Source organism: Vanacampus margaritifer, chromosome 14 (genome assembly GCF_051991255.1).
Source record: "Vanacampus margaritifer isolate UIUO_Vmar chromosome 14, RoL_Vmar_1.0, whole genome shotgun sequence".
In the NCBI taxonomy this organism is placed as follows: Eukaryota; Metazoa; Chordata; class Actinopteri; order Syngnathiformes; family Syngnathidae; genus Vanacampus; species Vanacampus margaritifer.
Window position 1 is genome coordinate 13331120 of NC_135445.1, and position 60626 is coordinate 13391745.

General features: G+C 38.7%; 3 protein-coding genes across 8 annotated transcripts in view; 2 read left to right on the forward strand and 1 right to left on the reverse strand.

Moving 5' to 3' along the window:
* kcnn2 (potassium calcium-activated channel subfamily N member 2) overlaps positions 1 to 14707 on the reverse strand; it is a 42819-nt gene extending 28112 nt beyond the window's left edge. For 2 of the 3 annotated variants that reach the window (XM_077543095.1, XM_077543093.1), the window contains exons 1-2: positions 13863 to 14707; positions 13425 to 13520 (exon numbers count right to left, since the gene is read on the reverse strand). In XM_077543095.1, the coding sequence (XP_077399221.1) occupies positions 13425 to 13520; positions 13863 to 14612 (846 nt within the window). In that variant the 5' untranslated portion in view covers positions 14613 to 14707. The remainder of the gene's footprint in view (positions 1 to 13424; positions 13521 to 13862) is intronic. The other variant, XM_077543094.1, reaches the window with a different exon arrangement.
* Positions 14708 to 24170: 9463 nt separating this feature from the next.
* Positions 24171 to 32040, forward strand: slc2a11l (solute carrier family 2 member 11, like). The gene is made up of 12 exons (XM_077542703.1): positions 24171 to 24203; positions 24291 to 24389; positions 24464 to 24624; positions 24704 to 24828; positions 27030 to 27159; positions 27461 to 27609; positions 27676 to 27863; positions 28657 to 28767; positions 30246 to 30347; positions 30438 to 30513; positions 31619 to 31746; positions 31825 to 32040. Exons 1-12 carry the CDS (start codon positions 24180 to 24182, stop codon positions 32038 to 32040), a joined length of 1509 nt encoding a protein of 502 aa, XP_077398829.1. The 5' UTR covers positions 24171 to 24179.
* Positions 31909 to 49257, forward strand: nt5c2l1 (5'-nucleotidase, cytosolic II, like 1). 4 transcript variants are annotated; one of them, XM_077542701.1, is made up of 19 exons: positions 31909 to 31965; positions 34659 to 34722; positions 35439 to 35512; positions 37833 to 37950; positions 38043 to 38138; positions 38209 to 38300; positions 39847 to 39904; positions 39993 to 40086; positions 40168 to 40221; positions 41273 to 41356; positions 41434 to 41469; positions 42067 to 42177; positions 42571 to 42637; positions 42731 to 42901; positions 42969 to 43020; positions 43246 to 43306; positions 45006 to 45182; positions 45260 to 45342; positions 45425 to 45801. In XM_077542701.1, the coding sequence occupies exons 2-19, from the start codon at positions 34664 to 34666 to the stop codon at positions 45444 to 45446; spliced, it is 1509 nt and encodes a 502-aa protein (XP_077398827.1). In that variant the 5' UTR covers positions 31909 to 31965; positions 34659 to 34663; the 3' UTR covers positions 45447 to 45801. The 4 variants fall into 4 exon arrangements, 3 of the variants coding, with proteins under 3 accessions (XP_077398827.1, XP_077398826.1, XP_077398828.1); XR_013288165.1 differs by lacking the exon at positions 31909 to 31965 and adding an exon at positions 47626 to 49257 and having other exon boundaries at positions 34610 to 34722; positions 45425 to 45616; XM_077542700.1 differs by lacking the exon at positions 31909 to 31965 and having other exon boundaries at positions 34610 to 34722.
* Positions 49258 to 60626: the final 11369 nt, after the last annotated feature.

Sequence of the window (60626 nt, forward strand, 5' to 3'; positions counted from 1 at the left end):
AGATGATAAAAATTATATGAATGGAAAATTGCCATTAATTTCATGTAGTTTTAAGGGAAAATGCTATATATTGGGAAATATAGTTGTTTATTTAAAATTTTAAAAAATAGGGTGGGGCGGGGGGTATGTATAAAAACTTATAGTGCTATCGGTACTTGGTTTCTCATTTTTCCTCTGATTTTTTTTGTTTTGTTTTTCCTTGCCTTCTTGTAATTCGATCGGGGGATGTCGTCAATATTTGTCAACTGTGGGCATGTGAAGCCCTTTAAGATTCTTGTGTGATTAAGGGCTATATAAATAAACTTGACTGGACTTGACTTGGTAAATCCCCTCACTGGCCACCACGCACTAATGGGGGTGGTGATTGATACATGAGGTCTGCTACCACCAGCTCATTCCGTATTTATTATTAATTATTTACACCTGCTTATGTTCTATGCTGTCAAACTGGGCGGTTATGTTCTTTTCTACACAGAGATTTCTCCATTTGAGATGAGCATGCCACATATAAAGGGACTGAGATGAGTTGCTTTGCTTAGCGGCGAATTGAGTCGATTGTGCTCATGCCCACAACGGTGCAAACCAAACGTTGTGTCAAATTACTAATACGCGGTCTAACCAGCCTCTGTGTAGATTTACAGTCGCTAATTTCAAACAAGGCCTGTACAATTGTTAAAGGTTTTATGAAATGCTGAGAAAAGATTTTCTATTCTTATTTGTTATTTCCTATATTGAAATCAGAAAAAAATCAGCAATCAAAACGGTGTCCCTGAATATATTTTTTTTGCTCGATCGCTGCTGTGCTTGTATTTTATTTCTTGCATTTATTTGATAGGGACATTGCAATTTACCATAGTTCAAAGACAGGTCATGAAACTGAGGCGCTGCACAAAGACTTTATAGCTTTTTGCTAATTTACAACTCCTGGCCTTAGCTGAGCCAAGCAGGCGTACACAAACACACTTAAAACTACTTTGACTTATGCGGCATAACCTACACGTAAAATATGTTGAAAAGAGGTCATAACAGCAATCTTGAGTATGCAGATACAGTAATATCCATCATATGGAACACTCACTGCAAGCTCATGTCGGACCTTTGCCAGCAACTTTCCATTTAGTCTAATTTGAGATTTCTCATTATGGAGGTGAAAACAGTCCTGGAGGCCTAATGGGATCAGCGACCTAGATTGTAAATTTAGCAGTGATACATAAAATTAAATTGCTGAATAGTCTCCCCCCCGCCCCACAATGTGAAATTGGAAGCTCCTTTTCATCATTTTCAAGGCAAGGACAAAAAAAAATGTATAGAAAAATCAATAAAATAGAGTAATGCTACTTTCCTCACACGAGGACACACAACCGACCGCCCGCTTTGCCGCAACACGCATGCCAAAGTCTGCTTTGTATGATACAACGAGAACAGAGCAAGCTACAAGTTCCCCGGAGTGGCCTCCACAAAGGCTGCTCCACTCATCTATAATTATTTAAAAGCCACAATCCGTTTCCCCACACACATGAAGACGCGTCAATTAAATTTTCAGTGGCCGTTGTTCATATCAGCAGAGTGACACCGAGCTCTTTTGACAAGCAGACATCTGTCAGAGAAGTGTGTAACCCTAACCTGCCAAGCCAGCCCGATGTAACGTAGACACGCAGACACGCAGACACGCAAATGGCGGCCGGCATCCTGCTTCCCGCCTCCTACTTACTTACTTTACGTCAGCTAAATGCACTGTTTTCTACTTAGCTCAAGCTGCGTTTTATTTGACATTTTAGACAACACACATCCCTGCGTGAAGCGTTTACAGAGCTTGTTACCTCAAAACAATGTAATTAAACATTTAGACCCCGCTTGCATAAGAAGGGCCTACATGGTGGCTGAAAGCAATTAGAGTAATGGTTGACCTGAAATACAACACTCAAGGGCCCTTTACCACAGAGCATCAAGTATTGAAGGGTGGCACCAGAACAACAGTTATGACACACAGGTGCATACCAAGCCATAAAGCATGGAGTCAAACACTAAAAGAGGAGTCTGTCGTCCTGTTGGGTGCAAGCTAACATACTGTTTTTTTTTCCATCTACGAGGTTAATCAAACCTTTAAAGTAGGCACAATTTTCCGTAATTAATCGCGATGAATCACTTTTTTCCTACTTCTGTTTTTACTTTTTTCTTCAAAGCTTGTAGCAGATATTTACTTGAGTAAAATTCGAATTCATGTATTTATTTATTTTAGGGGTGTCAGGCGATTAATTTTTTTAATCGTAATTAATTGCGTGACTTCAATAGTTAACTCAGCATTAATCGCAAATTTTATATCTGTTCTAAATGTACAATAAAACATACAAAATAATTACCCCTCCCCCCAAATTTTTTACTTGCATTAACAAAAAAGTGGGAAAAATGTTAAACTAATGGAAATATGGCTGCACATTTTAGTCATTGATACAGTAATTTCATAATAACTCATGAAATGGAGTTCAAATTAAAAAGATGTACTGTACTGTAAAAAACGAGTGCAATATTGATTTGTGTTGAGGTCAATTTTCTGCCACTAGATGGCATACAGGGAGTCCTCAAGTTATAGCGGAGTTCCGTTCCTACGCTGGCGATGTAACCCGAATTTCGTCGGATTTCCCCGTTAAAGTCGATATTTACATCAAAATACTTTGTATTGTAATTTTACAAAGCATATTAGCGCGACCTGGAAGAGCCGGAACCAATATTTTGTGTTTTGACATGGACGTGTCTGCTGTGTTGCGACACGGAATTCCCCCAGTACAGGCTTTCCAAGTAATAGGTGGTCATTAATTGCGTGTTAAAAAATAAGTGGCGCTACAGGAACTTTAAATTAACTCATTCACTGCCATTGACGGCTATTGACGTCAAAAATTTGAACTATTTCTATTAGTTTAACATTTTTTTCCACTTTTGCTAACAAGAGTATGAAAACCTAGATTTTTTTTTTTATTGTACATTTAGAACAGATATCAAATTTATGATTAATCGTGAGTTAACTATTGAAGTCATGCGATTAATTACCATTAAAAATTAGCAGCGTTGGGGAATTAAAATCATAATTAATTGCATGACTTTACGAGTTAACTCACGATTAATCACAAATTTTATATCTGTTCTAAATGCACAGTAAAAAAAATCTAGGTTTTCATACTCTGGTTAACAAAAGTGGATTTTTTTTAAACTAATAGAAATAGTTCAAATGAATATTTGACATCTATAACCGTCAATGGCAGTGAATGAGTTAACATATATATATACAGTATATATATATACACACACACTAAACAATATAGCGTGTGTAAACCACTTCCTATTAAATTCTAATGGGACCTTCTGTAAAAATCTGATGTGGCGTGAGGAAACACTGAGAAATCACTTATTCATGTTTTTGTTTACAGGCTGTAAGAATCTGCACACATCAGCAGAATAATTAATGTATTTTTTTTTTTTAAGAAAAAAATAGTCATAGAGTGTGTTTGTAACGGTGTAGCTCATCAACTTGAGCAGGAGAAAGCAAAATAATTGTTTTCAAGCTGCACTGAACACAGACCTGATGAATTGCGTACATGAACGACAAAACGTAGCACATTTGCATATAGGCCACATGCCACAGCTTTGTTTATAGATGCTCCAGTGCTGATTAATTTAAAGGGGCAGCCAACACATACATCATTGAAATAAAAACATCTGTCTCCAAATTGTTTACATCATCTTCTATTTCTTTAAGAGAAAATAAACATGAAGAAAATCAGCATTTTACAGAAATATTGTTGCTGTGGCCCATGGGGCGAGGAACGTATCAAGTCCAATTGATTTGACGATGCTGTACATGCACTATTAGGAAAGTGAGTAAAGAGCGTGAACCCTGGATTATCCTTTTAGCTTCAACGACAGACACTCATGTTTGACTCTTTGTTACACACAATTGGATCCACTTGGCAGTTCAGCTGAGTAAAGAGTGGACGTGTGCTCACAAAGAACACATTCACTCACCTGAGACGCACGCTAATCCGTTCATTGTACAACATAGCTTTAAAAGGCATAGAAGTGAAATCCGAAGAGGTTGGCCACAGGATCAGGCAAAAACTGCACAACTCATTTACCTAATGCATTTATATAAAAAAAACATTTTTTTAGTTTGTTTTTAACTCATTCACTGCCATTGACAGCTATAGACGTCAAAAATTAATTTGAACTATTTATATTAGTTTAACGTTTTTCCACTTTTGTTAACAAGAGTATGAAAACTTAGAATTTTTTTTATTGTACATTTAGAACAGATGTAAAATTTGTGATTAATCATGAGTTAACTGGTGAAGTCATGCGAATAATTACGATTACAAATTCCAATCGCCTGACACCCCTAATTTTTAATAATCTTTTTTTTTTTTTTTAAGAAAATTAGGGGCGTTAAGTGATTAAAATTAATTGTAAATAATCGTGTGACTTTACTTGTTAACTCAGGATTTTAAAAAATAAATATTATTAAATTTATAATAAAATTTGTAATCGTAATTAATTCCATGACTTCACTAGTTAACTCACGATTAATCACAAATTTATATCTGTTCTAAATGTACAATAAAAAAATTCTAGGTTTTCACACTCTTGTTAACAAAAGTGGAAACAAATGTTAAACTAATAGAAATAGTTTAAATGAATTTTTGACGTCTATAGCCGTCAATGGCAGTGAATGAGTTAAAATGTACACTCCTTTTATTAGCTGTACATTGAAATGTGAGATGTTTACGCCCCTTTGTGCGATACTACAGTACATATATGTACAATTTAGAATCTTCAATGAAAATCCACACAAGAAGTCAAGATAACCAAAAAATGAGGCCAACGCGCTAATTGCAACTTCATCATGCTGTCCACAATACGATCAGACGGAAAAACAAAACAAAAAACATACACTGTATTTAGCGCAGACTTTTGCTAACAGGTCAAACTTCGCAGAGGTCTGCATTCTACTGAGTGCCATTTATAGTTGATAGTGGGAACATTTTAGTTTTGGTTTCCTTAGGGACAGCTCACCAGTTCTGCTAGCTAGGCTGGTTACCGCCTTCACCACGCTCAATATAACTAATGGAGTCCAGCTCAATATTTAATCTGTGTAATGTCGAGTGGGAAACATATATCTTGCCATCCAGAATGAAATCGCTCAATTTCATTAGCGAACAAAGTTGAGAGGTTCGGCCCAATTAGACATTAACGCAATGCTTTATTTATGATATCAAAGCGGGCAACTAAGGGGCCACTTTACTCTGTAAATCTGAAACTGTCGCACATTCTCTATGATTTTCTCCCCCCTCCTCCCCTCAGCCATTCTGAAATCAAGTTTCATGTATGCAAATACATTCTTTTTAATCAAGCAAAGTAAGCACCGGAATAAATCTCTCTTCCTTTATTGTTGCAGCCCAGATGCACACAGCAGGTGAACTGAAATGCCCCGCATGTTGACATTGCCTTGCAGAGCACAGTTTAGAGGACGCCATCAATAAATAATCTTTAGGTTTCTGGTTGGGAGGCAAAGAAGTATGTCTGCTCCAAAAGCTTGTATGTTCGGAGAAAACATTGAGGTGGGCAACCAATGACGTCACCTGACACCAGCCTGAAGTCTCAAGTACAGTAAAGAGGAAAATTCACAAGAGCTTTTAAGGCAACTGGATTCACAAACCATTTTCTGTTTTCAAGCTCCAAAACCGCTTTAAACTGGTTTCCAGTTTAAAATGTCTGTCTGTGTTTTATAATCATACCAATGGTATCACATTACTGACAGGAAAAATTAACATCATTCAAGGAAGCAGAAGGTGTAGGTTATAGGCATGGGCGTTTCTCGACCATTTTTGGGACACTATAAAAACAGTTGGGTGAAAAATCCGATCCTCTACTTGGGTCGATTTGACCCAACTTTGAGTCAAGAAATGGGTCTTTCAACGTAAAACAACTCATAAATATTGGTCAGATCCTTTATTTGGGTCAAAAAATTGGGTCATTTTGTATAAAACAACCCAGAAAGTTGGATCAAATTGACCCAGAAAGTGGATCTGTCTATTTTTGATCCATAATTGGGTTACTTTTGACCCAACTGTTTTTAGAGTGCACCCAAAAATTAAAATTAAAAATCACTTTCTTACCTTCCACCATTCTGTGCCTTATCGACACTCTATTATCATTACTAGTCCTCAGGATTTAATTGTAGCTCACCGTTTATGTTGTTAAATACGGTTAGCTGGGAAAGGTTTCAGGTAGTCCGAGACAGCATGACTGTTTGAATTGGAATGGGAGAAGCTAGCTTTTATGTCCTGTTAAATATTAAAGCCAAGGTGCTACAGACAAACTAACTGATTGAATGGCCATGAGCAAAACGTGTTATGCAACGTTTTCCAAATGGTGAAAATGAAATTAAATGTTTCAATTGAACTTTCCTGGCTGGAACAGCAGCACCCCTCAACCTCTGGCTGCAAAATCGTCCTGACGATGGGTGTAGTTATGTCCCAAAAGTGATACTAGAAGCTATTAAAATGTCTCTTACAATCCTTATAGATGGGTCCTTGGTTTACATTATGCTTGCAACCCTGCCCGTTTAAAACGCTGTACGCCCTGGGATCCAAGCCCTTTCACTGATACTAACAAAACTTTTAATATGGAGAACAAATGGCCAAATTTGCACCCTGCACCAAAAAATATTCCAGCAGGAACATAATGCTAAACCAGAAAAATAGGTTGCGTTTTCACCTCATTCACATCCGCGGTAGTCAAATTGTCCCATTTGCCCTTCCTATCCACCGTGTCATCTCATATCATCATTTTGTCCATGATGGACTGAAACATGATTGTCAACATGTAAACATAAGTCTGAAGTAAGATGTATGAAAATCAAATATAGCCCATAAATGATAGAATAATGAAATGAGTGTGCTTTTCTGTGGCGAGTGGTGCTGTACTCCAACTCACACCCTTGTACATGCTACTTCATTGTGTGCTGCTCGTAACATTGAAACCTCATGTCGGGCTGTCCTAAATCCAGAACCATGTCGTGGTATTGCAATCGTAATAATTTCTACTATACGTACATCTGATTTGCTTTCTCTGTCCACTCTGCTTATCCTTTGCCCTGTTCATTCATTCATTCATTCATTCATTCATTCATTCATTCATTCATTCATTCATTCATGCATTCATTCATTCATTCTCCGAACTGGAAACTAAGTTTGTCCCACCACTTCTGCGTAGCAAACATCTTACTGTGTAAACGTGACTTAGCAAGGAAAAACTAAATCAATTTGTTGATCTGTCTCCTTTCTAGTTAATCTGTCTCCTTTTTAGCAGCTAGCTATCTAGCTAGCTAACTAACTAATAAAAGAGACAAAACTTTGCAAGGAAACAAAGAGTGTCCCACAAATTCTGCGGAGCAAACATGTTACTATGAAAATTTGTGTGACACGGTAAGAAAAAAGAAAGTCATTTTGTTAATCTGTCGCTTTGTTTGCTAGCTAGTGTTGAAGAAAAGGATCTTTTTCTCCGCGTGTTCGTTTTCTTTCGGGTAATGAGAATGTTAGTTATCCGAATGCAGGCTGGAGATCGATGAACAGTCACTTCGAAGCTTTTATTTCTACCGAATATTCCGGGCACAAGCGAGTTCCCAGACAATAGCTGCAGCCTCTCGCAAGTGCTTAGATTTCAGAGCACTTACAACATTCTTATACTATCTTGAAGGGCGGTACCACAAAACCCCCAAGCCCCCAGAGTTCACCAGACATGAGATAGGACTTTTACAGACATCATTCAATACACATTGACTTCAAACACAGACAAATGGTCTATTGTTGTGAAAATAGAGGAGGTCCTACAGACATCATTCAATACACATTGACTTCAACCACAGATCTGAGGAAATAAATAAATTAAAACAGTTATGACTAAATCTGGGCAGAAGACCCTCTTCACTAGCTAGCTAGCTAACAAAAGCGACCAAAGTTGCCAAGGAAACAAAGGCTGCCCCACAAATTTTGCGTAGCAAACATGTGACTGTGTAAATGTGATATAGCAAGGAAAACTGAAGTTAATTTGTTGATCTATCGCTTTTCTAGCTGCTAGCTAGCTAACCGCCTAATAAAAGAGACCAAAGTTGTCAAGGAAACAAAGGGTGTGTCCTGGAAATTCTGCGGAGCAAACATGTGACTGTGTGAATGTGACATGGAAGGATAATTAAAGTCAATTTGTTGATCTGTCGCTATTCTAGCTAATAACTAACTAACTAACTAACTAATGAAGACATTTAATATTTTCAATTTGTGGTTTTACTGTTTTTGAATTTACTTATAGACATAACAATGTGATATAATCATGAGTGTTTAAAATAATACAGTGGAATAATGATTTTGTGAACTTTATTTTATCCTCTCACCCTCAAAGCTATTGAAGATATGAATGTGCATGATGTTATTTAGAGCCTTTTGGCATTAGAGACTAAAAGTCTGGGGTTAGATCCTAATTGCATTTCTCCCCCAGTCAAGAAGGGGAACTGAATGTAAATGTCTGTTTACTAATAAGATTACACCTTTGTTCAACCTGGAATCAACATGTCTGTATGTAAACTTCTGCTTACTAATAACATCACGTCTGCTTGCTAATAACATCACACATTTGGTCACTAGGAGATGACATGTCTGCCCTTTGTTCAATCAAGAGCCGGGAAGAGGAACCTTTTATCTTTTGAGTATAAATGAGTCGATGTTCTGTAAATTGACACACACTTGGGGGGATCCACGTTGCATTCTGATGTGGTGTCCTGACTGTGTCTTTAGAGGGCTCTAAATAAATTCTTGCAAGAAAACTTCTTCATCAGATCCTGAATACAATTATTTTGGACACGCAAAGATTACACTTAATATAGTAATTTAATATTCCTTCACTAACTAATTGACCAAAGTTGCCAAGGAAACAAAGGGTGCCCCACAAATTTTGCATAGCAAACATGTGACTATGTAAATTTGATATAGCAAGGAAGACTGATGTTCATTTGTTGATCTATCACTTTTCTAGCTGCTAGCTAGCTAACTACCTAATTAAAGAGACCAAAGTTGTCAAGGAAACAAAGGGTGTGTCCCAGAAATTCTGCGGCGCAAACATATGATTGTGTGAATGTGACGTGGAAGGATAATTAAAGTCAATTTGTTGATCTGTCGCAATTCTAGCTAGCTAGCTAGCTAACTAACTAACTAGAACAAAAGTTGCCAAGGAAACAAAGAGTGTCCCATAAATTCTGCAGCAAATATGTTACTGTGCAAATATGTGACAAAGAAAGGAAAAATAAAGTTAATTTGTTGATCTGTCGCTTTTCTAGCTAACTAACAAACATAAGTAACAAAACAGAAATAAAAGAGACCAAGGTTGCCATAGAAACAAAGGGTGTGTCCCACAAATTCTGCGTAGGAAACATGTTACTGTGTAAACATGGCAAGGAAAATTAAGTCAATTTGTTATTCTGCCGCTTGGCTTGCAAGCTAACTTAAGTTTTACTCCAATCACCAAATTAGAAGGTGCCCTTTGTCTATCTGCTGTTTGTGACTTTTAATAGTATGCACATTTTAAATGGACATCAAGGACATGCGAGCCCCCAAAGAATTTAGCATTAGACCACATTTAAGAAACTCAGCAGAACTATCAATCACAAAGCATCACAACGATAACATGAACACAGATGGCCCTCGGCCAAATAAAAATAAAAACCCTTTGATCGAGTGCAAGTAATAAAAAAATAAAAAAACTTGAACATGTCAGTTTCCTCCCTCATGGGGAGGAAGGTGAACCCGCTGACCATCTCAAAGCAGAATGACGCTTGCCCGTTGACAATGACAAATCAAAGTCGGGGGAGACGCAACACAATCTCCATTGGTACGCTAAGTCGCTGCCTGCCAACGCAGCAACCGCAGCTAAAGTAAAAAGTCTAAAAATTCCTTTGGCGGGTGGCCACATGTCAACAAGAGGCATCAAGGCAACTTGATCATCTGCTAACACTTCAAGGAGGACTAAAAATAGGCTCAACATCAGCATTGGGAAAGGAGAGGATTTCACATGAAAGCGATTAGAGATGACGAGACCAATCTAGTTCACGGACACCCCGCCTCTTTTTTTGTGATAATACACTTGCCTCTGGAGGCCAACTGAGCACGGCAGATGATTCCCAAACCTGTCATACCCATGACAGCAGGTAGGCTGCCGTTGCATCCATCCCTGTCCGACGTGACCTTTTCCAGCGAGCAAAAACATTGCACGTTGTTAGAAAGTAGATAAACGAGCGGGAGTAATATTTACTGAGCTTGACAAGTGAATCAGTTTTAAGGGGCCGGGAGTGGTGAGGGCAACGTTTCATAGCGACGACTTATTATGGCTCAGTGTGTGACAGACATCTGTGAATACATAGGGACGTGCATGCATAATGAATTTCATTGCAGGGGGGGCAACATCTCGGTGGGCCTAAAATTACTGGTTCATAAACCAGCAATATTGGCGTTTACTTGGCAACAAAAAGCAGGTTGGAGCAACCTAGTGACTGTGACTAAGGCCGAACAAATCAGCGGTGACTCGAATTGAGATGCGAATTGGCTGTTAAAAATGAATGCCGAATCAGAATATTGGGATTTGAGTGAGGATGAATCACAGAATATTGTCGTGTGTACGAGTGTCACACGAATGATTTAAATGGTAATGTCTGCAAGTGTTTTTATGTTTAGCTGTCTAATAAACATTCGATCAAACTGTCAAATAATCAGTCAATAAAGCCCATCTAGGCAGCATATCACATCTTGGACCCTCCTAGGTTAGCTTAATGCTAGCTAGCAGGTACAACACAACACGGATGAATTAAAAACTTTACCAAAAGAGTTCTCCCTTTGGCCAGTGTACGACGAGGTGTCCTGGGGGTTAAAGTGAGTTATTTTCAACCAAAAATGAAAACCTTTTTGTAGGTTGACGCGACTGGGTTAGCGCGTCCGTCACATATGTACACTCGGATATGTCTTCAAAAAAAGCAAAGCGCTTTGGACAACATATATTTATATTATATATATATATTTTTTTTTTTCGGCAAAAGTGCAATTAGTAACCCATTCTGATCGATGCGGGATTTGGTGGTTGAATGGTAAACGAATATACGAACGTGCATTTGGCGTACGATTCCAGGAAATTAAAATTGTTCAGTATTGTAATGACTAAAAATTCTATAATATGAATGCAAGGCCAGTAGATGGCAACAACACGTAAAGAAAGACCGTGTAAGCAACGATTGTTTTCCAGGACAAAGTTTAAATATCCTTTGTCTTTGTGTTATATGTGATTATATGTGACTCATATATACTATATATATATATATATATATACAATTCATATTGGGTGTTTCTGTTTGGATAACTGATAAATGTGAGATTACTTGTAAAATAATAACATATACTTTATTATTGGAGATATTGTTTGCAGCCTTTGCAGAGTTTTTTTTCATTAGCGTATGAATTATTCCACCGATGATAAGGCTGCTTTTTTTAATCTCTGTTTGTTTACTTATACCTGTACGTGAGCAGGATTATGCAAAACCACTTTACCTCAATTTTGCATGTCAATGGTCAAATCCATTCAATCTTGTCGTGGATTAACGTGAGGATCCAGGATTTGGGTTGTTTGCTTTAGTACCTAATATATATATATATATACAGGTATATGGCATGATTCAGAAATTTGATATTCATTGGATCTCAAGGTGTGCATGCTGATTATATTTATCAGTACACTTCCATTATGACTAAAAAACTAAACTTCACTAATAACGATGTCAAAGACTATCAAACACAGTGCACATGCACGGAAAGTGTTTATGGGGAATGGAGCCAATAAATGTGCACTGAGGCATCGCCAACAATTGCAGCCGAGCTGTTATATGCTAGTAATGGAAACCTGCTTTAATGAAGAATGCGTAGTGGCACGATATCATTCACAAATAAACCCTACATGACGCACAGAAGGTTCAGGGAGAGACTCATTTATGAATTGAATAATTTACACATATAGAAAGGGTGCAAACAATGTATGTGATACGTTCATGCAAACGTAAGCTCTCTGAGGGAATGGATACACATTACGTACATTTCTATCATCGCTCATAAACGAAAGCTTTACAATGGGACATTTTACTGTTGGGCTGTTCCAATGACAGATATTCCCCACAGACTTGTAAATTACAAAAATACAAACCTGGCGCAAAATATGACAATCAATCTGAATTGAGTATTGAACTGTTCGACAAACACGTCTGAAAGCGATGATGGCGACGCGGCCTGCATTCAAGTTGTTTCCCTCTCAAGTTAATTAAAACGGAGAAGTCTTGCATATGTGAAAGCTACATAGATTCTTGCTGCAGAATGTGTCACTATTGATTTTGTGGCTGTTCGACAAAAGGCACAAGTGCTGCGGCTTAAGATGAACTGTTGCAGCACCGTTTCTGTGCAAGGTCATTAAACTGTCCGCACGCGTTGGGGGAACTCTCAAGGTGGTTGGGCGGGTTTATTCACGCACTCAACACATTAAGTTCTTGAATCAGATGGAATCTGTTTTTCAATTGGCATCGCATACTGTAAAGTGGTCTTTGCTAGCTTTTGAATGACCAGAGATGAAAACTGAAACAACTATTGAGACACCTGAACATGAGCATGTTGAGTTGTGATAAATAAAACTACCGCATTTCCTCAAATTATGTCTTTTAATAGTCGCCGGATGCACTATTCACTAATTTTATTTTTTTTAATCATTATTTAATTTTTTGTAATCATTATTTTATTTTTTGTAATCATTATTTTATTTTTTGTAATCATTATTTTAATTTGTAATCATTATTTTATTTTTTTAATCATTATTTTATTTTTTTTAATCATTATTTTTCCCCAATACATGCAATACTGTGTTTGTGTTTTTCCTGCTGAGCCCATTTCATTTGAACTTGCTAACCAAAACAGCAGCACCAAGTGAAGTATCTGCACAATGGTTAACATTCCAGTACTCTCCCTCCAGAATGTGTGTCCATGTTTATGTGCAGTTTTAGCTCCATTTTCACTTGACACAATTAGAATACACTCTAAAAAACGCCGTTATTCAAAAAGCAAACCCCGATATATGCCTTCCCCATCTGCAGTTGAGTATAAGAATGCCTCTAACCACTATTTATGGAATTCTGGTGTACCTTCTCTACAAATAGTTGTCAGGTTCCATAAAAATAAAATAAAAACTATATATTTTTTTAAATCAGTTGTGTTGATCCCATATGAACCTCTATCCCCTTTGGCCACATCAACATGTAAACGATTGTGGAAAAAAACAAAAACAAAATACAAGGCGTGTTTCATTACCTGGATCTCTCTTGCATGGTAGATGATAATCAGTCCCAGGAGAATGATTGTAGAAAGGCTTATCAGGCATTTTAGAGCTAATGAATACAGGGACTCCTGGAAGAGAGCGACAACACTAAAAACCAAAGACAACATAGTGGCATAAAAGGAGAAATTTCACAGCGTTATGTTACACGGCTGGATAAATCAAAAATGACGGCTGATTAGGAAAGCACTTAAATTAGCTTGCTCCAAGGGAAAACGAGTCAATTAATGGCTCATCACTTTTAAAGATGTTGCTTGTGAAGCCTTAGCAACTCCGTAAACATCTCTGGAAAGTGAGTAAGAGTAACCTTGGAGCCCAGTAATGACGATTTAGTGTACCTTGCGGGGCAGAACACACCCCTACAATACTTTTTGGTTTGTCAAAAAAAGTTGCCAAAATTTCAAGATACACACCTTTCCATACGCTCCCCAGGAGAGTTCAGTCTCGATAACCATAACAACGATCCCAAACATCCCAAAGATTAAAGCATAGTCGCTGAGCCGCTTCCTCTTCTCGAACAAGGCCCTCCTGTGGCCGAGCTTCTCCCCAATGTTCTGGTTCTTCTTCTTGCCCGATTTCCCGCAGCCCCCGCCTCCGTCCCCGGACGCGTACGGCATGAGCGTGGCCGAGTGGTTCTCCGGCTTGGAGGCTGCCAAGGTGTCCGACGCGTCCGCGGCCGAGAGGGGCTGCAGGGGCTGCGACTCGGAATCGAACTCGTGCACGTTCCTGCGGGACGAGCTCAAGTGGCTGAGCGGCCGCATGACGCCGCCGTTGTATCTGCAGCTGCTCATGGCTGTCTCATGGCGGGAGGCGAAAGCGTGGCTGGCCCCGGGATGCTGCGGATGCTGCTGCTGCTGACGACGAGGAAGAGGAGGATGAGGATGAGGAGGGGGATGCCTGGAGGAAGTAGCATGACTAGAGGGAGTCGGGTCGCAGACGCCTCGCCTGGAAGACGTCTCCGAAAATGTCCTCAAAGTTACCGCGGTACACGTCGGCGACGTCCCGCCGAGGACGCAGCTTTCCCGGGCATGGCAGGTGCAGTAGTTGCTGCGGCAGGTGCAGGTGGAACGCGGCGGTTGTCCGCAGGGGTGCCGGTGACACTGACTCGGATCCGACTGCTGCTCCTGGTAGAAATGGTTCCGCAGCTGCAACGGGCTTCCCATGTCACGGCTCTTTTTTTTTTTTTTTTTTTTTTTAAAGCAGCAGTCGGCCAACCACTGAGCACCCGCGGTGTGCTACTCGGACCAGGACAAAACCATGTCGGCTCTTGTAAAACAGCAGATTCGATTGGGCAACGAGTACTAAAACTGTTTCGACGTCATGAAACGCGGGTTAATTTGTTCTGCCTTAGCTATATATGCTGGCACATAGGGATACATATATAAATTAACTAGGAGTTCTGTTCCCAAATTGTATCAATAAACGCCCTAAAACTCTAAAGATACACTTGTTTGGTGATTGATTGATTTAAAAAATATATAGGCTAATCTACAAACGGTAGCCTATCTCCCCACCCATCTCAATAACAACTTTTGTTTTCTTTTAGGACTATATTTATCTATCCATCCAGCTATGAAGTAGCCTATCTATATCAATCTTTCTATGTCCATCTAGCAATCGACCAACCCATCTATTTATCTATCCATCACTAGTATATGAAATATTAATCCATCCATCTAAGAAATGCATCAAATATGTATCCATTATGTGTCCATCCAGTTGTTTTTATTGCTATCCATCCCAATAAAGCCCTTCCTATTTATCCCACTCTAACTTTGAAGTTTTTTTTTTAAGCCATCGTTAATTTACCAAATGCCGTATTTTATCAATATAGATTACAAATTTAAATACAACCTACCATGTAGCACCCATCAAGGGCTTCTCATAAATTCCACACGCACCCACATTTATTGGCCACAGAGCGCGCGCCTCCCTCCAGTCCAGCCTCTTCCATGGCGACTTTATTCATTTGATTGGCTGCTGGTCACGTGAGCAGGCGCGTTGCTCAGCGCCAGTGCTCGGACCCCCGGGTTGACTCGACCGCTGCAGCCTGCCGGCCGTTGCGTAAACCGATTGCAAGTGAAGTTTACGTCGATCGCACCGAGGGCTATGATGAGGGCTCCGGGTGAGGGAAGCGGGATCAACTGCGTCGCCCTCTACCGTTCCAATTTGTGGTTCTCTGCAGTTACGTTGTCCCACTGAAGTTGCTTACGTGCGTGTGCTAAACTCGGAGGTCTTTATATAGTAAACAAACTTCTCACGCGCTCTCTCATTGATCACGAAGCGCCCGTTCATAAAAGCGTCGCTCTGCATTGGGCACTCACTCCTGATTGGCTGGATCAGGCCATCACATCATGTGACACTGCCTCTCTTTACGTGTGTGAAAACTGTTGTCCATCCGTCCATAATTGTCAGTGTCAATTTGACGTTATTTTTGTAAGATGTGTTGACGTAGCCCCCCACTTTGTATTGAACACTGATGTAGGCAGAGAAAATGTATGGCCAAAACAAATAGGCCTAAAAAATATATATAGTTAGCTTAGTGATTTGAGTGGCACAGGCCAGTAAGAGTTTACAATTAATAATAAAATTGGGAGGGAAGAAACACACAGGTGGACGTGATCGGACAAGCTTTGAGACAAGGGGGGAGAAAAAGTTGACTTAGTTGATTCCTTATACGGCGCTTCTTTTGGACAAAAGTATCAGTTCATTATGAGAAAGAACCCTTTGACCTCAAGACAGGCTTAGTACCGAGAGTTACGCGTTTGGTTCCAAAAGTACTTCTTTTCAAGCACTTCATCACTTCAGAGACGTTTGTTCATTAGTCTTTTGAAACACACTGATGGGAAAATTCAAATAACGGCAATCGAGCCTAATAAATCATGTCCTGTCATTCTACGATCAATCGGTCACCTCTGCATTAAATGTGGACAACTCCAGTCGAACATACGATACTCTCCCAATGTAAGATCTCTTTCAAAATGTCTGCCTTTTACAACAAATGGATGACACTCGGACCAAGTCTAATCATGAAACCCGTGCATTATCACTAAATATGTCACCAGGTCAGATTCCAACGCTGTTATCGGTAGAGGGAGGGGCCTTGATGGCAAGTCATTATTTTCACAGAACCTTTCTTTCGCTTGAAGCTTTTCTTTTTAAGGAGATCGAGGAACGGGATGATTAAGACTGCATATGTCAGTCTGGATGAGAGGAATAATCGCTATTAAGATTAAGAGCATCAGTTAAACACTAGACGCGACAGACAAGCCAGTAAAGAGTGCGTATTAGCACCAGAGCGATTATAAAGTTCATTATTTCTCTGTACTTCTTTGACATTTGTCTGAAAACTGAGATGACCGACGAAGCGGCAGGACGGTCACCCCTGTCAAATTTGTTCTTGCTTTTTTTCCCCCCCTTTTCTTTTTTTAATGAGACATTTAACGTTTGGCTGACAGACCATGAAAGTGTCGCTGGTGACTTAGTGAAGTGTGTGACAATGTCCTTATGTTTAACACCTGCACAGCTTGAAAAAAAAAAAGTGTTGCTTACCACATTCACACCTCTCCAGCCTGCAGACTTGAAAGGAAGTGATCGGGTCTTTTTTTAATAAAAGGCCACACCTGAAAGTGCCGGAAGACACCAAGCCGGAGCTGTGATGATTTTCGGAATAACCGGCTAGTGAATCCCAAAAACGCTAACAAAAGTCACTTGCAAAGTATGCAAGGAAAATAAACCAAAATACATCCGAGGGCTGTAGAATCTCACAACGCGAATTAGAAAACTCAAAATACAATACGAGCTATGCAAAGCGACATGGCAAAAATATCGCGTGGTTGACAAGCACTCGGGCAATAAGCCAAGGAAACAACAGCATAAAATTACGTGTCAAAAAGACTCACATGAGAAACAAGAAACAAAGCTAGAGATAGGAATTTGGAACACAAAGTCAGAATAAAGCTCTTGGGCAATTAATCAGACGGCCGAAATCAAAGTATATAAATTTGTAATTTCACAAGCAATCCTCAGATGAGCAATGCAACTTGTACACAGAGTTGCTCTGGATGTCGTTATTTGACATGCAATTTAAAGTTAAAAGTCAAACACAAACGTTCTGAATAAGAGACACATATGAATTATATCTTCATTAACGGCACCACACAATGCATTCTGTGAGCAATATACAGGTATATGAAAAATAGATAGATATGACGCCCGTAACTATATCGACAAAATGTTGCCGTGTTTCATTTGCATTTGCGTAATTTTTTGGGACAATATATATATATTTTTTTTCTTCTTTTCTGGAGAGCTCAGTATTGTTCATTCGGTAATTTTACATGTCATCATCATTGCTCTCTCTCTTTAAAAAAATAAAATAAAATCTATTTATAGTTGCTGGCTCGCAAATAGCGAAAATCTGCATATAATTGATGGCAATTTTTTTTTTTATTACTATATACAATGATTTTTCCGATCCAGCCCACTTGGTAATCCATGTGGCCTCTCAGCGAATACGAGTTTGACACCCCTGCTATATCGTGTCTGATCCCTGAAATCCAGCTGGCTTTTAGTCACGTTGCAACTGACATAACAGCCATTTACGTTGAGCAGAAGATTTACGGTCAATCTGCATTAAATGTCCCGCTCAAGGCCTTGATGGCACCGTGCGGGATTTGGACTCGCAGGTTTATATCCACTGTCAGGCTGATGTATGGCCACTGTGCTGATGTGTTGCTAAATTCAAATTCGCAAGAAGGGCTGTAGGCAGAGAATGGACGCCCCAAGAGTGAACTTGGATAATTATGTACTGGAACCTTTACTTACTATACAGGCAAAGTTTTAAATAACAGGTAACGTTCAAAACTGTTAGCGTGTATTTATTTTAGAGCTGTCAAACGATGAATTAAAAAAAATCTGATTAATCACAACTTAGAATTTTGATTCATCACGATGAATCGCTTTATAAAAAAGGCTTTTTATTAAGATTTTTTTCCCGCCAAATTGGAAAACCACCGGTTATGTGTTCATTCTTTTGACATTTTCCGCAGTTTTTTGATCCACTACATTCTCTAATCCTCCTTTTTCTCTAATTAAGTACTTGCATAATTTAAAATGGAAAAAAAGACCCCAATATTTTGACATGAACAAATATTCTAAATGTCATACACAAACATTTATTAAATAATTTACTTTAATGCATGTAGTTGTGTTTATTGCTCAAACACATGTGCTATCTTTTTCCATTGTCACGCTAATGATCATCTATAGTCAAAATTAATAGTGTTTTTTTTAAAAGTGTTTAAGTGTAATTAAAAGTGTCTTAATTCATAATTAATGCAATCATTTTTGGTGACTAATTAATCAGTTAACGCTTTAACTTTGACAGCAATAATTAATTTTAACTCGTTCACTGCCATTGACGGTTATAAAGGTCAAAAATTTATTTGAACTGTTTCTATTAGTTTAACATTTTCCACTTTTGTTAACAAGAGTATGAAAACCTAGAATTTTTTTTTTGTACATTTAGAACAGATAGAAAATTTGTGATTAACCGTGAGTTAACTAGTGAAGTCATCCGATTAATTATGATTAAAAAAAATGTAATCACCTGACGCCCTTCATTTTTAATAATCTTTTTTTTAATGAAATGATTAAAAATTAGGGGCGTCAGGCGATTACCATTTTTAATCATAATTAATCGAATGACTTCACTAGTTAACTCACGAACAGATATAAAATTTGTGATTAATCGTGAGTTAACTAGTGAAGTCATTCGATTAATTATGATTAAAAATGGTAATCGCCTGACGTCCCTAATTTTTAATCTTTTCATTAAAAAAAGATTATTAAAAATTAAGGGCGTCAGGCGATTAATTTTTTTTAATCATAATTAATCAAATGACTTCACTAGTTAACTCACGATTAATCACAAATGTTATTTCTGTTCTAATACAATTTTCAAAAATTCTAGTTTTTCTTACTCTTGTTAACAAAAGTGAAAAAATGTTAAACTAATAGAAATAGTTCAAATGAATTTTTGACGTCTATCGCCGTCAATGGCAGTGAACGAGTTAATGATAGCAGGACAACTGCATATAACAAATCACCTATTTTAACTTTAATGAGAGATATTAATAAATAAAAAACCCTGTTGAAATGAGACGCTGTTTTTACTAACCTTTCGGCCAGTTCTGAATTGTACAAACTACTGAAGGGTAAACAAAAGAACGCTGCTAACCAGCTGTGAATGTTTCACATTAATATAAATCAGAGAGATACTGGACAAATTGTTGCACTTTTAATAAAAACTGACAAGACCAGCTAATCATTATATTTATTGCTATACGTATATTGCTGTCGTAATAATGAAATCGTGTCAATGGCATAGTAGCACACACACAACTTGAACTTTTTTACTTATCTACTAACCATCTCTTGAGGTCAATGTCACTCATCCCTGAGAATGAAAACTCTTTATGGGTTTAATCATCACCTCAGAGCTGGAGGGTGCGATTGGGACAGGACAGATTGCACTCATTTTCTCCAAAAGCCAGAGGTGCTTCTTGGCCATTGACTTGAAATACACGGCACCGGGGAGAGTGTAAAACGGAGTCCAACATTACATATCAGCGCTGTTTAGCAGTAAATACACTTTGCTGCTGCCTTCACATTTTATTTAGAGAGCTCCAGAAATGTAGGCTTCACTTGACAACGTAAAAGAGGGCACTTTTATCTGCTTTAAAAGCGCACGCTCGGCAGAGCCTGGAGCGTGGAGATGGCTTCAGCAGCAGTTACGGGCATATGGGGAGCATTTAAGAGCAGCACATCATTTTGGATGTGGGCGGCGGATATTAAGCATCCCAACAGTTTCAAATTCACTTGCATGCAACCGCATATAGTAGTCGACTATTATTTGCTTGTCTGTGTGTATGTCAGATTTTTATAATGAAAAACCGGCACACAAAAATGTTGCTGAAAATCAAATATACAAAAAATGCTCACCAGGAACTATTTATAACAAATTTAATCTATGTTGTTATGACAGTTCAGCAGTGCTAAACAAGTCAATGCATGCAGATAGGACGTTTTAAGTGGTTTGGCGTATGAATCGCTATGACAACTGTGGGACTGACATACACGTGGCTTGTTACTGGACAAAAATAAATAAATAAATAAAGAGAGACGCTGGGACGGGACCTGCGTGAAAGTGCGACAAAAAAATGTGGCTGGCAAAATCTGCTGGGACTCGGGGACACAAGGCTCAAATGCAACGTCTGGTCACCCTCGTACAACGCTGATGCTCTTGCATTTGGAGACAAGTTAGTTTTAAAGCACAGGGACTTTTAGTTTATGTTGATTATGGCGGTGCCATATGGACAAAAGCGGTAATGTTATGCCTGAAGGAAGATCACATGCGTCACGTTTGAGCTCACGCCAGCGAGTGAACGCCGGGCTAATGTTGATCCTTGGCTGTCCTTTTATCCGGGTAGCTTTCTTTTTTTCTTTTTTGTCTCCTCAGGCAAAACTTTTCAGTGGTTTTGCAGCTTCTGCCAAGAAAGCAGTAATCGTGCGGCGACATTCAAATTGACTTCCGTCTTTGTAATAAATGTGTAAAGGGGAAAGTGACGTATGCCATAAAGCAATCAGCATATTTGTAGTTTTTTGTGTGGCAGTGTTCCTACCATCCTCCTGAAAGTTGTTTCGTGCCAGTAAAAATGATACAGACCCCCTCAGGCCATGGCAAAAGGTACAATTTAACTAGTTTTAAGCCGATGTTTCATCAGGAGAGTTATGAAAATATTTTATCACGGTTACAAAGTTCCTTAGTGCTACTTTAAGGTTCCATGCCCCTCCAAAAGGCAATCTTCTTCCATTTCTTCTACTACTTCAATATCTATGAAAATATTTTATTACGGTTAAAAAGTTCCTTAGTGCTACTTTAAGGTTCCATGCCCCTCCAAAAGGCAATCTTCTTCCATTTCTTCTACTACTTCAATATCCTATCTGTCTAAATACCTTGTGGCAACATGCTGCCTCTCACAGGTCAGTCATGGTACAACAACAAAATTAACAATTTAGTCACACTCTTGCTTAGGGGAGGGAATTCTTTTTCTCACGATTCCATTCCAATTTTTGGGTCTGTGATTCAATTCAGAAGTGATTTTTGATTCAAAATGATTTTGATTGACAATTATTTCTGCTTCAATTTATAGATGGGCAAAGAATCGTCATAATCTACTCCAGTCTGACTCGCTAATGGTAATTAGCGCGCTGGTCGCGGCATTTTTATCACTCTAAAGAACGGCTATTCATACAAAATGCTTCAGGAATGTCTACAGAGAAGCATTTTAACATTACTCACTGGCATATGCTCTTCCTACGCTGCAAAAAAAAAAAAAACTTTTATTGGAATAACTTGATCGTGACTTTGACAATGTGGCTACAACTTAACAGTGTATCAGAATGTGTTGACCCACAACAGCCTTTAAGTGGCCAAATCGGGCACAACATGAACAGCGCGCCCAATGAAGGCACATACAAACTGTGTAAAATATTTTAAATAAAATCAATTTTGGGACATTTAAAATCGATTCTGAATTGTACTAAATGAGAATGGCGATTTTTCTGAGAATCGATTTTTGGGCACACCCCTACTCTTGCTGTAGTGTCGACATGGCAATTTGGGACCGGGGGCTCCGCTGTGCCACATCAGAGAGCGAATCACACAAATTTTTTTTGCAATTGATTTAGTCATGTGTAACCAGCTGAAAGTCATACTTCAAGAAATAGGAATAAGAATATTGTTTTTCCCCACCGTCCCATCTAATTTTGCTTCAACCTGATGCAAATATTGCAAACTCAAACATAAGCAAAGACTTTGCGTGAAAAGTGTCAAATGCTTTTAAATAAAAGTGTAGACAACGACTTAATTTTCACGACTGTTTTCCAACATGCCTCTGGAGATTATCCTCACATGGCTTTTGTTTATAGTTTATTTAGTTCTTTTAAATATGTAGATGTTGGTTAAATAATTGGTTGGCAACCAGTTCTGCCCGTCCGTCCGTCCGTCCGTCTTCTTCCGCTTATCCGGGGTCGGGTCGCGGGGGCAGCAGCTTTAACAGGGAAGCCCAGACTTCCCTCTCCCCAGCCACTTCAGCCAGCTCATCCGACGGGACCCCAAGGCGTTCCCAGGACAGCCGAGAGACATAGTCTCTCCAGCGTGTCCTGGGTCGTCCCCGGGGCCTCCTGCCGGTAGGACATGCCCGGAACACCTCCCCAGGGAGGCGTCCAGGAGGCATCCGAACCAGATGCCCGAGCCACCTCAACTGGTTCCTCTCAACGTGGAGGAGCAGCGACTCGACGCTGAGTCCCTCTCGGATGACCGAGCTTCTCACCCTATCTCTAAGGGAGAGCCCGGCTACCCTGCGGAGGAAACTCATTTCGGCCGCTTGTATCCGGGATCTTGTTCTTTCGGTCACGACCCACAGCTCGTGACCATAGGTGAGGGTAGGAACGTAGATCGACCGGTAAATCGAGAGCTTCGCCTTTCGGCTCAGCTCCTTCTTCACCACAACGGACCGATACAGCGTCCGCATCACTGCAGACGCTGCACCGATCCGCCTGTCGATCTCCCGCTCTAACCTACCCTCACTCGTGAACAAGACCCCAAGATACTTGAACTCCTCCACTTGGGGCAGGACCTCCTCCCCGACCCGGAGAGGGCACTCCACCCTTTTCCGACTGAGGACCATGGTCTCGGATTTGGAGGTGCTGATCCTCATCCCAACCGCTTCACACTCGGCTGCGAACCGCTCCAGTGAGAGCTGGAGGTCACGGCTTGAAGAAGCCAACAGCACCACATCATCTGCAAAAAGCAGAGATGCAATGCTGAGGCCACCAAACCGGACCCCCTCAACGCCTCGGCTACGCCTAGAAATTCTGTCCATAAAAGTTATGAACAGAATCGGTGACAAAGGGCAACCTTGGCGGAGTCCAACCCTCACCGGAAACAAATTCGACTTACTGCCGGCAATGCGGACCAGACTCTGACATCGGTCGTACAGGGACCGAATGGCCCGTATCAGGGGGCTCGGTAACCCATACTCCCGAAGCACCCCCCACAGAACTCCCCGAGGTACACGGTCAAACGCCTTCTCCAAGTCCACAAAGCACATGTGGACTGGTTGGGCGAATTCCCACGCACCCTCGAGGATCCTGCTGAGGGTGTAGAGCTGGTCCACTGTTCCACGGCCGGGACGAAAACCACACTGCTCCTCCTGGATCCGAGATTCGACCTCCCGACGGACCCTCCTCTCCAGCACCCCTGAATAGACCTTACCTGGGAGGCTGAGGAGTGTGATCCCTCTAAAGTTGGAACACACCCTCCGGTCCCCCTTCTTAAAAAGGGGAACCACCACCCCGGTCTGCCAATCCAGAGGCACCGTCCCCGATGTCCACGCGATGCTGCAGAGACGTGTCAACCACGACAGCCCCACAACATCCAGTTCAGTTCTGCCCACTTGTTAAATAACTTTTGACTTCAGCACGTACTGTAGAAGTCTTTATCAAGACAATTACGCACGCACATGCACACACGAGTGTCATGGGAGCTCTTTTTAGCCTGACGGACGCTAAGGTTAATCATTTCAGGGCAGCGTTCTGAAGGTGGAACACCGGATTAGCCACTAGTCAGTGATTCATCAGGTTGCGCCGTGAACAGACCAACAATGCTACAGCACCTAAAACTCCTGGTAGGTCCTTCCTTTTTCCTAATGGAATTTTCTATCGTGCATATTAAAAAGGACAAAATGCACCTTTATCCTGCTTTTTCTTTGCAGCTGGACTGCCCTCTTGTTATCGTTGTCATTTTTATCTCGGGCATCGGCGGGACATTCCAATACGGATTTGCAATATCTTCGGTGACGGCCGCTTCTGCCGTGAGTCCGACACGTTTGCACGTCGGCAATGAAAAGTATCGATAGCGAGCTAATTTTCCAAGTGCTAATTGCAGCACATTAAGAAGCTGGTGAACCAAACATGCATACAGAGATACCACGTCGACCTGCAAGACTGGCAGCTTTCGCTCATCTGGTCCTTCACCGTCTCCATTTTTTGCATCGGGGGGTTGCTGGGCTCGCTCCTGGCAGCGCCGTGCCTCTCGGTTGCTGGCAGGTCAGCGCGCAAATTAAGGCTTGGCTTTCGCAATTACACTTGCCGTTCATGCAGCTCTTTGTTTTGCCATCCCATCTAGGAGAACGTGTCTTTTGTTAAACAATTTTGTGGCTATAATGGGAGCTGTGCTGATGCTCTTCAGCCAAACAGCCATGTCCTTTGAGATGATCATGGTGGGGCGACTTCTGTATGGTATCAATGCAGGTGAGAATCAAAAGCAAACACACCGACTGATTTTTATGGTCTAAATTGATTTTTAAAGGGCAAGTCAACCCAACTATTTTCTTTAAAACGTTCTATGAAGCCCCACTAGTCTAAACACGATAGTCTGGTTAATATTGCTTTTTGTGGAATATAAATAAAACAGCAAAATCCAGCCCTTTTTATCCATCTCAGGGAGCGGCCATTTTGTGACTTGCTGTTGACTGAAAATGACTTCATAGTTGCTTTGGTAACGACCAATCATGGCTCACCTGTATTCTGAGTTTGGTCTTGTGATGTTTGCAAGCTGAGCCATGATGGGTCATTACCTGAGCTCTGAGCAACTGTGATGTCATTTTCAGTTGACAGCAAGCGGGCAAAATGGCCGCTCAGAGATAGATATAAACAAGTCCATTTTTACTTCTAACTTCATATTCCACAAAAGCAATTATTAATCAGAATGTTGTGTTTATACTATATTATTCCAAAGAAAAGACTTGACTTTTGGGGTGGTCTATGGCCCCATATCCCACTGGAATAGAGCCGCCCCTGAACTGAACAGCACCTGAATTGTCTCTACATTCAGAACTATAACAGGAGTAAACTCGACTAATTTGATAACCGAAGCAAACAAAAGCCATTTGCTGCTTAGTCATTTGGGTGTTAGGAATATAATTTTGTTTATTTTCTTGGTTGCTATTTTAGTTGTAAATAAATTAAATAACAAATAAATGATTAGTTTTATTATTATTATTATTCTTAGTAGTAGTACTAGTGTTAGTATTGTAAGTAGTTTTAGTATGACTAGTTAGTAGTATTAGCAGTCTTATAATTAGTAGTAGTATTACAAGTATAAGCATTACTAGTAGTGGTAGTAGTAGTAGTAGTGAGGGGCATCGTAACCGTAAGGGATGTTGGTGTTGCAACCATCCCACATTTCCAAATAAAATGTTTCAAATCCCGCACTTCTCACGCTGTGTCCGTTTAAAAACAAAACAAAACAAAACAAAACCAATAAAACAATGCATGTCAGCAGGTATGAGAACAAGGACATAGGAAATGTTACGTGCCGAACGGCCACTTTAAAAGGAAAAGTACGACGATCCCTAACCACATGGTGTAAAACTTAAAGAAGTCAAACTTAAACATTTTTTGGCAATACTATGTTATATGTGACTAAACATGACATTCTGATTAATAATACGTGTGCAATATGAATTACGCAGCAACATCCTGCCGTTTTTATCCATCTCAAGGGGCGGCCATTTTGCCACTTGCTGTCGACTGCAGATGACATCACAGTCGCTCAGGGCTCAGACAACGACCAATCACAGCTCACCTGTTTTCTGAAGCTGAGCTGTGATTGGTTGTTACATGAGACTTGAGCATCTGTGATGTCATTTTCACCCGACGAGAAGTAGCAAAACGGCTGCTTTGTGCTATTGATAAAAACTGCTGGATTTTCTTGCTTAACTCATGTTCCACAAACACAATATCAACCAGACTACCGTATTTAGACTAGTGGGGCTACATATAATATTGTTGTCAAGATATTTTTGGGTTGACTTCCCCTTTAAAAGACGCAGGGGCCAGTCGAGTCTGCCGCATCAATTTGTGTGGTTGCTAAGGATAATCTTGTGCACCTGCTTCTTGTGAAAATTGCCATCATTTTTAATATTGTAACGTTTTGTAAGAACGCCACCAGCACACGCCGGAAAACACAGTACAACTCACGATTATTATTTTTTTGAGTACTCGTCCCTCCCCTCCGGCGAGACCTGTGTTGCGTTCACCAACAGTCGGACATAAGAGGTTTTTTTTAGTACTTGTCCCTCCCCTACCGCGAGACCTGTGTTGTGTTCACCAACAGTTTTTCTGAGTACTCGTCCCTCCCCTACCGCGAGACCTGTGTTGCGTTCACCAACAGTCAGACATATGAGTGCTAAGCAGAAATGGCAAGCCCAAAACACACACACAACACACTTAGTTCGTTACAATATTATTGAAAGAAAATGTTGGTTACAAAACCATCCATCAATTTTTTTTATGGAGCTCATCATCACTAGGGTCACAAGTGAGTTGGAGCCTCTCCCAACTATGTTTTTTTTTTTTTAATTCACTGCTAAATCGGTTTCATTTCTCTTTTGTTAACACTCTTTTTGGTCACAAACATCTCCTTAAATGTTCCGTTTGTGTGCTTGCAGGAATCGGTCTCTCTGTTCAAGCCTTGTACATTATTGAATGCACCCCGAAGACTCTGCAAGGAACGCTGGGGGTGACCATCGCCACCTTCCTTGCCATGGGGAAGTTGAGCGGTCAGATTTTGGGGCTCAGGTGAGACACGCACACCTGCCATCCTTTAACACTCTTTTAACCCATTTAAGTTGAACTGCTCTAGTAGCCTTTTCATTTATTTTTGTTTTCACTGTTATTTGGACTAATTAGAATTCACAATTGAGCAATATGGAGTTTGCACCAAACATACCTTTTGGAATGATCGGACCGTAACATATCCTCGCATGTGCTGCCTTGCCGGGACGGGACAGAAAACGGACGCCGGGGCTTGGAAACCGCGGCCACACAATCACATGTTGTCGTTCACATTGATGCTAACTCATGGACAATCTCCTTGCAGAGAGTTACTTGGCACGGAGGATAGATGGCCCTGGCTGCTCGGCTTCAGCGGCTTCGCCGCTCTGTTTCAGCTGGTCACCCTCCCCTTCCTACCCGAGTCTCCCAAATACCTGCTGCTCAACCGAGGAGACAAGCGGGCCTGCGAGAAAGGTGCGAGCGCACGTCTGGAATCGCACATAACTGTATTCACATCTTGGTCTGGTCGCGGCCGCTTAGCTTTGACAAGGCTTTGGGGTAACGAGGACCACAGCGGGGAGGTGCAGGAGATGCTGGCGGAGAAAGCTGCGCTCGAGAACATCCAAAGTCACTCTGTGATGGAGTTGTTTCAAAAAAGAAGTGTTCGCTGGCAGCTGGCCACCGTCGTCGTGACCTTCTTCTCGTTGCAACTTTGTGGCCTGAACGCGGTGAGTAACGTCATGTGAAGAACTAAAACAGACCTTTTTGGAAACAGAGAGCTACGGAAGTGTATTGCATTCACTTGAAAAAAAAAAGTCCTGTTTTCTGACAAATTTTTTGGGGTATCTATATATTTTTTTATAAATAATATCAAATAAAATAAATTAAAACATTCAGATTTTGTAAATCTTAAAAGATGTTCAGTAAACACATGCTTTAAAAAAAAGTTTGCATTCTTTTAAAATTTTCATCTTTTAGATATAAATATCGGTTATCACCATCCTTGACTAATAAGAATTGGCATTGATATCGGCCATGAAAATTTTTCGATCACGCCATTTTACTATCAGGAACTAGAAATTATGAGAACAGAAAACTGGCATTAATTTCATGCAATTTTATGAGAAAATGCTATAGTGAGATATTTCTTTAAAATTAGCCGTCATTGGGGTTTTTTGGATGGGGGGGGGAGTGAGGGAGATGGGGAAATTATATTAATCAAAAGTACAGTGGTATCGGTACATAGTATCGGTGACTACTCAAGAGTAGAACTGGTATTGGTATCGATACCTTGAAATAAGGCTGGGCATTGGCCCGATACCGATACCTAGTATCAGTACTCGTCCATGCATAGTTTAAATGTTGATCCATTTCAAGCAATCATTATAGAGATACTTGTCAATGCTTAAGCTGTCTCGTCTCCCCAGAAATGTTGCATAAGATTCAATAACTTTTTTTAGGGAGAGGGTTATGAAGTGGATGAACGCGTAAATAAACCTACACTGTTACGCTTTACTGCAGGTGTACTTCTATTCTTACGAAGTGTTTCGTGCAGCAGGCATTCACGAAGACCAGCTCGGATACGCCACTTTGGGAACGGGGATGAGTGAAATGACCTTCTCGATAGTGTGTGTAAGTGCCACCTCATCACTATTCTGGTACAAGATACATGCAGGGGGAGCAAACCAGACGTACGGGGAAATAAAATAAAAAACAACAGTGTGCCCTGCCTATTTGTTAGTTAATTCACCTTGCAGTTGTAAGTAAACTTTTTAAACAAAACACTAGTAATGTTTGACAGTCATTATCTTTGTCTCATGAAGTAAAAAGCAGATTTTTGCTCATTTTAATTCATTCACTGCCATTGACGGCAATAGACGTCAAAAATTCATTTTAACTTTTTCTATTAGTTTAACATTTTCCCCCACTTTTGTTAACAACAGTATGAAAACCTAGTGTTTTTTTTATATTGTATTAGAACAGATATAAAATTTGTGATTAATTGTGAGTTAACTAGTGAAGTCTATATAGTAATACTACTCGCCTGACGCCCCTAATTTTTAATGACCTATTCTTTAAAAAATATTATTATTAAAAAATTTGGGGCATCAGGCGATTAAAATTTGTAATTGTAATTATTCGCATGACTTCACTAGTTAACTCACCATTAATCACATATTTTATATCTGTTCTTAATGTACAAAAAAAAAATCTAGGTTTTCATACTCTTGTTAACAAAAATGGAAAAAACTAAACTAATAGGAATAGTTCAAATGAGTTTTTGACGTCTATAGCTGTCAATGGCAGTGAATGAGTTAATAGCTAATATCATCTGATTATATATTGGGCCTGGCCCTAGCTAATATTTTATACTGTGGCGAGAAATTACCCTGTGGTTGTATTATGTAAATTCATGTTAAGAGTTTTACATGTTTCCACATTTTGTGACGTTTCTTAAACTTCTATCCCAACTTGTACACTTTAAATTGTGTAGAGTAAACTTGACTCTATTTAGAGTGGGAGCAAATAGACTCAGTTTTAGAGTAGGCTAATATTTATTTGAGTTAGAAAGATTCCAGCTGACACGAGCCATATACTAACACACAGCAGGAGCTCAGTGGTTCAGGGAGTAGATCGGCTGTCTCCCAAGCTGAAGGACGTGAGTTCGTTCCTCAACCCTTGAATGACTTTTATTTATTTTTCAATTCTTTATTTTACACTCTTCTGGGTGTAAATATTACTCTAAAACTGAGTCTATTTGGTCCCACTCTAAAAAGTGTCACATTTACTCAACAGAATTAACTGTGTAAAGAGAGTAGTGTGATGTTTCACTTCTCCTGGGGCACTTTTGAAGTGCAAAAAAAAAAAGCCATCTGATGGATATGTCCCTAATGTAAATTAGTCAATTCATACATGTGGTTTGTTGACAGGTGAAATCTTTGAACACCAATCTGCATCCATATCATTCACGGTCTCTTTTCTGAACTATATTCATGCTTTTGGATAGAAAGCAGCACAGAGAAAGGCCCAAGCCAACAAATTACAGCCCCACCTTGTGGTAGTTTGTCTCCGTGTAATGTTTGTACTCCAAAACTTTGCTGATACTGCAGTTGATCATCATTGAGAGTACAGGAAAGAAAGTACTCCTCGTCACTGGATATGCGGCCATGACTGTTATACTCGCCCTCCTCACCATCACGCTGTATTTTCAGGTGAGCCACACCAAAAATGGGATTTCTCAATCTTAAGACATTCAAAGCAAAAAGCTACAACTGACACTTATGTCGTTGTTTCTCACCTAGCCTCACATCTCCTGGTTATCGTACTGCAGCATGGCCTTCATTTTTACCTTGCTCGCCACTTTTTCCATTGGGCCAGGTGCGTTTTTCACTTATCTAAGAAAGGGATGAGAGTGAGAGTAAACTGGGCCGGTGTACCTAATAAAGTGTCCTGTTATACTATGTGAAATGACATGTCACTTTAAGTCAACTGAGAGCTTCATTTTGACACAAGGTATTACTTTGCCGCCATCTTGTGGCACAGCCCAGTTGGAGTTGACTGTAAATCTAAACAAACAACAAAAATAATTGCACAAATTGTAACTAGACTAAGTGCAATTTTTGCAGAAATTGCGTGGGAATGCTGAAAGCTGAATGCTAATAGCGGAATTCTAAGCGGAATGCTTGTAAATTGAAAGATAAATTATGTGAAAATTAGTATTAATTGTAGTTGAAAGATAAATAAATAAAAAGAACACTTGAACCTGGGAGGTGTGAATTTTTGAAGCAAGTTGTAATTTAGATAGAAAAAATGTAAATAAAATATAAATGAATAAAAATCACTCAATAGCGCCACCTAGCCATGCAGTACCCGCCATTCATTTAGATGGAAAAGTGGAACTATAATAGTCAGTTGGTATACATGTATATCCTTTAGCATAATTGCCATGGATACATTTGTAATGTACAGTCTGAGGTGGGATTCGAACCTGCGACCATCTGGTTACTGGACAAGGCAATTAAAAGTATCGGACAGCTGTATGTATGGTGGGTGTGGAAAGTGGGATTTAGAAAAAGTTCAATGTCAGTCCCATTGAAAATGAATGGGGAAAAGTCAACGCCAAATTGTGCGAATACTGTAAGTAATGTGCAACAGAAGATAAATAATCCGGAAGGCTTGAATTTTAGAATCATGTTGAAATTTGAATGGTGTAAATCGGAAGTATTATGTGGGAGTTGTTTGACGGCTAAAAATTGTGGAGAATGAAAATGCTTCCGGCATTCCCACAAATACAAGACATGCGTTTTCAAAACATCGCTAGCGCTAATGCTAAAGTCAATGTAACATCTCATTGACATGTTAGCAAAAAATTAGCATCGACTTCAGGGGTGCTATTCCTTCAATAACGAATATTCACAAATGAATAACACATACAGGTAACATAACAATACTCACAGGTACACATTTGTGTTCTTGCCCGTAGGCGGAGTAATACCTCCTATTCCGGGCGTCATTTTCACTCAGGCATTCAAAGCGAGTGCATACACCGTCGGCTGCGCCATCAACTGGGCGGGCATGTTTACGGTCGGGATGATCTTTCCAATCTTAGTGGTGAGCTCATTCATGTCTTTGTGTATTATTCTGATTGGGATTGCAAATTCATCCACTATGCAATTGCTTTCATTTCAGGCGAATTTGGATTCCTTCTGCTTTCTCATATTCTTGTTGGTGTGCTTGACTTCTGGGCTGTTTGTGTACTTCAACGTGCCCAAGACTAGGAATAAAACCGCTCTGGAGATCGCTGATGACTATGAAAGGATGCACAGCAAGGTTGGAAGGTTCAAGTGGGGGAAACGGGATGAAAAGCCACTTGAATCCTGTCAAACGTACGAGACCAAATTTTAGCTTTACTCGTCAAGTTCAGCTTGCAAAATTGAAATCTCAACAATAAAGATAATAGGGAGATTAGATTAAGGTATTCTTCTTTTACATGAGTGTTTTTTGTCATTCTTAACTCATTCACTGCCATAAATTCATCCCAAAAAAAAGATCATTAAAAATTAGGGGCGACAGACGATTAAAATTGTAATTGTAATTACTGACTTCACTAGTTAATTCATGATTAATCACAAATTTTATATCTGTTCTAAATGTACAATAAAAACAGTTCTAAGTTTTCATACCCTTATTAACAAAAGTGGGAAAAAAAAGTTAAACTAATAGAATTAATCAAAAATATTTTTTTTTTTACGTGTATAGCCGTCAATGGCAGTGAATGAATTTAAAAAAATAAAATAAAAGATTATTAAAAATTAGGGGCGACAGGCGATACATTTTTTTAATCATAATTAATCGGGTGACTTCATTAGTTAACTCACGATTAATCAAAAATTGTATGCCTGTTCTAAAATATAATTAAACAAAATTCTAGGTTTTCATTCTCTTGTTAACAAAAGTGGGGGAAAATTTAATAGAAATAGTTCAAATGAATTTTTGACGTTCAGAGCCGTCAATGGCAGTGAATGAGTTAATGATATAACCTTTTGCCTTATTTGATGCTTGAACTTCACATTGTCCTTAAATTGTCTACATATTGCTTTTTTATTCGATTTTTGTTGTCCGAAATACATTTTTTTATTTCAGTATACAAACACAGCATAAAAACAATTTAATTAATCAGCCACTATAAATTTATAGATTTAGATTTAATATACTCAATTGTCACAATATCTCGCAGGACAACCTGTGGCAGTGTTACATGTTTTAATATAATTCAACCGTGAAGGTTAAATATGGCTGAAGGAAACCATCTTCTTTTTTGTTAGCATTTTGTCACCAGTTTTAAACTTATACAGTGATGTCTATGATTTAAGATGATTGCAAATGCTTATTTATACTTTGGACAAATTGATAAAATAACTTTTATAAATGTTTGTATTCGACCAAATATGCTTGTTGTTAGCGAGGAAAAATTTTTTGGGTGTGCATGTACGCAGCATGCTTTACATGAGGTTAGATATTTTTGCTTGGCAAATTTATTGTTTTGTTGGCACAATTTTTGTTTTATAAAACATGACTTTTAGTCTGATTTTCTTTGCATTAATGTGATTTTATTCCATTTTGTCATCCTATGTGATTTATCTAAGGGAACAATAAATGCCTTCGTTGTTGTAGTTGACTGTAACATTACGTGACATTGTCATGCGGAACCTAATCATGCTTAACCAATCACACAGACCAATATCTTGAACATCATTACATGCAGGACAAACAAAATTCTTTAGCTTCAAGCTATGCATATTTTGACCATGGTTGCAACATAGAGATAGACCAATCTGTTTTTTACTCATTATTATTCATGAAGGAGGCCGATATTTGGATCAGATTTTCATGTTTACTAAAAGAAAAAATGTTGGCGTAAAAAAAAAAAACTCTTTGTTGAATGTTTTTAAACTCATTATTTTATGTTTATTATCTTGTCAATAGACATCTTTCAAGTCCGAGGGTCATTAGCACATCTTAACTCATTCACTGCCATTGTCAGCTATATACGTCCAAAATTCATTTGAACTATTTCTATTAGTTAAACTTTTTTTCCCAATTTTTGTTAACAAGAATATGAAAACCTAGATTTTTTTTAATTAATTAATTAATTTTAATTATTAATATTTAGAACAGATATAAAATTTGTGATTAATTATGATTACATATTTTAATTGCCTGATGCCCCTAATTTTTAATAATCTTTTCTAAAAACAAAACAAAAAAATCTAATTATTTTTAATAATTTTTGTAATTTTAATTTTTAATAATCTTTTTTTTATTTTTAAGAAAAGATTATTAAAAATTAGGGGCGTCAGGCCATTACAATTTTTAACCGTAATTAATCGCATGACTTCACCAGTTAACTCACGATTCATCACAAATTTTATATCTGTTCTAATACAATAAAATACTCATACTCTTGTTAACGAAAAGTGGGAAAAAACGTTAAACTGGTGTTAAACTAATGTTAAAATGAATTTTTTACGTCAATGGCAGTGAGTGAGTTAAAAAGTTAAATAAAAACTCAAATAGATCCCTCTTGTTTTCTACAGTAAATAAAATCTTCCCAAATTACTAAACATCTAAAATGTTAGTTTTACTTATCTTAGCTTTTAATTTCAAACAAGGGATCAGTAGCATCTCTTCTAAAGTTAACTGAACATTTAAATAAATAGTTCCTCAAAGTTTGAAAGGGATCTATGATCTATGAAACGATTCTTCAAAAAGGCAAACTCCTCGTTTTCAGGCGCCTCTCAAGGGTGCAGCCCCCGCCACGCAAGTGCATGTGCAAGTCTGATAACACAATCGACGTGACAATCTGTAAGGCTGCATACCTCTCAACCCGCTCATGTGCAGCAGTAAACAATCCGCGGGAGGGAGGAGTCGCAGCATTCTGCAATTTACGTCACTCGGATCATTTAAATGTGGACTGAGGTCAACAACGCAACAGGCTGATTTTTGCCTGTCCGAAATTTTAGACGCCATGGACAAAGAAAGTTGCTCCTGTGATGACTCCAAGGTGACCAGAAGCAATGGACAAAAGTGAGTGGCATTTTGGGAGTTTCTTTATTTTCACTCAACGTAACTCGAATAATCCAATTATTGCTTTCAGTTGTCTACTGCCATGCTCTTAAAAGGTCATTTGTCATCATCTTATACCTAACCTAATTCAAGTTATGCTCTGGAACATTTTCAAGAAAGATCCTCAGGGCTCAAATAAGTGCGCGTGTTGAATATTCATAGCCACCTCGAAACCTGGACCATCCTGGTCCCCGGCGGGGTAAACACAACAGTCTTTCTTGACTATATGTGACTGTCAGTCAATTGAGGAGAGGCCGAGAATGCTGAGGAGATGATAAAAGGTATTGTCTCCACCTAAGACTACCTAAGAAAAAAACTGCAGGCGATCATAACGCTGCAAGAAAAACTCGGAATATGAAATGTCACAAATCAATTTCATTCTTTTATATTAATAGCGGTTTGATTTGCGAAGCTGGTTTTACTTCAGTCTAAGGCCACTACATTTCTTAGCATTTGATAGCAAGCTAAAGTTGAACAGCAATTTGACTTTTCCGCTTTAGGGCACGACCCAAAGCATACATTCAAATCACAATAAAAGGGAAATACTGCTGAAAATCTACGGGCTAACCTAAAATACCGGCAGACTTTCCCAAATCATTTCCCAATTCATCTCAGCAAATCTCGGACTGTCACGTTGGCTAACCTCATCTACTGGATGTCCTTGTGTTTCGTCACAGGATTTTTGTCAACAGAAGTTTGACGCTGGAAAATATCAAATGTTACGGCTTCGACATGGACTACACGCTGGCAAGTAAGTACAGGCTGGCCTCCAAAAGACCTTCAGAGATTAAACGTTTATAGTGACCAAAATCTATATGATCACAATTAGAGATAGACCGATATGCTTTTTTCAGGGCCAATACAATACAGATTAAAAAATTATAATAAAAACTCCAGCACTTGACTGCTTAAATGCCTTCAAGGACATGTTTATTAACTCATTCACTGCCAATGACGGCTATAGACGTCAAACAATCATTTTAACTCATTCACTGCCATTGACGGCTATAGACGTCAAAAATTCTTTTGAACTTTTTCTATTAGTTTAACATTTTTTCCCCACTTTTAACAAGCGTATGAAAGCCTAGAATTTTTTAAATTGTACATTTAGAACAGATATAAAATTTGTGATTAATCATGAGTTAACTAGTGAAGTCATGCAATCAATTACGATTAAAAATTGTAATCGCCTGACATCCCTAATTTTTAATAATCTTTTTTTTTATTACGTCAGGCGATTCATTTTTTTAAATTTTAATTAATCACATGACTTCACTACTTAACTCATGATTAATCACAAATTTTATATCTGTTCTAAATGTACAATAAAAAAATTTTTTCTAGGTTTTCATACTTTTGTTAACAAAAGTGGATTTTTTTTTTATACTAATAGAAATAGTTCAAATGAATTTTTGATGTCTATAGCCGCCAATGGCAGTGAATGAGTTAACTATTTATTTAAGTTTAACATTTTCCCACTTTTGTTAAGAGAATGAAAACCTAGAATGTTTTTATTGTAATAGAACAGATATAAAATTTGTGATTAATCGTGAGCTAACTAGTGAAGTCATGCGATTAATTACGAAAAAATTGTAATCGCCTGACGCCCCTAATTTTTAATAATCTTTTCTTTAAAAAAAAAAAAAAAAGATTGAAAATTAAAAAAATAATTAAAATTATTTTATTTTATTTTTATTTTTTAGATTTTTGAAAATTAGGGGCGTCAGGCAAATATCTTTTTTAATTTGAATTAATTGCATGACTTAACTTAATCACAAATGTTATATCTGCTCTAAATGTACAAAAAAAATTCTAGGTTTTCATACTCTTGTTAACAAAAGTGGAAAAAAAAGTTAAACTAATAGAAATAGTTAAAATGAATTTATGACGTCTATAGCCGTCAATGGCAGTGTATGAATTAAACAGCTTTTGTGATTTGCAACATGTTAAAGGTTTTTTGTTTGCCATCAGCTTTTGCACCAACTATAATATGGCTTCCGCACACTAACTCCCAAATAGCCGCTAATTTGCGGGCTAACTGTTAGCTCTCGGGCTACCCATTCACCCACACTCTAACCCCGGGATAACTCCCAAATAGCCGCTAAAAAAGCCCGCGAGCTAATCTAATAGCCGTTAATTTGCGAGCTAGCCGGTCAGCTCGCGGGCTAATAGCCCCTAATTCGCGAGCTAACTAACTATTCACCCGCACGCTAACTCCCAAATAGCTGCTAATTCGCGAGCTGTTAGCTCGCGGGCTAACCGTTCACTCACACGCTAACCCTGGGATAACTCCCAAACGTGATTCATAATTAAAAACATTTACTACAGTGTTACCTAGTTGTAAACAAAAAAATTGAGTAACGGGGCTAGCAATGGCGGCAGCAAATTTCACAACTGGCAATTTCAGAATTCTAGTTAAAAAACTAAGTACTGGCTTCTAGTTTATTGCCACTCCCAACTGAAGTTTAATGTAAAACAACATAAGAAAAAAAAGACACTCAAGGGTTGAGGAACAAACAGCCAATCTACTTCCTGAGCCATGCCGCTCCTACTGTGTGTTAGTATATCGCTCGTGTCAACTGGAATCTTTGTAACTCCAAGAGACCAAAAACTATATTTTTGGCCTCCTCTTGGATATAAGCAAATAGTAAGAGTGGTATAGCTCAGGTGGTAAAGTGGCAGTCAAGCTAAAGGTCGTGAGTTTGTTCCTCAACCCTTGTGTATTTTTTTTTTTATAAATTTGTAAAATTTTGGTCAAAATCTCTCCTTGCAAAATGTGCTTAGAATTTCTGAGTGAAAAATTATTAATATTTTTTTTCATGGGATAGGCAAATTCTCTTGTACGTACTAAAAATACTTGGAATAAAATTTACTCTGAATATTTTACTCTGTTAAGAGTGGAACCAAATAGACTACGTTGTGTTTTTAACAAACCCACACTTAACTTGCGCTTGCGATATCTGCTAGCTTAATGCTAACACAATGCAACACCCCTTAGATAGGCCTTTCATGCCTTTGTGTGCAAAATCTGTTCAGATGAAATTCTCCGTCTTTTTATGTTCTCATCATAGTGTACAAGTCTCCGGACTATGAGAGCCTGGGGTTCGAGCTCATCAGGGACAGGATGGTGTCTGTCGGCTACCCTCATGAGGTTCTGCGCTACACGTACGACCCGAGCTTTCCCACAAGGTTGTTTTCCCACTTAAGCAACATTCTCAGTTGTGATTGGCTGGCTTTAATCACATTACTGCCACCAATCATGTCTCAACACCTTCATTCAGGGGCTTAGTGATCGACACCACATACGGCAACCTCCTGAAGGTGGACTCCAACGGGAACATTCTAGTTTGCAGTCACGGCTTTTGGTTCCTCAAAGGGTAATGTGAAAACAAACGGCGAGGGGTTTTCCCACAACGACACGTCCTTCTATTTGTTTGTGCCTTAAAGCGAGGAGATTCACCGCTATTACCCCAACAAGTTCATCCAGAGAGACGACACAGACCGTTTCTACATTCTCAACACGCTCTTCAACCTTTCAGGTGTCACATTTATGACTCTTTTCATAGTAGCGTAGTAGTAATGTGCTTCATCAAAAAATAAATAAAAAATGGGACAGAGGCTATATTTTATATATAGAATTGGAAGGGCAAGGTCTGGAGGGTCAATTCCTTTGTTTTTGTTGTATACCGAAGACATTTGGGTTTCAGTTCAAAAGATAAATATTAAACAAAAGAATTTCAGCTAGATTAATTTAATTTAAACAAGACACAGCACCTTTTGTTTGAACCCACCCGCGAAAACTGTAAAAAAAAGAAAGAAGCATTTGTTATTAAAGGGGAAGTCAACCCTAAATATTTCTTGGCAATCATATGTTATAGGTGACCTCAGTAGTATAAACATGACATTCCCATTAATATTACATTTGTGGAAAAGGTGTTATGCAGCAAAATCTTTTTTAGCCATTTTTATCCACCTCGGGGTGCGGCCATTTTGCCACTTGCTGTCAACTGAAGATGACATCACACTTGCTTAGGGTCAGGCAACGACCAATTACTGATCACCTGTTTTCTGACGCTGAGCTGTGATTGGTTGTTACCTGAGACTTGAGCAACTGTGATGTCATTTTCACTCGACAGCAACTGGCAAAATGGCCGCCTTGTGATACTGATAAAAACTGCTGGATTTTGCTGCTTAACTTATGTTCCACTAACGCAATATTAAGTCATTCACTGCCATTGACGGCTATAGACGTCAAAAATTCATTTTAAGTATTTTTATTAGTTTTACACTTTTTCCACAAGTATGAAAACCCCAAAAAAATAAATAAATAATTGTGATTAACCATGGGTTAATTTTTGAAGTCATGTGATTAATTAAAATTTTTTTAATTAATTGCCTGACACGATTAAAAAAACGAATTAATTTTTTTATTGTAATTAATTCACATGACTTTACTAATTAACTCACGATTAATCAAGAATTTTATATCTGTTCTAAATGTACAATTAAATAAAATTAGGTTTTCACACTCTTGTTAACAAAAGTGGAAAAAAAATGTTAAACTAATAGAAATAATTAAAATGATTTTTTTATGTCTATAGCCGTCAATGGCAATGAATGAGTTAACCAGAATATCGTGTTTTGACAAGTGGGGTTGCATAGAACTTAGAAGAGCAATTTGGAATGTCCTGAAAAAGATATGAACTACTGCGCAACAGATGAAACTGATCAGATCAAGATTAACATCTACTAAACAATGTCAACTGCCCTTTTATAAGACTACGCTTCAATATAGAAATATTAACTATCAAGTAGTGTGCCCTATTGAAAAGTTTAAGCCACTTTAAAATTGTGGACACTTGATGAACATTTCAGAAGACTCGCATATGATTGCTCCACAATCTTGTGTGTGTATATGTGTGTCCATGTTTATGTTCCAGGGAACTATACCACCTGGCGGCCCTCATCTGCCTGATGCAAATCTGTACATAGTATTATTTGCTATTACTCTAAAAATGCGTTTGGACAAACAAACGCCCATCCCAAGCTAAACGGCACTTTCTCCCCTTTTTTTTTTTTTTGCAGAGACGTATCTCTACTCTTGCCTTGTGGACTTCTTCACCAAATGCAGCAGATACAAACCGTGAGCATGCCCTTCTGATTAACCTCCTTGCTCGACCATCTTCTTTTGCAAACCAAATGACAGAGAAGGTAACTTCCCCGTCCCTCAGCGTGCTAAAAGGTTACCACCACGGCGACCTGTTCATGTCATACAGAAGCATGTTCCAGGACGTTCGAGACGCGATGGACTTCATTCACGACACGGTGACCTTTACGCAACAACAAGGTTGCCTTTTCCCTCGGACGCACAATACGTGTGGAGTTACATTCTTTTTGTTTGTGCAGGGCATCCTCAAAGACCAGACCATCAAGAATATTGACAAATATATTGTTCAAGACGTGAGTAGTAAAATAAAAATGAAAACACACGAAAGTATGAAAGTAAGAAAGTGAATCAATTATTAAACTACTGTGTAATGCCAGTGTTTTTGTCTATTACAGTTGAGTTTCTCATCAAACAGGGACAGTGTGCCACATTAAACTTTTCTGTTTTTGAAATTGTTCTTTTTTCACACTTAGTTCTAATTTAACTTATTTTTTATTTTTACAGAGTTGCAACTACTACTTTTTACCGAGCTCAGGGTCGTCAATTTTGCCACTTGTCAACTGAAAATGACATCACAGTTTGTTCAGGTAACGACCAATCACGGCCCACCTGTTTTCTGGATTTGGCCGTGTGACGTTCGCAAGCTGAAAGCCTTGCACAACTATGATGTCATTTTCCGTCAACAGCAAGTGGCAAAATGGCCGCACCTTAGGTGGAAAAAAACGGATGAATTTTGCTGCTTAATTCATATTCCACAAAGATTATACTCATCAAAATACAGTGTTTAGACTAGTGGGTGCACATATAACTTATTAATGTTAAGAATTTTTTTAAACTTGACTTCCCCTTAAAAGGAACCCCGACTGTCATTACAAGTTTCCTCTATATTATTTATTTGGTCAACTATGAGATTCATTTTCCAAAAATCATTTCCAGTTGAATACATTTTGCAGAAACTTTATTTGGACGTACGCCGCCATTGTTATTTACGTCGCAACGCATTAAGTGCGTAGTGACGTAGAATGGCGGCAGGCTCTCTGCCAAGCAATGTAAAACGCGTATGAAGAAAGCAAGGTAAGCCTCGTAGCGTTCCTAAAGAAACAACGTGATTGGGAGAGTCACCCTCCCCCACGCCGTCATTCACCTGAGAGATTCAAGAGTTTTGAACGTCCCTTTAGGAACGTTACAAAGGCGAATATAGAGCAAACGTGTCATTACAGTCGAGGTTCCTTTTAAGACATGTAGTACACACTGACTAGTGAGACAGCACATTAAAAAAAAAACTATTTGATTCAAATAAACAAATAAAGCAACCTACTAAATATTTTAACATTTTTCTTACAGCCCAATATTATTGTTCTCTTGACCCGGATTAAAAAGGTGGCCAAGGTTTTTCTTGCCACCAACAGTGACTACAACTACACTGAGGTAGGTCCTCCAAAAAGACTCAAACCATACAACACTGCTACAATGATGACTGTGAACGTCTTCCTCTCTTCATCAAGGCCGTGATGACATTCCTTCTTGAGAATGGTGCCAAGGTAAGGCTTGATGATAAGGAACAAGGTTGTAATCGTCAAATCTCAACATAAAGCAAATAGCAAATCATGCTAATAGGAATAAAGAAGCCTAGAATGAAGATATAGCATCCTTGTGGTTTTGAATGTGAAGATAGATCACAAAAATGTAAAAATATTTACATCAAAATGATAAAAAATTAGTTATCTGAATTTTGGGGGTTCATGGATTCTCTTCTAAATCTGGGCTAGAGTCCCCTATGCTTGAAATAAACACACGCACATGTGTACTTGGTAAGGTTAGCACCAATGCTAATGCTAATGCAACATAAACTGTTTCCTGATTAGTCTTACCAATAAAAGATACTGCTTCGCTAGGTGTATAAACACACAAAAATCTACCTGGAAAAGTTAGCACCAATGCTAATGCTAATGCCACATAAACTATATCCTGACTGGTCTGCCAATCAAATATATTGCTTAACTGGCTGTGGTATTGTCACCATGGCAACAACATAGAGGGTCTTTAAAAAATTTTTTTATAAGTATGTAACATGGCTTAAAAGTTTTTATTTTGAGGAAAAAAACAACATGCTCTTGCTTAACTTTTTCGCCCCACAGCAGTCTGGAGATTCCCCAGCGTCGTGGCACTCTTTCTTTGACCTCATCGTTGTGGATACGAGGAAGCCGCTGTTCTTCGCAGGGGGCACGGTGCTAAGACAAGTCGACACGGTATGAAGTCATTCCTTTTTGACGCCTTCCATCACGCAAAGTACATTAGAGTGCCGTAATCCGGGTTGAATCTCAATTTGGCCCATTTAAAAAAATACATTTCAAATTGAGATCAATTTAATTTCGAGTAAATTGTACTACATAATTTCAGTTCACTATCACAAAGTCAAAAGCCCTGTACATTAGGAAAGTAGTACATTGCTATTCATGTAAATCATCTCAACTGAGAGACAACCATTGTATGTGAGTAAGGAACTATGCTTAGGGGAAGAAGTTAAAAGGACTTTAAAAAAAAAGAAAAAAAAAGTTTATGCCGCTGTAACATTGTGAATATAATATCAGTGACATATAACTTAATTAACTTTTGAAATTGTAACTTTATTTGGGATACAGAACACGGGGAAACTTCGGATCGGGACGTACACCGGCGCACTCCAGCATGGAACCGTGTACTCCGGAGGTGAGACTAACAAGGACTTGCTATTTTTCAATTGTCACTCAAGCAGGTCTTGTCAGTTTGTATATTGACTTTGGATCATTTTTATGGCCTCAGGCTCGTCGGACATTGTGACCCACCTGCTGGACGTCAAAGGCAAGGACATCCTCTACGTGGGGGATCACATCTTTGGCGACATTCTCAAGTCGAAGAAGCGCCAAGGTTGGAAAACGTTCCTGGTAGTTCCAGAGCTCACCAAAGAGATACAAGTGTGGGAGGACAAGAAAAGTATGCCGCTTTTTGCTCCCGATATTAATTGTAATTGCATTTTTGACGGTTTTGCTTGTTTTTTCAGATTGGTTTGAAGAGCTGAAAGGTCTCGACATGTTCCTAGCTGAGATTTACAAGTACGTAAAGTTTTAACCCTAGCCTTTCATGAATTGTGACAACAGGAGACTGCCATAAAATTCTGATTATTGGGCTATAATTTCACCTTCGCTAAACTTTTGAATGCACATGTCCAACAGTACTTTTGTACAATCAGTACGTTTTGCACAACTAGTAGCCAAATGGCAAAATCACAACCGAGCAATACAAACAACACACTGGTTCAATTTGAATTTTGCATGCAGGCATCTGGACAGTGCTAGTGATGACGTTCCTGACATCAGCAACATTCAGACCCGAATGAAGGTAAGGTACTGTACATGGAAAATCACACTACTGTACCGTACACATCTTAGGTCGGATTACGTTTTTCCCTACATGTCTTCAGTAAAGTTAAACAATTATTCAAATCAAGACATAATATGCATATAATGTCGGCCTTACTAAGAAAAGAAATCATCACCAACCTCAAGCAAGCAACCTCCAAAGAGTTAAAAGCGACATTGACAACACATCTTTAACTACTGAAATCAGTTCTATGTCATTTCTCCACATATAGAAAACCATGTAATTTTATTTGAAAGACAGCAAATGATTTTTAGGTATACTCAAATGAGTTGTTAATATTTTTTTAATAAAAGAAAAAAAGACAAACTTTGCCTACTGAAAAGCATAAATGGTCATTTGTTACTTTCTTTTTTTTACATTTAAATCACTAAAAGAAAAAGAAAAATAATAGCTATTTTTTTGTTATTATACTTTTTTAAGTATTATTTTTGGGATAAAATAAACAGAATCCAACAATTCTGGGGAAAGGAACACATGATTTTTTTTCTACTGTAATCTGAAAAAACAACAACAACAAAACAATTGTTTTATTTTTCAAATAACATAAAAACAAATAAACAAAAAGCATGTCTCTACATTTTGTGATTAAAAAAAATCTAAAATGCTTTATTTGGTGATTGAATACCACGGAAAAAAAATCTAATAAAAATCATCACCAAATTTAGTGATTTTTGGTCATCTTAAATTAAGACAAATTATTATTATTATTTTGTTTGGGCATAAGAAGAAACAAATCTTATCATTTGTATATCTGTTTAATTCAAAGCATGTAACACTGAATTGGGTTGGAGACACATATGTTGGATAAACTAACACTAAATTATCCATAGTGTCCATCAAAGGCTGCATGTGTATTAATACACTACTACTAGGTTCAAATTATAGAAATCTATATCAAACATAAACACAATATAACCAAACTAGTAGAGCTGTCAAACGATTACATTTTTAATCAGATTAATCACATCTTGAAATTTTGATTAATCACGATTAATCACTTAATTAAAACGGCTTTTTGTCAAAAAAAAATTTGCCTACCAAATTAAAAACTTTGAAGAGCACCTGTTATGTGTTAATTCTTTCGACATTTAATGTTATGAGGATGTCTTCAACATTTTTTGATCCACTGCACACACTCATCCACCTCTTTTTTTCTAATCAGTTAATTATTTGCATAATTTAAAATGAAAAAAAAAAGACCCCGGTAGTTTGACATGAACAAATATTCTGAATGTCATATGTAAACATTTATTAAATACTTTAATTTAATGCATGTAGTTATATTTATTGGCCAAACACAACCTTTGCTACCTTTAATGCAACCAATCACAGGACTGAATATGATGATGTCATCTTGAGATGAAGTAGAAATCTGATTGTGGTTCTGAAGGCCCTGGGAAGATTAGATTGACATGGTAACAGAGGGTGAAATCTGGATACATGCATGTACTCAAAACAGTGCTGCAAAGGAAAACACATCAAATGAAAAATAAAAATAGTTGGCTGGGAATAAATTAATACAAGAAAAAAATAGAATTTCCCTGTCAAATGTAAGTCAGTGTTTAGGCCTTGCTTGTATTGCAACTGACTTGCGCTAGACAATTGTTGAAATTGATGACAATTTCATTGTGTGTGTACCCCCAACCCCCCAACTCAGATTCTGACCACCTGGATGGACATGTCTTACGGCCGGATGGGCAGCCTACTTCGGAACGGCTCCAGACAGACGCTGTTTGCCAGCCAGCTCATGCGCTACGCCGACCTCTATGCGGCCAGCTGCCTCAGCCTGCTGCACTTCCCTCTCAATTACCTTTTCATGGCTTCTCCCGTGCTGGTCAGTCCTCCTTTACTTACAGCAGAAGTACAAAGCAGCCCTTTCCTCCCGCAAACGTCATGTGTCGCTCTTCCCAGATGCCACACGAGGCCCCGCCGCTCAACTCTGCTGACTTTCCTTCGACGCCGCTCACCAACTGCCAGTGTGAGCGGGCGCTAAGGTAGCGTGCGTTTGTTTTGTTTCACACCAAATCTTTAAAATATCAGTTAAAGTACAATTGTGGATATTTTGGTCTCAAACAGCGTTAACAACAAGAGGACATGAGAAGGATACTTTCTAAAGAGCCGGTGCATGAAGACTTTGCATGTTGGAATGGTTTGGCAGTCCCGAGGAGACGACATGCTGCCTAAATGTACGGCTCTCCCTGTGGGATGGGAGTTGCTATGCACCCTCTATTGAGTGAACCCCAAAATACTGGTGCAGCTAAATAAAATGTCAGTATTAGAAAAGATTATTTATTGCAGTAGTTAAACACACACAAACACACACTTTTATTATGTACTTAAAAACTGTGTGGAAATGAAATAACAAAGAATATGAACATAAATTTAAAATGATGGTGTTGTAAAAGTTGAAACATGAACTCATTGATTATTAAAAAAAAAAACTATCACATTAATGATAAGGGGCTATTTCCAGATAAAACCGCAATTGAGATTTTGTTGTTGTTCATTGGGTGTCCACTGGATGGCGGTAAATCACCTCTGAAGCAAACCTGCCCAGCAATCCAATTGTATCTCACATACACACACATTAGTACAGGCTAATAGTATAGTTGTAGTATAATTTGATACATAAATACTGTTATCACTGTTTTCTTTTGAAAATATTCAGCTAATATGATTTTTTTTAAACATTTCACACAATGAAATCAATATACAGAAGTCATTTGCTTGTACAAAAGGCAGAACGTGTATAGGCTATCACTAAACTATGCTAATGCAGTAAATTCGTAATTAGGGTAGATAGTGCATGAAAAAAAAATACAGGCCATAAATACACAACAAGTGTGTGAAACTGAGTGTGCCGCTTGACAACATATTCTTACGCTTTCAATTTTCAATTTCATTGCGCACTGTTTGTAACTTTGAAATGTCATGTCAGGACTGTCACAAAAGAGAGGCTCACCTGAGGAATTTGAACTTAAACGTTTTTTACTGTTCTTTTCCACTCAGGCCATACACTTTCAAATTGTATCCAAATAAATGAAAAGGTAGTTGGCGTTTCGACCTGCAGTGGACTCTGACAGCGAATGCTAAAAACACTGCTAACGAAAGCAACATTCAACCCGGCGAGATCAGTATGAAGCGGAACTAGCCTTGCTCCTACTAGAACGACTTGCGCTAACATTAGCCGTAGTGTCCGTGCTAGCTGTTTTACATTCAAGGCAATGGTGTTAAGTTTTGTGACCTTGTTTGTTGCACATCATCCATCTAGCTTTTTATAAGTAAACAAAACCTAAATCCAGAACTAGAACAGTTTATTTTAAAGCTTTTTTTCCCCTCTGTAATTAATGATGATAGAATGTACAATAAACCTGCGTATCCACCTGTTGCTAGAGATACAACAGAGTAAGTCGGGGCTTCCTGTGTGTATGTGCACGGCCGTTTCTAGCTTCGTGGAGGCCCTAGGTAAGATGCTGTTTAGGGGGCCCTAGTTTGCCAAGCTACAATGAAGAGATTCCTAACCCTTTACATCTATTCTATTAGACTTTATGAGCAAAACAGACAACAATCAATTTTACATACAATAAATAAATGTTTAATTTAAATAAAACACAACCAAACAAACCCAATTTTAAAGTGCAACAAGGAAAACAAACTAACTCAAAATAGCTCCTTAGGTTATTAAGCAAATAGAATAGTGAGTGAATATTCATATTTTTTTGGTTTAATTACAGTAATATTGCAGTGATACATAATATTAAAATGAATCTGTTTTTATACAAAAAACTATTTAAAAAATCACTTTTAAGCATTTCCAACAATAATTTACATATTATACTTGTTAAACTAGGGGCTGGCCAAGGGAAGGTTAACTTCTACAAATAAATGCCAGAGGCTAGCGATTAAGACACAGCACATTAAGACATGATCATAATTAGTTCAGTATTCATACTTTTGTAATATTGTGACGACAGATACTGAAAATAGATACTGGGGCCACCACATCATTTCACTAAAATAAAAGTCGTACCAAAGATGGAAATGTTCTTCACTTTTAGAAACATTGAAATATTGCAAGCATTTTTGTTTTGTTAAAAAGCCACCCTTGTAAAATTAACTAAACGAGTTGAACAAACTATTTTCATTGATTAACTTGAAAACTAGTTATCCATCCATTTGTTGTGTATATCTAACACTGCCAATTACATTTTTCCCCTCAAAGTTTTAAGGCTCCTCTGAGGGAAATGACAATTACAATGTGTCACCCCAAAAAACAGATATACAGACAGACGGATGGACGGATGGGTGGAGACCTTCCCATTTTTTTTTTTCACGTGTGCTGCAAAACTTCACCAGACGAGTTTGGGGAGCTGGTTCAGTGCTCACATGGAATGTGTCCCATCTGCGGAAGTCTCCAACGCGCGCGTGGGAGTTTGTGAGTGTCTTCTTGTAATCAAAATAATAATGCAGGGACAATACAAATAATAATCATGACGATTATAACAGGAGTTAGTGTACAAACACATAACTGCAGCTGTGGGTGAGGATGCTGAGACATGTTGATTGAGATTCTGAAAGCGGTTGGTGGCTAAATACAAGCAAAAGTAAGCTTAATATTTTATTATTGTATTTATTTCAAAGTGGATTCATTTAGTGGGCACCTTTATCAGAACACATCAAAAGTTGATAAGTGATGTAATGTGGGTTTAATTAACTTTCTTCACTAAGATGAGAGGAAAGTCTTCAAGAGGATACCCCCCCTTTTATTGGCTCCGCCTCCTTCTACAACCACACACACACGCCAGACACACACGCACACACTCCAGACACATACACATCCCAGATGATTTCATTTCCTGTATCAGGGGCTATTTCGGTTTATTTGGATTTCCCTCTTCATTGTCTGCTTGTCGGCGGGATTTATTTTGTTACTGTTTGCTTTCATTTTCCCCTCTCTTTTTAAATAATCATTGTGTTGTTTTATTTTAGTACCACTTGAGTTAAATTCACACATTTCAGTTTATGCTTCTCCTTTTCACTATATGTATAAATATATATATATATATATATATATATATATATATATATATATTACAACTTTTCCTGTTTTATTCACTTCTTTTGATACACCATTTAACTGATTCTGCATACTTTCGTCCAAGAAAAAGATATTTTAGTCTCTTGTTTAGAAGAAATTGTCCTATATCTAATCTGACTTTAGTGGCATATCAACTAACTGTCTTTAAGCACTAATGGAGGAAAATATCACAGAACAGTAACCTACATAAAATTAGGTATCGGCTTTTTAAACATTCATTCATTTTAGTAACTAGGATTCGTTCACATAAGTTAACTTTGACATACAAAACTCAAAATAAAGATTCATTTTATTTTCTTTTACTCTTGAAAGGCTTGTGGATTACTTAAGAGACAAAAAATACTTTACGCAAACAAAAGTTTAAAAAAATGTATGTTGGTGGCGGGGCGGGGGCCCAAAATGGCAGTGCAATAGGACAAAAATCTTACACTTCTTCCTTCTTCAGTATAATAGTCTTTTTTTTTTTTTTTTTTTTACACTTTGGACTTTGCTTTTACCAACCCAGTCCTCATCCTGTTTTCTCCCCCTTCCACAATTGTTGGAGTTACATGTTAGGTACATATCCTGAATAATCACCAAGTGTTTTAGAAGTTAGTAAAAAAAGAAAAAAAAAGATTGCATTTTGTTGCATCAGGCAAGAGTTTCAACGATAGAAATCCACTGATTTTCCACCAAATAAATAATTTCTTTTGTTTTTCTCAATGCAAGTTAGCCATTTTCTGTGGCATTTGCCTGGGACTTTATCTCATATATATGTGTTGTTTTATTTAATTGACCATTAAAACAAAATAAAAGTTGTCATTTTAATGAGTCAGAGTCTACGACATATTTTAATCGAATGAATTAACTAATGAGTTTGAAAGCACTCAGAAGGCAAAATGTTTTTTTAATAGCTTTATTGAAGTATACACTGTACACGTACAAAAGTGAAAATACAAACAAAAAAACAAAAAGTTAAAAGAGGCTTTTATTTAAACAAAACAAAACAGTTTGTGTCAATCTTTTGCACTTGAAAGTGCTTCTTCGCAGCCATGTGTGGCTCTCATGGCAGGATAGTGTGCGCTCTTGTGCAGCCTGCAGATGCAGAAGCACCACCGTCCCCCATTCCACACATTCCAGGATTTCCCAGCAAGCATTGCAAGCGAGCCCAAACAAGTCACGTTCTTGCACTGGGGCGGAATTTCACACAGTCAAGCGACTCCAGGCGGCTTCTTTTTCTTTTTCGGGGGGCCCTCGACCAACGCTTCCTCTCCCTTGGCCACGTACAATCGCAGTAACAAGTAAATGAGTCACTTTATGTCGTGACAAAAAAAAAAAATATATATATATTTTTTTTTAAGCCATGAGTATGCACTGGTGGTCTGGAAAGAAGGGTCTCTTAACACGGTGCAAACAAACAAGGCTCTTTGCTCAGCAGGTTGCCCTCAGGGTTCAAACATGAGGCGCACACGGGAGCACTGACACCTAATCTCAACACAACCTGAGAGAGAAGAGCAGGACGAGAGGGACGGCTTGGGGGGGAGGGCGAGGGGGCCCGCATTCCTCCCCGAACGTCCCCCTCCCCCCTCCCAAACCCACTACAAGGATGCTCAAAAAACACAGAGGACCACCCTCACCCTCCTCGGTTTCCTTTTAGCATAAGCTCACACTCCCGTGTCAGCGTGTTTGATGATACAACAACACACAGTTGGTGTAAATAAACCTCATGTTACTGTTTAATGGAGGAAACTAAACGGTTACCTCAGATGAGGAGGTCATGTTTACACGGTTTGGGAGTGGAGGCCACTCTAGAACTACTTCGAGTCACGCTAAACTTTCTTTTTTGTGGTGTGGATTCCCAACCACTCAAGAAAACCAACACTGGCAAATGCCATTCTTCTTGATAAGTGGCTTTTTTTTTTTTTCAGTTTTTAGTAAATGTGTAATGAGTCAATATAATTTCTTCGTCTATAAAATAAAATATAACTAAGGTGTGGGACTGTGGGTATTTTTTTTAATCATTTTTGCTAATATTGTATGGACACTTTCATTACATTCTCATTATTAGTTTGTAGAATTATACAGAATTTACTCATATCACACATTTATAATGATACCAACGTAGCACTTTTTAAAAACGTTTTACTAGTGAAAATCCTGGTTGTGCCTATCAAGGATTTTATTTCCGCCGCCAATTTTTGTTTCTCAAATCTCAAAAGATTTCATTTGAACACATGAATCTTAAAGATATTTTAGTTTATGCTGGAGGAGAAAAATGACGTGGCATCAACATTTGGTATCGGCATCAGAGACTACTCAAGAGTTGAGTGCTCTTTTTGGTATCGGTCTGAAAAATATTGATCATCAAAAAGGTGTCTCGCTTAGTTTGGACAGTAAAAAAAAAAAAGGTGAGTAAACAGTGCAGGAGGCTCCACCACCTGTCGTTAGCCGTCAAGTCAAATCAACCAGTCCACTTCCACTGGCCAGTTCTGAGGCCAAATGCTATGACAATACTATTGCACTGCTAGAATGGATGGTACAGTAGTGCAACATTGTCAAAGCAGCTGACCTCAGCATGTGTCAGCACACGGACTGAATAAAGAGATAGAGAGGAGGGTTTGGGGGCTGGGGCCACCATTATTTTTGCTGCCAATCTACATTTAAATAGGTTTAGTTGCAATGGTGGGACGGAGTTTAAATATTCAGAGACTATTTGGAAGGTTGCTTTAGCTAATACAACAAGGGTGGGGAAGCTATGGTTGGAGGATCTTTTGCGGTCAGTCGGAACCTTTAACCCAAAATTGAAATAATGTGTAGGAAGTTATTTTAGCTATAGTACACTAAAAATGGGAAAGATAAAAGTGGTCGATCATATTCGGCATTTAACTTCAGACCATAACACAACTTTAAAAGAGATCAGGAAATGAGAAATTATTAGACTATAAAATTTGCCGTTGAGATATATAGTTATTTATTTTTTAATTTTATGAATCTAAAGTACTTGTGGTATCCATATTTGGTATCAGTGACTATTCAGGAGTTGAGTACTCATACTGGTATCAGCCTGGAAAAAAGTGGTATTTAACATCTCTACCATATAAATAAATGCACACAACATGAAATAACTATTTGTGTTTGATTGTAAAGTCATATTTTTCAGATCAAATCAGTACTGGACTTTCAACTGAAAAACTGGAAAATTCCACACACATAAAAAGGTTCCCCACCCCGGCCGGTACACATAAAATCTTTCTTTTTTCTATACACATGTCAAAGAGTGGTGTGGGTCCATCAACCAATGCCCTTTTAATATTGCACTGCTCATCCCCAATGGCCAGTAGTGCAACAGAAAAAGGGCAGTGGTCAACAACCATGGAGCCTCCATTGCACAGAAAAACTTGACAGAAAAAAAAATACATTATGTATATAAAAAAATAGCCCATGTCTGTGTGTGGTTTGAGGAAGGGGCACAATAACAAAAAGCTGCTTGAGTGTTGAATTAACTTCCTAAATTTAACAGCGTTGCTTATACTCTCGCCCTGGGAGAATGGGAATTTCCCAGCATGTGGGCCCATACTATTCTCTTCAGTCAATGACATGCATTCTAATTTGGGGAAGAGGAGGAGGCGGAGGAAGAGGAGGAGTGAGGTGGGGGTTAAAGAGAGGAAGAAAAGGAGAGCAGAGGGAGGGGGCGCACATTAAAGCCGTCCACACCTTGACTATTAAACTATTAGTCCGACATGGTCCCGAGTTGCAGCTCACCGAGTACAAAGTGTATCGAGAGCAAGAAGGCGGGCGGAAAAAGTTGGAAAAGGGAGAAAATGAAAAAGTGGAGAAGTGCACGTGAGGCGTTTGCGCAACGCCGTCCGTGGCTGTTACACAACGTACACAATCTATAGCATGACGCCAGCCATTGGACGGCGAAAAAAAGAGAACATATGTGGTCGCATGGTGCTGTTTACCTGCTTTCCCTCACTCTCTTCGCCATGTCTACAAAAGGAGGAGGTGAAGGAGAAGGAGTGCGCGCGGCCTATGCACCTCCTCCACTCCACGCCAAGACACCCGAGCAACCAACCAGCCCGGAGTCTCTTTCCTGCCAGCCCACGGCGCAACACTGACGACTTGTTAGATTGCACAACAGGCTTGGCTGCATGCACACGCCCGCAACGTGAAAATGTAACCCCACACCCACCCCACGAACCAACCCCCCCGCTCCCACCCCTTCCTCCCAATCATCGGATACCTATTAGGTGGCCAAATAAGGTGCACTTTATCCTCTTCAACCCCCTCCACTCCACCAACCAAACCTCGCTCTGTTTTCCACGCGTGGAATCAAGTTTGCGCACAAGATTTAAGCATAAAAAGAAGCTACAACTCACCGTGGAGACACCCCCTCCTCCTCCTCCTCCTCCTCCCCTCCTCCTCTCCTCTCTTCACACACACCACCCCCATTTTCTATCTCTCGTCTTCCCACGGAATACTATCAGCAGGAGAATCCGTGGATAGGCCAAGAATAACAACGAACATAAGAGAAAAACGAGCCCCTTTCCTCGAAATCACGCCGCGTGGAAAGCGGGTGGTGGAAGGGGGAAAAAAAGGAGGGGGGGAGCTATGGCTTCAGTACTCGTTGTCCCCGCGTCGTTAATAACCGCACAAAACGGAGCCGAAAAGCTTCCGAAAACGAGCGTCAAATCCCGCACAAACCTTCTCTTCTTCCTCATAAGGGGGTGGTGGAGGAAAAAGTCTTCCACGCACACGTAACACACACGGCCCTCGAGCATACCGGACTCCATCTTTGACTACTTGACATTCACAGGCTGGCGAGGCTCGAGTCGCCGCTTTTGCATTGCCGCGCGCCCATTGGCTGCCTCCTGCGCTAGTCCGCGCCAATTGGCCGGCACGTGGCGCCCGCCCCGCTTCTTGCACGGCGCTCATTGGTCGAGAGCGACGACGCGTCAGCCGGCGCAGCGAATCCCTGATTAACTCTGTCCCATTCACAAAATTCCAACCAAGCTCCTCCTCCTCCCCGGTCTCGGTATCCTAATTATTTTATTCATTTTTTTTTTTGGGTGGGCGCGCTCAAAAAACAAGGAGGATGTCTTGTGATATTATAATCAGGCCTTAATTGACATTAGCGAGGGTGGGCGTTTCAACAACTATGGCTTCGCTTCTCGTACATCCGGAACAAATCTGGATTAAAGCAACCGATCAGATTAAATAAAAATTAACAATAATAGAAACTAACATTTTCGAGAAAATGCGCGCGGGGGAGAATCCACCACAGTGACAAACTGTACCGTTCGAACGGCTGAATTTGTCACCCTGGTAGGTGCACAAAATGGAAGCGCGGCCAGCACCCCCCACCCCCCTTCCTCTCTCGTATTTTTTTTTGATTGACGCCCAGAGAGGAGAAGCGGCCTGTGAAATTTGGCATTCCTGGCCCAGAGGAGCTGAAATAATGGCATTATCCCGCAGCGTTCCCCCCTTACCCTCCACTCGGATCTGAATGTGCAGCCACTCGGTGCATTTTTTTTTTTTAACGTTGAATGTGCAGCCACTCGGTGCATTTTTTTTTAACGTAAGGCGGAGCGTGAAGGTTCGACTTTCCTCTTCGTCCTCCTCCTAAAAGTGTCCCGTCAAGACACACAAGTTAATTTAAGGAACCCATACACAAGAACGCACTCACTCACTCTTGCTCTCTCTCTTCTCTATCTAGTTCCAATAATAAGTTCTGATAGTGACGGCTGGTGGTCCACAGCGTCCTGCTGCTAATACACAAACTGCACCAGTACGCACACTCGTGCAGAGAATTAATGCTGTAAACGCCAGATTAGCTCATTCATTACTGTGGGGAGCTCACACACACACATACTGGATGACAATCAGATGAAAGAACTATAGTGAAAATGAAAATGTGAACAGGAGGGGTAAAAATCATCTTGTTGGACAATAATCTCACTTGAAAGCTTGTAAAAAAACAAACAAAAAAAAAAACGTCCACATCTAAAATAATGTCAATAAACTGAGCATGGTATGTTAAAAGTGTTGAAATTGTATTAAACAAATGAGATATAAAAACAATTTATATTTTTTTTAAACTGATGAAAAAGTGTTGCAAAGGAATGAAGTTTTCTTTTTGAATACAAATACAACAAAAATGTATACAGTATTTAAAAAAAAAAAGAAGTGTTTTAATAACTTAAAAAATATCAATGAAATTAAAAAATGGATCATCTGCTTTGAAATAGACTTTTACCTGCTTTCCCCCTTTAAGTCTGTTTGGCAATTAAAATGTTACATTTGTTTTATTGTCAACTCATGTAATCTGCATTACATAATTAATACAATTAAATGTAAAATGAAACAATGCATTGATACCAAAAAAAAGAGAGTTTATTTTAGTAACAGTAACTACACTCTGACTCATTTGCTTAGACATGAATTAGAATTCAGTTTAACAGATTCTTGTGCTCTCATTAGGGTCCAGTTTTGTAGTTAAAACGATTGGGTAATAATTGTAAAATTTAAAAATTGACAAGTATGATTGAAAGAGTTGTTTTAGTGTATTTTGTGTGTTTAAATGCAAGTTTTTTTTTTTTAACCAAGTACAACATTTTAGTAGCTAATGGTGCACTACACCTATAAAATACACATGCATTTTTCTTTTCTGCAACGTTTTTTTAAGAGGCCTTACATGTGTTAATTAGTATGTGTTAGCTAAGACTGTGTGCTTTTATCACAAGTATATTTTAAATAATTGTCATACAAGATCGTGTTAGATTGGAAGTGTTTACACCTTTTGAGTAAGTAAAGATTTGTAGGGAAATAAACTTGTTTTTATGACTCCAGCAGATGAGGTTTAAAAAAAAATAAAAGAGAAAAAGAGAGAGGGAGGGAGGAAGGGGAAAAAAAAAATCACTTTCATGTTTTGAAAATGTTTCTGTTTAAAAGGAGCCTAAGGGGATGTGAAAGGGTGGGGATGTTTAGGAGGGGGGCTTTAAGGCTACAAACATGCATGCAGTAGTAGTAGTATAGCTGCCTGTGTGTGTGAGAGGTGTCACGTGGGCGCCGGGTGAGAAAAGCCTTTTAAAAGATGCTGCTTATTGTTGTGCCCCTCTCTCTCTCTGTCTATCTTTTCCTGCATTTCCCTCCACGTAGTAGCTCCAGCTCCCATCCTCCCAAAATGTACCTCCTTTCTTCCTCTGCACTTTGACCTCTTCCCTTCCCCCATCTCCATTTCCATCTACCACACACACACACACACACACACACACACGTCGGCATACATACACGCACAGCCGCCACCTCCTCCTCCCATCAGGCCAAACCAGTGTGATGGATCGTCATTGATAATTTGGAAGAAGCTTAATGGTGACGTTTTGGGTGGCTGTGGGAGGTTTCTTCTCCATTCTCGTGAAGGAGCAGTGGCTGGACCCCACCTCGAGCCTCCCTCCTCCCCCTCCACCACCTTCACCTCCCCCCTTGAAACAGACTCTATGGACTGCATGCATGACATTCCAGCTGTGTGGGTGGCACACTTTTTTTTTCTTCTTTTTTTTTTTTTTAACTGCGTCTCCAACAGTACACAGCAACTCCTGAAGCTCCCAACAGCACGGGAACCGCCGCCGCCCCGACATCCGCCTGCCTTTCTTTAACCTCTATTTTAACTGGCTGAAAATAACCTCACAAGTCACAACATTAGGTACCCCTGCACGTTCTACTGAGAGCACATATGTGGAATATTTTGCGCTATACAGAAATCAACACGTTCAATATGATGCAGTTCAGTTGTACAACACTACAAAAAAAAATGATGGTAAACCTTTTGTTAATTTTGAAATGATCAAACGCAAATCATTGACAAATAACTGCTTTAGTTAACCCAAACATTGTCTTTAAAATATGTTCTATGTTCCCCCACTAGCATAATCACAGTATTGTGATTAATATGACGTGTGGGGAATATGAATTAAGCAGCAAAATCCACTTGTTTTTATCCATCTCAAGGGGCGGCCATTTTAACACTTGCTGTTGGCTGAAAATTATATCACAGTCTCTCATGGCTTAGTTAACAACCAATCACGGCTCAGTTGTTTTCTGAGTTTGGTCATGTGACATTAGTAAGCTGAGCCATGACTGGTTGTTACTTGAGCCCTGAACAACTGTGATGTCATTTTCAGGTGACAGCAAGTGACAAAATGGCCGCCCCCAGAGATGGGTAAAAATATTTGGAAATAAAGTGAGGTAATCATCATGGCAAGCAAAAAGAAAACAAACACAAGGAGGGTGGAAGTAAAAAAATCAAAACAAACAAAAAACAAGAATATTGGTGTCAACGTGCATCTGATGCCAAATGTTTGCTTTCAGTGTAGGTAGTTACATTATTTCATTTGTACGTAATTGAATAAAATATAACTTGGTTTGTTTTTTTGGTGGGCACCTCATGTTCCTTGTCTGGGCACACATGAGTAAAATATTTTGTTCCTGTTGTGTTGGACTGACTTCATCAAAATGCAATTCTTCTCTTGAGAAATTATTCAAATCTTGAATTCCCCGGAGCACACATGGTGCATTGTTAGGTAAATATTTGCCATACAAAGTGATCAAAATATTAGAAATTGATTCTTTTTAGAGGTGTACCTAATATTGTGGGCTGTGGGTATATATACATATATACAATATTGACTGACTCATATATATTGACTAACCCTTCAACAAATAAATGACCGAAAACACTTAACCTTTTTATCTGAGAACACAGGATGCATTCTGGGTAATATAAGCCACTAAAAACATCAGTACATTGTGGATGCACTCCTACACTTAAATTAAACAAACTCCAACCACTACATACAACAAGTATTAAGACATCATTCATCAGCTTTGAAGAACTATAAGAATTCTGGATGAGCTTAATCATTTCTTTGACATCGTCTTTCATGTAGCAAGAGGCTGTTTCTATATACAGTATAGTCAAGATATAGTTGATGTACTGCTGCAATGACATAAGAGTCATAGCCAAAACTCGACGTAATTGGGGCTCTTTTGCATAAGGTACAGGCTTAATTTTATTCAACAAAAATGTTACAAAGGAAATGTCAATTTAAAAACAAACAGAATACACTTAATGCAGTTTGAAGAACTTAAAAAGTTCTGAAAAAGTGCAAAACGTAAGAAGTGTAAGCAGAGAAGAATCTTTCGGGTTTAGTTTTAACACGGAATACCACACTTGTACATTTTCTCTGGGGGATAAAAAAAGAAAAAAGAAAGAAGCTACATTAGCCCTCACCGCTCATGAAAAACTCTTGTATATCATTACCCTCTTGACACTGAAACTAGACAAATTCATATTTATAGGCTATAGACATTTTATACACACCCATGCCAATAAATGCCTAGTTTTATTAGACATCGATTTACATAGCTAGCTATCTAGCTAGCTAGATAGCTAGATAGATAGATAGATAGATAGATCCAATGAAGATGATGATGTGTGACATCAACTGCAAAATGAACTTTTATCCCAGTCACAAGTTTAGCCGTATGTGATTATTTTAGTTTTCTGATGACGACTTTTTACTTTTGCCCCCTGCATTTAATGAAAACACGAACAGTATCTGCGCTTCTACTTCTCGCATTACTCAAATTAGGATAGTCAACTTCTATGGTTGAGAATGTGAAAATGACATAAAGAGAGTAACGTTACGCCAACCATGGTTAAGATCTTGATTGATTAAAATCTTGGGGTCTCTGGCAGTGACAGCAGCAACATGGAGGACCGTGAACAAGAGAGCATTAACCACAACGGTAGCAGATTCGGCGAATTGTTTTATGTTGCCAAAGAATCATTTGTGGAATGCATTGTGTCCTGTCTAAAAATCAAAAGCACCGGGAGTTAAAACAATTTCCCCATCTAATTAGAAACAAACTAAACAAAACATGCAAGTAAAGTGATTTTTTTCTCTCCAGTTGTTATTATTAGCATTTTTTGCTGTGTTGTTTTGTTTTGCTTATACAGGACGTGTTTAGCTAGTTCAGTTGTGTTTATAAACCCATAATTCTTATTATTACTTCCAAAAGAAGGCAACTATTCTGCACAAATTATTGTCTGGTTTGCCAAGTTAGGGAAATGGATATTTTATATAATCAACAACAAAAATGCACATTTACTTTTGGACTTTAGGTACATTTTAATCGGTTTGCTTAAGTAAAGAAATGGAGTTCAGTATTTCTACTGTTATCATAGTATGTTCTAATTTCTGTACTTAGTATGAATACTTTTGCCCCCTATAGATAGATAGATAGATAGAAAAGAACAATTGTAGTCCATTTTGTTTTGCCTTCTAGTCGACTCTTTAACACACATACATTTAGTATACCTCTGTAAAGTGCAACTGATACATAACAGCACCTTGCTGTCACATTTAAGAGGTAAAATAAACACTTAAAGCAGAGAGAAGTGCAACCAGGGACTAAAAGTCACCCTGAAACCCTCCCGAGCTCACTTACTGACGAGCGCATTGATTACTTATCGATTATTTCTTAGTGTGCATGCCATGCACGTGATCAACAAGCCTTGTCCATAACTCAATGCAATCTACATCCTCCATGCGGTATGCATACATGCACACATGCTCCTCCTCCCCCCTTTCCACTTCAACTATAGGAGCATGAGCAGAGTCCGAGAGAAAAGAAAAAAAAAAAACTCAGGCCCATTAAGTGAACTTCAGAGGAATTCCTCACTTTACATATGGAATGCACTCGGGGTCGAAGGGCAAAGGGCCAGAGGGGAATCCACCCGGGCCCGGGCAGGCAGGCCGGCCTTATTTAAACAAGCCTGGAATGCCTGCTAGCTGGTGTGCAGGAAGAAGATGAAGAAGAAGAAGAAGAAGAAGAAGAGGAAAGAGAGGAGGAAGGAAGGAAGTTCTCCGCTATTAACATGAACACGAGGGGCCAATAAATAGCAACAGTCTTTAAATGACCTGTGATGCCTGGTTGAGAGCTTCGATACTCCACACGACATTCACATCTAATACAAAAAGATCAGAACGCTCACTTTTGTCTGACACTGTCACTGAGGTACGTGTTTATAATTGTGCTTGTATTTTTGGGGAAAAAATTATGTACATTTTTTTAACATTGGCATTTTTGCACAGTCCAACCCCCACCCCCCACCCCTTTTGTAATTAGTGATTTTAAAGCTGCAAAATATTTGAAAGCAGCTCGCAGTACTATTGTACAAAGCTACAATTATAAACATATTGTTATATTTGTTTTATGTTTGTCACTAACATCAGTAATGCTTCTAGGTCAGTTTTGACCCATTGAAAATGTTGTTTACAAGCGTCCAAAACAAAACAAACAAACAAAAATGTAATAAAACGATTATTTTTATTTTTATTAACTGAACAGAAGGATCGTTACACCCTACAAGGTAAGCAGAAGTTTCACATTGAAAAAAAATGACTTGTTATTTTTAATTTCAACATGGGTCAATTTTACACAAAGTATAATGCCAATTCAAACTGTTTTTAAACCATTATTATTACGGTACTTTACAATCGTGAGCATATTTTTGAGGTAGCGGATCTCATTAGATTGTGCAGGTGTACTTAATGAAGTGGCCGGTGAGTGAACTAGCAATAAAACTGTCTGCTGTTGTTCATAACTGCCATTTTGTTGCCGTATATGCTTCAAAATATCTTGCGAAATTGTTCCCAACAAATAATGCAACATTGCCTCACTTCTTTAGCATTATCACTGATCCAACTCCCTTCTTTCAATAAGCAATAAGTGTCATTTTCTGTTTAATTTAATCCTGACAACAGGTTTTGCTGAAGATCCTCTTTTAACATTTTTGCACATAAAGATAAATTTGTTTTCATTTGTGTGCACTTTGTGTCACTTTTTGAATTTCTGGACCTTGAATCAGCCATTTTGAGGTATGGGCCCCTTTCAAAGAGGCCCTCATGCCAAGACCACACACCAGCCACTTTTGATCAAGAGAGTTTGTCAAACTTCAATAACATCACATTAAAGTAAATATTGTGGTTAATACAAAAAGTAATTTGAATGAATTTCTGTATATTGTGCAACATATTAGGATACTGTTTAATTTGTTGTTTGGATGTGATGTGATGGATATGGTTATTTCTGTTTCTTTTTATTATTATTACTATATTAAGAGATATAAAAACAGAA

Bases quoted from the DNA above. Each gene is read 5' to 3' on its own strand.
- slc2a11l (XM_077542703.1), top strand. From the start codon at position 24,180: ATGCTACAGCACCTAAAACTCCTG. The intron at 27,864-28,656 runs GTGAGTAACGTC...GCTTTACTGCAG, and splicing joins AACTTTGTGGCCTGAACGCG to GTGTACTTCTATTCTTACGA. The intron at 30,514-31,618 runs GTGCGTTTTTCA...TCTTGCCCGTAG, and splicing joins CACTTTTTCCATTGGGCCAG to GCGGAGTAATACCTCCTATT.
- nt5c2l1 (XM_077542701.1), top strand. From the start codon at position 34,664: ATGGACAAAGAAAGTTGCTCCTGTGATGACTCCAAGGTGACCAGAAGC. The intron at 34,723-35,438 runs GTGAGTGGCATT...GTTTCGTCACAG, and splicing joins ACCAGAAGCAATGGACAAAA to GATTTTTGTCAACAGAAGTT. The intron at 40,087-40,167 runs GTGACCTTTACG...TTGTTTGTGCAG, and splicing joins TGGACTTCATTCACGACACG to GGCATCCTCAAAGACCAGAC.